The 72089-nt window shown below is 41.5% G+C and overlaps 1 protein-coding gene across 1 annotated transcript; it reads left to right on the top strand.

The window, feature by feature from the left end:
* Positions 1–13788: 13788 nt before the first annotated feature.
* Positions 13789–66158, top strand: LOC118978978 (metabotropic glutamate receptor 1). The gene is made up of 4 exons (XM_037034813.1): positions 13789–13951; positions 24013–24139; positions 32357–33287; positions 65137–66158. The coding sequence occupies exons 1-4, from the start codon at positions 13793–13795 to the stop codon at positions 66089–66091; spliced, it is 2172 nt and encodes a 723-aa protein (XP_036890708.1). The 5' UTR covers positions 13789–13792; the 3' UTR covers positions 66092–66158.
* Positions 66159–72089: the final 5931 nt, after the last annotated feature.

Here is a 72089-nt window from a genome sequence, read left to right as displayed (position 1 = left end):
AATCCTAGAGTCTGCCTGGGATTCTCTTCCAGACTCCCATGTGATCCTCTTGGCATACAAATTTCAGGAAAAGGGCTGAAAGATGTAAAATGCTTTAATGTGTCACAAAGTAGAATCTTTTATGTACAGCATTCTGTTGAATTATAGATACCGTATTGTATTAATCAGAAGTTAGTCATAGAAGTAGATTTACAATGCTAATGCACACGGCTTATTTTATTTTTGTAATAAATAAGACTCTATATTGGTTGCTAGAAGATGCTATGTTAGATGCTAATTAAATAGGTAAGAGATAAATAGCAGCAATTTTTAATTGGTGTGCCACAAGAATTTTTAAAACACCCAACTAGTCATGGGACTGATCTCTTTTATCTTAAATTGTCAAATAAAACCAACAACAGCCAACACAACAATAGCTGTCTGGTGTGAATGAATCAAAATTGTATCTTTTTTTTGATATGCCAGCAAAAAAATTTCTTTTTGATGTGCTGCAGAATTTTAGTAATTAGTTTATATGTGCCACAAGATGAGAAAGTTCCAAAATAGCTGATCGAGTTCTCACAAATTGCTCTCGGATTCCTGCAATTGACTTTACCTATTATTACATCTAAACACCCAGCATGAAACTAGAGATAATAAAAAGAAACAAACCATTGACAAGAACTCAGAATGGACTATAATTGAACTAAACCAGGAAAATCCTTAACATGTAGAAAAGAAAGCGTGTTTCCTATTACGCCTAAGTAAGTAGAAGTGGTGCTATTGGCATAGATATGCCTGCTTAGAGTGTGGAAGGGTCTAAGAGGAAGAGGCTTGGCAAGGATTCTGACCCAGCAAACAGGTTTGAGAGTGGAGTTAGTTCCTGGTGAATATTAACAGCATTCTAACTCCCCACACTAGCCAAAGCAGCCAGCTCTCTGTAACATACTCCATCTCCGTGATTACAGGCCACATGCTCACTGCAGACCTGCAAGGATTAGTTACCCCAGGGGGGGGGGTTTATAACTCCGTGACAGTGTTTCATGCCAGGTCAATAATAAAAGCAAAGGCACACATCAAGCCGCTGTTGTTTTCTCTTTGTGAAGGAACAGAGGGCCCCCCAGTTCAGCTGAGCGTTGCCAGCTGACCCTCAGCTTCAGCCCAACGTATCAGCGATCGTTCTCATTTGTTTTTCACGTGCACCACGATATTTTGAAAGACAATTGCTAAAATGCGATTGTATTTTCAGGGAATTGAAAGCTTACCATAATTATCATCAATTTGTAGGGAACATGCTATGCGTGTGTTTTATAACTGGGGCACTTCTCCCTTAACAATAGGCTGTGATGGTGCATTTAGAAAGAAGGTCTGTGTTGTTCACAAGTGCTAAAACCAGGTGGATTTAGGCAATAGAAATTCAACTAATAAGAGTGACAATAACATGTGTTCAATGAAATGATCATTTTCTCTTCAATCTTACATAAGAGTTAATTTATATTTTTTACTACATACATTTTATTTTTTAATTTAATTTTATTTTTTCATTCTCATTTAGCTCCCTTATACCCTGCCTGCCACAAGCACCACACTGTTGTCCGTGTCCCTGAGTCCTTTTTCCATGTCGCTCGGCCCCCATCCCCTAACCTCCCACCCCAAGAACTTTAGCCCACTTTCTCGTGCTGAATCTGTTTCTATTTTACTTGTTAGTTCAGTTTGTTCATTAGATTCCACATATGAGTGAAATCATATGGTATTTGGTTTTGTCTGACTGGCTTATTTCACTTAGCATAATGTTATCCAGGTCCACCCATACTGTCACAAGGCTAAAATTTTCTTCTTTTTTAGGACAGAAGAGTAGTCCTGTCATGAAAAGGTAGTAGTCCATTGTGTAAATGTCCCATAATTGTTTTATCCACCCATCTATCGATGGACACTTGGGCTGCTTCCATATCTTGGTGATGGTGAATAATGCTGCAGTGAATATAAGGGTGCCTATGCTCTTTTGAGTTAGTGTTTTGGGTTCCTTTGGACATATTTCCAGAAGAGAGATTGCAGGGTCAAAGCCAGATCTATTTTGAATTTTTTGAGGTATCTGCATACTCCTTTCCACCATGGTCGCACCAATCTGCATTCCTACCAACCATGTAAAAGGGTTTCTCTTTCTCTACATCCTCACCAGGACTTGATATTTGTTGACTTATTGACAGCCATTCTGACAGGTGTGAGGTGATATCACTTCATAGTTTTAATTTATATCTCTCTGATGATTAGTGACATTGAGCATCTAATTGCATGTCTATTGGCCATCTGTATGTCCCTCTTGGAGAAGTGTTTATTCAGGTCCTTTGCCCATTTTTTAATTGGATTTTTTTTTTGGTGGTGGGTTTTGTAAGTTTTTAAAAATTGTGGATATTAACTCAATATGAAGTGTATCATTGGCAAATATGTTCTCCTATTCCATGGGTTGTCTTCTTATTTTTTGATGGTTTACTTTGCTATGCATTTTTTTTTTTTTAGTTTGAGGTAATCCCCTTAAATTACATTTTAATAAATAAAAAAAAGTAGTGGAGAGGTCCTATTTTTCTGTGATGTGAGAAGAGAAAACCTTTTAGGAAAAGAAGAGAATACAGATTCAGAGGAAACAAAACACTCACAGAGTCTAGACAAGCACATACAAGCCTTGCCTATTGTGTTTTATTTCTTATCACAAATTTTCCCAGGAAAAGGATAAAATAAAAAGATTGAGCAGCCCAGGCCTTGAAGAAAAATTGAGGGCATTTTTGTTCTTTGAGATCATTATTTAAAAAACGACCCAGTTCAATTTCCTTTAGTTAATTTAACACTTAGTCTTTTAAAGGAGTATGAATTTTGTTTTCTTTCTTTGCTTGATATTTTAACAATATGAAATCATTACAGCCCTTTCTCTTTCGATATGAATCGAGAGTATGTCAAACTATTTATTGAGCGTGTCATGCTCTCAGACAAAAACAGGCAGTGGAGAGCTACGAACGCCAAAAAATCAGCAGAGTATTTTCTCCAGGAGCAGTTATGTTTACCGGTGTTTCCCATGGCACTTCTGTGTTTTAAGGACTGTCCTGTCTATTGCGGAACTGCTCTGGTACTTGGGTAGGGCTGCGGCTTGCATGCACAGTGCTGCTTGGCAGTGGCCTGGTCCTGCTCTGCAGGCTGCCACCTTTGTCCTTGCTAGCTGCGTGACCCGGAATTCATGACCCATAAGATTTCAGTGGGGCAGCCAGTGTACTTCCTTTCCAAATTTGGATCTGACTAAGAGGTAGACCTAGGAGTCAAAAGAGGATAAAGTGCTTTACTAACAATGCGATCGTGTACATAGAAAACAACACAATTTGTATTAAAAGTAGATTAATAAGAAAAATTGGATACAAGTCCAAAATACAAATATCAGTAGTGTTGCTACATACTGGCAACCAATAATTTAGAAGAATTCAGAGACGCTAATTGTAGAAGTACCATAAAAATCAAATACTTAAGATCTGCCCATGGAAACCTTACAAAGTATTGCTGGGATAAGCTAAGGAAGTCCTGAGTAAATGACCACCTCTGTAAATGCTCTGTGGCATGCACAGTCTGGGAAGCAGTCACATGGGTGTGTGAATAGTTGCTGATTTGTACAGTAAAGATTTCTTCACTTTACTACATGTGATTTTAAAAGTTAACCAAAAAAAAAACCAAAAAACCCAAACTGACTTGTGGACATGGATTGCATATGTGGCCACAATGGACTTGTGAACACTTGACCCCAGAACCAGACAGATGAACCTGTGCGGCCAATTGGCACAGCTGGATAACTGTAGCCCACATTTACCAGACGCCAGAAAATGGACCGGAAACTCTGAGGGCTGCCAAGGGTCTGGCTCCAGATGGGAGAGACAGGGCCTGAACTGAGCATGCCCAGTTTCCTTTTCTAAATACGCCAATAAGATGAATCCTCTTCTCCTCTGATTAGGTGAGATAAGAGGCCTAAGGTGTTACTCGGTCAGTAGAAGTCTCTTCACAAAAAAACATTAATTGAAGGAAAAGGAAGGTGTGTCTCCTTAATCCTGACTTAACTTCTCCTTAAGTCAGTTTCCTCTCCTTTGTGTGAGAATGGAACCTATGCTTACACAGCTGTACAAGGATTTAAAGAGATGATATCTGTGAATGGGCTTGTTGAGTACCAATAGATGTTGGATTGGAGAAGCAAAGTTATACAAACTTTAGAGGGGAAAGAGAACTTCAGGAAGATAATCTGACCTATTCGTGCTACTTTTTAAATTAGGAAACTGAGACCCAGGGAGGCACAGACCCTGGCCCAAGTTCCATGGTCCTTTGGAAATGTGTCATTGATATATTATAGCAGAGCTGCCTCTGGGCCCCAGTGGTTCACGTGCCTAGTCCTGAGTCTTTCTTCCCTACAGCTCTGCAGAACAGCCACCCTAAATGTTAGTGGATAGGAATGCTGACCCTTTCCCCAACCACCAAAGATGTCCTGTTTGCACAAGGTACGCAGCCAACTCCTCCCCCATGGAGGCCTTGCCGGCTACTGCTCCCAGGCAGCAATTTACAGCTGTTGTTGTGTGTTCCCAGAAGGAATGAGATTGCTGTTTTAGAATCAAGGTAGCTATTTTCACAACCACTATAGAGCTGTTAGGCAGGTATTCTTTTGAAGGTAAATAAGCACAGGCGACTCCAATTATTTGATTCCATTTAGTGTATCAGAAAAGGTAATGCTTTAATGATACCCTCGTGGTCTATAACAGTTAATGCAGCACAGAAAATGAATCATAAAATCCCCTTTTCCCTAATAACACTGAGATTAGTGTTATGAAAAGGCACTAAACCCAGGGAATTGAAATGTTTTCACCTTCTTACCAAGTGACAGTATTATTAGTTTGGATGTTCTGTTCACTAATCATGAAAATATAGGGTCTTTGGGGAATAGGAAAACCTGTAACATATTCTGTTGGTTTGATGATAGATCCTGGCAACATTACCTGTTGACAGTTGCTCTGACAAAGAGAGTGGTCCTGTGAAGGCCAGATGATCTTCTAACCCACCGTCACTCCTTCCCAAATGTTAGTTTCTACTGAGCGGGGGCAGCACACCCCTCCCCTGCAGACCCGGTGGGCTGGCTGGGGAGGGAAACTCATGGGCCCCTGTCAGACAGACAAACACGCAAGCTCTTTGTGTTTATTTTGGAAATGGTGTGAATTACAAATATGCCCTGAAAACAGGTGCCTGGCCTCCTGGCTGTCTGTATGATATTTATGGACTGGATGGGCTTCTTTGTCATAGCGGGCTGTTGATAAATTAGACACCAGCGCTTCTCGTCAGAGAGACAGCTGTGCACATCTGGCACCGTCCCAGGGACAAATCTCAAACCAGCTTGACAGCCATACTGGCGACAGCAGGATGCCTTGTCCTCTGTCACCAGAAAATCACCACCTCTGTAGGTTTCTATATGTGCACCTGCGTGGCTGCCAAGAGTTACAGAAGCACCAAGGGCCAAGGGGGCATCTGCATGCCGTCACCCGCCCCGCACATGTAAATGGCGAGGTCAACGACTCTGCATATATATATATGCATGTGCATACACTTACGTGTACGCATTTACATTACATAGATGTTATTATACACTGTTTTATATATATAACATAGTTAGACATAAATCTCCCCCATAATAACATCAGCAAATAGATACATTTAGAGGGTGGCATGGCTCAAGAAACATGTCACCTGTGGCTCGTTTGCCTTGCGTACGTCTGTGTTTCCAGACCATAATTATCACTTACTTCACTTTCAAAAGTGACTCAGCTTGGACAATAAGTTATGTAAGCATCCTAAAGAAGGATCAAAAGGAAAACTGACCTCGGAGAAAGCCAAGAACTCTTATAGTCTCAGTGCCGATGCGTAACACATCCACTAGACAACCGTGGCTTAGGAAAGTTGTATTGGGGACAACAACATAATTTTTAAAATATATATAATGATTTAATATCAGTTATCAAAGCAGAAACAAAAACAAGCTCAGTGTCCAGAGGCTTGTCCAAAATAGAGAATTTTCCATTTGGTAAAAAACTCCATGTGTTTATTCTCACATTTTCTTACAGTTTGCTCCTGGATTGACATTAGTAGCAACAGCTTGAAGGGGATGGTATTAATATTGACCAGAACCCTAAGTGGCTGCTGCCTTGAAGGTTATTTTGCCACTCAATTTTTGTATCTATTTTTCCTTTCTTTCTTTAAGTCCTGCTAATTTCTCCAATTCTACCAGCTTTGACATTTAGCTCTAGCACTTGGAGTTTTTAGTCTGTCTTTCAAGGCTTGTTGAATATGTGTCAAACACAGGGCATCAATTTATCTCTTTCATATCCTCGTATGAAAGAGAGGGCAGGTAAAATAACACTGAAAGTCAGGGTTCTGGGTAACAGACGTAAGTTACCGTATTTCAATGACTTCATTCAATTTTTGTGGGAAGAATGTTTGCTTTCTGTTTTACAGAACTTTCTATATTTATTTTTTATGGTTTGATTTAAAAATGTCCTTTCTGCCTCTCTCACTCCTTATTTTGTCTCAGAAAATGTCCTTTTTCTAACTGGAAAAATAATACTTTAGCAAATCACACTTTGAACAATTTCCTATGAAGAAATGGCTGAAGATGGGTTAAAATAGAAATTGTCCCCCCTTTCAACCTGGCCTGGGTGTTTTGGGTATATCACTCTTGGATAGGTTAACATGTATCTTTTTCACTTTTTGAACTATATCTAAATAGATTAGCCTTTAAATAGAATTCTTTAGAAATGTCGTATTTCATTTCAAGCTCAACAACAAAGTAAAAACTCTTTACCATTTCTTTCAAACACTCCAAGCTCTCTAACTCCCTTTATACTTTATCCTCCTCTCCAGTCCAGGAACTATAGTGTCCCGTGACCTATTGAGCCCGGAACAGAAAGGCCAGCTGGCCAGGGTGCCAGGAGCCTCACGGTGTTCTCAACCCCACATGCAGGTGAACTCGCTGTCTTCCCCAACATTGAGTGCTTGGACCACACATCACGTAGCTCCCTCCTCACTCTCAACCAAGTAGGGCAGGGAAAGCCTTCTGCAGAGAGAAGCAAATGTCTGGAACGAAGTACAAAATCTCTGAGTTACGCCGGTGGTGTGTTCCATCCAACTCTATTTTGTTTTCCAAACCTGTTACTCTTATTTCAGCAAACTCAGACTGGTCCCGAGTTTCGTATCCATATGTTCAGTGTTGTGGTTGAGACTTCTGCTGCGAAGCTCGTATACGGGGTCCAGCAGAAGTGACGCCTGCTTGAGTGTGCTTGGGAGGGTAATGATTAGTGGAAGAGTTTATAGTTTTAATTTGAGTGTTTCCCCTAGAATGTCATATGGCATGCTCGAGTGGGATACTGTTATGTTACAGAATGACATGCTCATGATTTTGTAACACAAAAGGGGCGTTATTTGTGCTGGACCCCGTACAATGCGATACTGGGCTTGTGAAACTGTGTGGCCATTTCACAAGAACCTTTGATTACCTGTGACGTAGGCAGAAATGGTTGCATTGTTTTTCCGATTCTCCGGTAAAAGCTGAACGCGAATACATGTAGTGTGGTTCTTCCATAAAGAAACATTTTACCTGAGATTCTAACAATTAGTAAATCTAATTCTATTATTTTTGTACTGCCAGTCACATATGAAAAGAACTTCATTCTACCTGGCTCTTCTTCTTACTCTGGGTATTGTGTCCCTGAATCTCGCCCAAACAAAATATCAAGGTTTAAGGAATGCACTACTTGATTTACTGTGGATTGCAGATTTTTATGGTGGATATCAAAAACGTTTTCCAGTACTGGAATATAGGGGGAATTTTAATATAAGTCTCTGTGAGCCGAGTGGTAATAAGAGTTATTCCCATTGCCCCGTAAGGATGTCCTTGCAATATTTGAAAAGTAAAGTGTTGGGGTTTTTTTTTTATTTTTTTACCTCTATGAAATCTGTTTTATGTGTTATAAAGCTGTTATTGAATTTAGAAAATAAAACTGGATGAACTATTTGCAGGCAGTATACACTAGAGCTAGTCACAAGGCTTGAGGAGGTGGGCTTGGCTTTCCTACCTTGCAAAGCTTTTGGGTATTACACACACAGGCCTGGACTCCATCACTGCAACCTGGGCAGCGGTCTGTTTTTATGTTACAGGCAATGAAAGCTTAGAAGAAAACTATGTCCAGGACAGTAAGATGGGCTTTGTCATCAATGCCATCTATGCCATGGCCCACGGGCTGCAGAACATGCACCACGCACTCTGCCCCGGCCACGTGGGCCTCTGCGATGCCATGAAGCCCATCGACGGCAGCAAGCTCCTGGACTTCCTCGTCAAGTCCACGTTCGTCGGTGTGTCTGGAGAGGAGGTGTGGTTTGACGAGAAAGGGGACGCTCCCGGAAGGTAAAGCCCTTTCCCAAAATGGATCCGAATAGCCTGTGAGCCTCCCTGAGCCTGATGGATGGCGATTCTGTCTCCCTTTGGTTCCTTGGTGTCTGGGTGTCATGAGCATGGATACAGCTAGAAAGCTGAACAGACAGGGCTAATGGTGGCTGGAAATTTATTCTAAAACATGGCAAAGCTTACTGCAAACATGCACAGTCCTGCATCCTGCCAGTACTACACCTCTACCCAGCTCTCACTCCATCCCTTTCCAGAGACCACCTGGGACCACCCTGCCGGCCCAGAAAACTCAAGGGGCTACACCTAACCAGCGGAGCCCTCCCTGGCCCTGCCAGGGTCAGGCCAGAGTTGCTTTCTGATTGATTGCTGCAAGGCCATACTGGCTGTAAAATATTTTGATATCACCCCTGCTTACAGAGTCTAATGTATGAAGAGAAGAAAGTCATACGCNAAGCCGTTATTGAATTTAGAAAATAAAACTGGATGAACTATTTGCAGGCAGTATACACTAGAGCTAGTCATAAGGCTTGAGGAGGTGGGCTTGGCTTTCCTACCTTGCAAAGCTTTTGGGTATTACACACACAGGCCTGGACTCCATCACTGCAACCTGGGCAGCGGTCTGTTTTTATGTTACAGGCAATGAAAGCTTAGAAGAAAACTATGTCCAGGACAGTAAGATGGGCTTTGTCATCAATGCCATCTATGCCATGGCCCACGGGCTGCAGAACATGCACCACGCACTCTGCCCCGGCCACGTGGGCCTCTGCGATGCCATGAAGCCCATCGACGGCAGCAAGCTCCTGGACTTCCTCGTCAAGTCCACGTTCGTCGGTGTGTCTGGAGAGGAGGTGTGGTTTGACGAGAAAGGGGACGCTCCCGGAAGGTAAAGCCCTTTCCCAAAATGGATCCGAATAGCCTGTGAGCCTCCCTGAGCCTGATGGATGGCGATTCTGTCTCCCTTTGGTTCCTTGGTGTCTGGGTGTCATGAGCATGGATACAGCTAGAAAGCTGAACAGACAGGGCTAATGGTGGCTGGAACTTTATTCTAAAACATGGCAAAGCTTACTGCAAACATGCACAGTCCCGCATCCTGCCAGTACTACACCTCTACCCAGCTCTCACTCCATCCCTTTCCAGAGACCACCTGGGACCACCCTGCCGGCCCAGAAAACTCAAGGGGCTACACCTAACCAGCGGAGCCCTCCCTGGCCCTGCCAGGGTCAGGCCAGAGTTGCTTTCTGATTGATTGCTGCAAGGCCATACTGGCTGTAAAATATTTTGATATCACCCCTGCTTACAGAGTCTAATGTATGAAGAGAATAAAGTCATACGCAGGTATCCTGTATTCTCAGGCTACCTTGTATTCTGCCTGAAACAAGAAAGGAGAGAATCTCCTTTCTGGTGTTGAGTTGCTATGGCTTCCAAAGAATTAATCAAGAAGCAGAGGAGCCCTGGCTGGTGTGGCTCAGTGGATTGAACACAGGCCTGTGAACCAAAGGGTCGCTGGTTTAATTCCAGTCAGGGTACATGCCTGGATTATGGGCCGGGTCCCCATTTGAGGGCACACAAGAGGCAACCACACATTGATGTTTCTCTCCCTCTCTTTCTCCTTCCATTCTTCTCTCTCTAAAAATAGATAAATAAAATTTCAAGAAAAAAGAACCAGAGGAACATTGAATCTATTTAATATATATGTATTTTCCTAAGTCATTTTATGTTCAGTCTGTTCTGCAACACTTGCTTTTGTAACACCAGTTAGCTCGTGTTGCATTGGGACGTGGAGAATGATGTCAGTACGAAGAATAGTTATACTTGTTGATATGAATTTTCTGAGACCAGGCATAATCAGAAGAGTTAAATAGGGATTCAAACTTGCAACAGGAAGGAAAAAACTCTCAGCGTGGCTGCTGCACAGTGTGCCCACAAGCTTGTCTTTTGCTCATAAGCAGTGTCTTTCAGTGCGTGATTTTGCAGAAGGAGAGATTTTAGGAAAGCATATGCCGCGTTGGAATGGAACATCAAGGCATCTAATCCTCACAGCTATAAGCAGAGCGTTTCTGTTTTTTACAGTGGATAACACTCAGTGTCAGAGAAACCAAGAAACTTCCCTAAAATCACTCCAAGAGTAGCTGATGGAGGCAGTGCTGCCTGAACTGAGACTTTTAGTCTTTTCGCCACATCACTCTGCCTTTTAGCTCATCCTAAAATTAGGCGAGGCTGCTGGCAGAGCTCTTAATGTCATTTCAAAGGAACTGTAAGAGATTATTTGGGAGACACACTGGAAGAGACCCTAAATAATTCTCTACATATCTCTTCTTTTCATGTAAACTTTAAGTTCTGCATTTAGAGAGTGACTTGTGGGGCCCAAGCGGAACCTCCCTGTTCAAATCCAACAGCTCTACGAAGATAAATTTTATAAACAATTCTCAGGAATTAAACGATGCATTTATTAGATTCCTTCCAAGCTTCCATTAGGTGGGAGCAGGTTTAGGGGAAAATGTGACTAGATGGATGGAGTGACTGAGGGTCTGGGCCTGTGGAAAGCCGGCAAGTGGCGAGCACCTTAGAGGAAGTGACAGAAGGAAGCGGTGGGTCTGAGAATCAGACCGCGACTGCCCCCTTTAAACCCATAGTTGTCATGCCAGGTTCCCCTGGGAACCAAGCTCTGTAAAAGTTTGGATTTGGAGTGGAAACCTCCCTTCGCGATTCTATACGATAACATACACAATGTGCCCAGCATGGGGCCAGATGCATTTTAGATCCTCAATAGGTAAGTTATCCAAAATATAGGCACACAATTTCGGCTTGTTTCTTCTCCATCTTTAATTACATATTTAAATCAAGAGCCTTCCCTGGGTCTCTTCTCCAGGATCATTTCCTCGTGTTTGAAATCGATCACCTTCATCTGTGATTAGTTTCTGTTTCAACCACCTCCCTCTGCTTCCGTCTCCTGTCATAATACCATCCAAGCTTTTCGGTTCCTCTTGTCATTATTTTAGTTACTCATCATGTAGCATAAACTGGGTGATTGAGAGGGTGCCGTAAAGATGTAATTTACAGCATGAGGACACTCTGAGTCAATGTCAACACGCTGAGGAGGGACTCGGGCCAGCAGAGAAGAGCTGGGTCCCGTGCCCGTTGCTCACACAATGAAGGGGACGGCCCCTCTGTAGTAAGTCAGCACTTTTCCCTTGGTGATTTTCAGTATTTTCTTCCTATGGCTTTTGGGACTTTTTCAAAATGTGCTTTCATGCCTAAATATTCTGAGTTTTTAGTTTCTACATGCTAATGAAGTATGAACTGGTTTTTCCCTTATGAAGAGCAAATGAGGAAGTTGAAATAAAAGTCTCAGAACACTCATTTATAGGAAAAAGGTGCTCTAAAGCTAGCATCACATTCAAACCTTCATTGAGAGCACATAAAGAGATTTAATGATGTAATAATGAGCAAACCATAAAAATGAAAGGGAATGAAGAAGGAAAGTATTCACGGTGAACATTCACAGCAGGTGCTATACCCAAGAGTTCAGAATGGAAAACCACTGGAGGTGTCGATTAGTATCATCAGTCAGTAGAAGGAGCGTGAACCATCCGCCCACAGTTAACAGCCATGTGGGTATCACTTAGGCAGCCACTCTGAAGAACATCCTGGTCTGTCTTAGCCACCAGGAGAATAAGAACCCGCTGGTAGCCAAAAGTCAGAACAGGCAAGAGATGTAACTCTAGGTAAGTTTTGTTCCCCTGGAAAAGCAGAGAAAAGACATCCTTTATTCTCGCAGAGTCTCCCCTTTCCATTTAGGTGGCTGCTATTTATGGAAGTTGCTGAAATCCAGATGTGGAGAAAGCACTAGCTACCTGTGGGTGACAAAATACATTTGCACATTAAGAGCAGGAACTAGGCCAGATACAGCCAAAGGTTTCAGACACCAACTAAGGTTGACTGGTAGGAGCTTCCTGGAGTGTTGGGCTGAGGATGAGTCTGAGTCTGAATCAGGTTTAGAAAGAATTCCAGGATGAATGAAGTAGGGGAATTGGGGGGAGGAGCAAGAAAGCTAAAGAAGAGAAATATGTGTTGATTAACTGCCATCTATTTCTTTGGGTCAAGGGCAAAGAGCCAGAGACAATGCAGCTGATATCCTAGTGCAGGAGGGTGAAAACCTTGCAGAGGCATCACAGAAAACAGTCCCACTTTGCAGGGTCCAGAGAGAGCCAGGCCTTCGTGTCCGGGAAACTGCCACATGAGTTATAATTTACTTGGAGTACATAGCAACATGCAGAGAAGATTGAAGGGTGCCAGAAATTTTTCGATGACTGAGAGATAAATGGCCGTGACAATTCAAAGATGCTCTCCAGTTTTCTTATGATCATGGAAATAACTAGAGTCTTTTAAGGCATTCATAGAAATACACATGTGAATGATATGTTGATACTGCTTTCCAAATATGCCTTTGCCCCAGTCGTGGAATGGTTTTTACATACCTTATGTTCATAAATCCCCACAAGAAGCCCATGATCCTTAAGGAGTTTAGTGGCATTCCTCAGTAGTTTAACCTACTGTTAAAAAGGTAGAAAAGAGGTTCCGCCTTACACATCTCAGTGACAAGTCCTGCCTTGTTTTCATTGCACTGGGAAATGCTCCTCACTGCCCACAGTGGAGAATGATGAGGTCTGGTCCCCAGAACACACTCTGGCTGCAGCCAAGATTTCTATGTGTAGATTTGTCTGGGCATAGCATTGCAGCAATTGAAATTACTGAAATGTTTGCCCTAACCAGGGAAGAGACAAGTTTAAATGTCAACATGTTAAATCCCCAATACCCTTGTTGATTAAAGATGCGTTTCTCAGATTTCTTGCTCTGATGGCATTTAAAATAGGCTCCACACTTGAGAAAATTCGCCTCTATCAATCCAGTGTAATAAAATGGCAACTGAATGTAAATTAAAACATTGGAATAAAAGAAATCAAGTTAAGAAATTCATATTCTCAAGACTTGTTACTTGTTCAAACAAAAACTTAGTGAACAATACTTTGGAGGAGATGATGAGCTCAGCACACATAGATACATGGAATTAGGTTTTGGAGAATAAGCCTAGAGAAAGTGTAAGACTACTATATTCTTTAGCAAATATGGATAATACACAGAATCTAAGATTGGAATACACATTTGGGAAAATTAGAGGAAACATTACAAATAAACTAAGATGTCGATAGTAGTTGGTAGTAGGACGTGGGGTGGTTCTAGCTTTTATCTTCCTTCCCTCCATTCTGTATTTGCCAGATTGCTTGGTCATCTGCATTATGTCCATATTCTCCATGACACACATGCTGTTTTCTTTGCAGGTATGATATCATGAATCTTCAGTACACTGACGCTAATCGCTATGACTATGTACACGTGGGCACCTGGCACGAAGGGGTGTTGAACATTGACGACTACAAAATCCAGATGAACAAGAGCGGGATGGTGCGGTCTGTGTGCAGTGAGCCCTGCCTGAAGGGCCAGATTAAGGTGAGCCGGCCACAGATGTGTTCTTGGGTGGTGCTCATGAGGAAGGTTTCTACCAGGACATGAAGAAACACAGACATTTTTCTTAAACAAGGTTGTCCAGAAAGAATAGACCAGGCTTACTCTTATTATGCTTGTGGTTCGCTAAAATAAAGTAAAATAAAATAAAGAAGATTAGCACATGGAATAGAGAAACAATTTGAATACTTAGAATAATATTTAATTAAATCACTATGATGAGGCAGGATTTTAAATACAATATAGAAAGCAAGGGGATGAATAATCTGATTTAAAAATTGAAACAGAAGTAAACCTGGAAACCCAAACCAGTGGTACTGGTTAGCCATAGTTCTAGTTGTTGTTCAAGAAACAATGCTAAATAAGCATTTAACTAAAACAAAAGAAGTTGAAATGAGGGAACACAGAAGCACAGCTTATCATTTCTCCACCGGGTGCTTTGATTTTTCCTGAAACTGGCATTTGCTAGTCAAGAGAGATTCCTCACTTTCTGATTATTCTCAAGTGGTTTGTGTTTGTTTTTTTTTTACAGCTTGGGACAAATGAGTAACCATAATATTACTGTATACATAAAACTGGGGTAAATAAACATCAGATAGCGAGCATTTAGCTGGACGTGCTAGAAAGACTTCTCGGTGAAGAAGACACAGAAGCAGCCCTCTGTAAACCCCGCCACTTGAACCGGACTGGATCATGCACTAGGAAATGGAGGGGAGGGGACCGATGGTGGCAAGAGTGTAGATTAAATGGCCTAACGGGTCTTTCCATCTCTAATTTTCTGTGATTCATCTCTGGGAGCAGACAAGGCTGTCACATAAATGTCTCACCCAGCAGAGCTGGATCTGGAGTAGATGCTGTGGGTGGCTCTGGCTCTGTCACCGTGCGGCCATGGCCACAATGCTGTGCTATCTGGGGAATTGTGGGACTACCTACGCAGGGGTGAAGGGCACTCAGGTGTCTTAGCGCAAAAATCTGATCATGTGCAGAAGTGTCCATACGGAGCCTGGAAAAGCTTTATCACTCCTGGTCACAGAAGGTGGACGACGTGCCACCTGCAACATCTTACAGCAGCTGAGGAAGGCTGCGCCAATGGACTCAGCCTCTCAGGGATACCAGCCACTTCGAGATGAAGCGAACTGCTGAGACACTCTAAGTAGCTTGCGCCTTCTCTGCAGAAATGATGTTAAAAATATTTAATAATTGTCATGACAACTCACCAACCAGAATCAGCTCCATTCTAGTGCTGTGACAGGGTGCTGGCGGCCACCTGCCATGTTTACAGTTAATCCTTAAATTGTTAGATTTTGGAGAGATTTAGGCAAGGGGCCCTAAAAAGCTCACACAGTGTGGGGTATTCAGGAGGCTTAAAGATACCATTAGTTTCCCCTCGGAGCCCAAGTATTTCCGTCTTGTGAGCACAGCTCCAGCCAAACCACCGCATGAGCGGGATGTCAGCACCGCTTTTCCCCAGCGCATCTTTGATTGTCCTGATGAAATTCGTTCGCACAAGACTGTCCTGTGGTATGTAGGAACGTATCCTCTGAAATCCCAGGCCCCACATCTCACTGACTGCTGCCATGAGATACTGGAGAACTGGATTCTGCGTTCATCATCTTTTCTGGATGGTGGAGAAAACAGGACATCGGAGCCCTAAAGTCAAATGATGGAGACAGTACAGAAGCCCTGAGTTCGTGGACTTCTGTGGCCCAAACGATGTCACATGTTCGACTCAGGCCCCCCTTCCAGTGTGGGTGGTAGCATAGAGTCTGTCTTGCAGACAACTGCTGTGAAACAGTTTATGGAACTACAAAGTTGGCTCTTGCAGAGTATAGGGGGTGGGGGACCCTGGCGAGAGAAAACAAATTGTCCTAAAGGTTCACAGCGCTCCAGCTCCCTCTCACGATGCCCTCCTGTTCCACTGGTTGCCGGCATGCCATGAATGCAGCTCCTACCTGGTGTGTGTTCCGAGGGGAGGCCTTCCCCACGCAGGTTCGGAGGAGAGGCTAGCTGCATACATCTGCGCCTAGACACTGAAGTATTTCTGGCATCACGTTTGCATTACGCCCATGCAGTGTTATTCAGGGAGATTCCACAAATCATTGCTCAGCTGTTACAGAGCATTCTCTATAAATGCAAATGTTCTGGGGGGCAATTTTAGAAATACTGTGTACCCTGCAGGTGGAAAGGAACCCCTGGAGCGGAGGTGAATCTCATTTTCTGAATAATGGCACTTACACGCTTTCTTATACCACCAATTAGCCACCTACTAGGCCCCAAATGCACACAGTCAGGGTCTCTTGGTAACCACTGCAAAGATGGGGGACAGGCAACTTATAAGGTGATTGAAAGACTTGGACTTGTATTAACTGGGAAACACAGCCTTTAGGAAAGGAGTATTTGTTTTAAATAACAAATGCCATTGAAAGTGCTGAAATGACCATTTGACTTCTTTTATGATAGCCCATAGAACTTTCTTAAGTTAATTGTCCTTGGTTCACTTAATCCACTGAGCCACACCAGCCAGGACTGGTAATTCTCTTTGAAGCAGTTAAAATTCCAGTTTAGTTGTGTTATTTTTAGAAATATAAATAAAATATCATATAGAAGCTGAGGCTGGCTTTAGCTATACCACAAACACAGGCAAATAAAATTAAATTTTGCATTGTCTCATGTTATATTAAATTATATTTGGGTTCAGTTAAAAAAAAATAGAGCCCATTCCAGGTGGTTTGAGAGAGGGAATTTAATGTAAGAAGGAATTATTAAAGTAGGAGGGGACTCAGAGGCAACTCAGAGATGAGTAGCAAGAATGACTCCTACCCCCAGGCCAGAAGGACTTGGAGAAACCTTAGCTGCCACCCGTGATACCCTGTAAACTAGGGCAGTAGAGGCTACCTGGGCCACTGCTTTCCCCTTCTCTCCACTGTCCCATCGGGTCCTTGTATTTTGCTAACCTTATCCAGAAGACGGGTGGCCAGAGAGCCTGGTCAATGTCATTCACAGGTACTTAGCTCAGGTTCCCTTGAACACTTGAAACCAAGCAAAGCTTAAGGGCTAACAGACTATTGGGAGGGAGAACCCCCAAGAAGCAGCTGTGAGAGGAAAAGTGAAGTGAGACAGGAAGGATGGGAAAATAGCACAACCAATAACAATGTGGTGCATTACTGAGTGAGATGCTATTGGTCTGAGCATCACTAGTCTGTCAGTCCCACAGATATCTCTGGGAAGGCTACTTGGACTACCTATTGAAGTGAAAAGGACAGAAGCATGCGTGCACTCATGCCATTTTCTGTTTCCTGGAGCCAGAGTTTGCTCACTGGAAGTAGCATCACCTGACCCCATAAGCAGCTTCTGAGGAAGCCAGAGTCCATGTTCTGTTACACGGAAGCAGTAAGGGGAGAGAAAGCCTCTGTGGGTCCCATGTAGTCTGGTCCGGACTCCTGCCCTGGTAATGCAATGTGGGTGGGTAGTTCTAGAATCCAGTGCCTATTTCATGGGCGAGGCAGCTGGAGAGAGCAGAAGATGGGGCAACAGTGAGGGAGGCTGACGTGGGTCCACAGAAGTGTCCGGAACTCTCCAAGAGTCCATGGCAGTGAGCCTAAGAGACAGAGCAGGTGAAGAGAATTTGAAGCAGCGGGTAAAATGCAGTGGATCTGTAAGGGAGCAGCAAGTGTCAGCACGCGTGTCGTTCTCCCGCACCAAGCCTGCTGCCGTTTCCATGGTGTGCAGGAGGGGTGGGAAGGCAAAGGAGGGGATGGCGAAGAGGGAACGGAGGCCGTGAAGATCAGGGACCACACTTCTCAAGGGTATTCTTGTGCAGATACATTTTACAGATATCACCATTCCGATTAGCCCTTGAATAAACCTTTTAAAGTAGGTTCTATTGCCCCCAGTCTATAGGTGAGGAGTCAGAGGCCCAGAGGGTTGAGTCACTTGCTCCAAGCTTTTTCAGTAGGAAGTGCCAGCGCTGGGCTCAGAGCCCACCCAAAGCTCTGATCATCCCACAGCCACGCGTTGTTCCACTCTCTTTTGTGATAGGAACTGACATGTTTCCTACACATGCATATTTTAATCGCAAAGCCTTATGTTTTCAATAATTCACAATACAATTACAAGCAGAAATCCCCATTTCAAATGCCGTGGAAACAGAGTCTAGAACTGAGGAAGCAATATGTGTAAAGGGAGTGTTTGGTGGAGACGGGGTGACAAGCTGAGAAATCGAGGAGGAAGACCCTGCAGGTTGCCTCCCCCGTGTCCTGTTCTTGTGTTCCCCGTCTCTCCTCTTCTATACGTTTTCCCCTAAGTTTGTCTGTGGATTCTTCACTTCAAGTTAATGGTTTGGGGGCTGAGAATTTGGGCATGGAAAGTGGACAAAATCACTACTTTCTACTCTTCTCAACTGACCAGTCTCACAGAACTCTGGAGACTTCTGGTAAACATGGAATACGTCGTAAACTGGTTCCTCGTTGAAGATGGTATATCACATAGTAAAATAAACCTTATACATGTGGGAGACTTACACATATCTTACAAACTACAAACTTCAGATTTGGGTTAACTATTTTTTCCCTGAATCATTTAAAAGATGAAGTACAAATATCACGAAGCTTCATACCTTCACATCTCAACCTCTATTTTTTAAGACTAAGGACAATTGTCACATAGCTATCAGACCAGCTAAGGAAGTTAGCAGTAATATAACTCTCACTGTCCCAAACATCTTCACTTTCTCTCTTGTGAATCAGAGCAAACTGCTAATTTAAATCATTCGTGGTTAATGTAACCATTTTGGCAACCAGTGAAACAATGATAAGATTCCTCCATTACACCATGTTTCCTAAACTCTGCAGCAGAAGGGTAGGTTCTCAGTATAAAGTGTCCACAGGAAAGTGAAAAAAAATAAAAATAAATCCTTATTTGAGAAGTCTATACTTGTATAATGATGACGTGAGCTGCCGCAGCTACTAAAAACATACTGGCTGAAATTCTGGAAAAAGTAGAAGACTAAACACTGTTTCTTGTGTTTTGCTGTGTGTGTGTAAACCATAGTTTTTCTGGATGAGGAGGGAACTTTGCAAGCACCGGTCATAACGAGAAGTTCTACGGAATTAGCATTTATTTCTCCATGACCACTCAGTAATGCCTGCATTTTCACTTCTCATGCTTTGGCCTCTTGGTTACTGAACTTTTTGGATCACCATGGCCTCCTACCCGACTTGTCCCCAATCACATGAGAGCGGACAGGAGTGCAGCAGGGCTGCTGTGTGTTGGGGGTGGCAGTCACAGAGGCAGAGCCCATTTACTTTTCTGAGTAAACATTTTGAGGTATAACATTCGGACAGGAAAGTAGAGGAGGAAGGCAAGGGTGTGGTTATACAAGGTGCTCTTACTGCCCGGTCTTTGCTCCAGTTGTTGCTGCTGCCTAGGGCACTCTCCCACTAGATGCATTCAGGGCGTACTCTCTCTCCCTCTCTCAAGCCGTCATTCAGAAGGTGGTGTCTTAGTGGGACCTTATCTGTCTACCATATGCAAAATTGCAATTCCCCTATTCCAGGTGCCTCCCTATCGGGACTAGGACCAAGGTGGGGCAAGTGAGGTACCTGTGGTACAGACTTTAAGGAGGCACTCACTTTGAAGGTCCTGCAAGTGCAAGGTTGGTACTTGCTCAACCTGAAACATGCATGCCTCTTTAAATGTGGTCCCTAGCTGCTGTACTTACCTCACCCGGGTCCCTGTCCTCAACCTTGTTTCTTTTTATTGCTGCACTTTTCTCAAAGGCTTTCTCTAGAATGATAGCTTCTTAAGGATGGGGATATTATTAATTTTGTTCATTGATTACTTCTAGTCTTCACATAGTTCCTAGTACACTGGAGACACTCTCACACACAGTGCAAATGAATGAATGAATGATTAAATCAATGGTTAAAGGTGTGTTTTCTCATTAAGCATTTCATTCCTCCTTTTAGGAGTGCACTTAGCCCCGTATGTTAGATTTTGAGCTTTTTAACCTCAGTGACCAGGTCTTTTCGTTTCTTTGTCCCCATGTACGGCACCCCATTTGGCACTCTGGCCACTGAGCAGAGGTTAGTTAAGTAAGTACACAGGGTCCAGCACAAATAATGTCCCTTTTTATTACAAAATCTTTTATTACAAAATCATAAGTATGTGATTCTGGAACACAACAATATCACACTCAAGCACACCATATGACGTTTCAGGTGAAACGTTCAAATTAAAACTATAAATTGTTACACCCATATCATTACCCTACCAACCACACTCAAGCAGGCCTTACTTCTGCCGGACCCTGTATGTCTGCTGGTTCTCAGCGTAACATATCAACACCCTGACGGCCATTACTACACTAGGAAGAGCCTCACTCTTGGAAATAACTGGAGGTAATGGGACTGAGATTTGCACAAGGCACTAATCCCCTCTGAAGCTGTTTTCTGGCTGAAGAATGGACACAACTGACTTCATCCCACTGGGGGAAACTCTGTGTCATTCTGTACAGAGTACAGAACACACACAGCCAGTTCAGATATGTCTACTCTTGTGATCATTTGGCTTACACCATTATTATTTTTTCCTATAATAAATTACAATGCAGGATTTTCCTAAATTGATATTTTTATTTAGTTCTTACAAGGCTCTCTTCAGTTTCCTCTTATTTTTTATTCTCTTTGAATTCTTTATTTCCACTTCTTCTCTTTACATCTTATTCTATATCATTTCCCTCTTGTCTTTTGTATAACTTACTGAATAATAAATATGTGCCCAGAACCATGCCAGCACTGTGAATGCAAAGGAAACTTAAACATGGCCCCTTTTTCTGAGAAACTCGTAGTGAAGGTGGAGAAAAACATGCCAGCAATTAGAGTTGATTGTTTTCCGAGTTCTCACACAGGGGGCTGTGGGGGTGGGGGAGGGCAGGGCGGCCTCTTCCCAGAGCTGATTCTCCTGCAGCCCTAATTAGAGGAAACCCGGTTTCTCTAGCCTGTACAGTCTCTCAGGTATTTCCATTTGAAGAAATTTTTTTCTGTTTCCTTTGATGTATAGCTACCTTCCCTTCATTACATTCTCTTGATGCTGTTTCTTTTCCTGCTTTTTTCTAAATAAAACCTTAATTTTAAAAAATCCATTATAAATCACCCCGGAAACTTAGTCATAAAGTGAACACTTGATTTCCCACAGCATAAATACTTCAAGGCCACTGCGGGCATGCATAACTGAACCGTGACCTTGTGTGGAGCCCAGGGCTCCTGGGCTCGCTAACGATGAGGATACATCCACGTACACCGGGTGTGAAAAGAATCAACAGATCCCATGCCCTAGTGAGCCTTGGTCCTTGAAAGGCAGTTTCTGTGAAATATCAAAACTTTTATCATGATTCGGAGCTTCACGTTCAGTGTTTTCCTGTGGGAGAAAAATGAAAAAATACTTTATTCAGTTACTTATGTATACTACAAAAATGTGTGTATGACTGATATAAAAGTATAAAAGTAATAAAAAATATTCACAATTTGGAGGGATTAAAACACAAATTAGAGTTAAGACAGAATTATGACGTGTCCAGGTAAAGAGCAATGACCATGGAGCTGGACTCCGAGAGCCCACATGGAGCGAGGGACGGTCCCAGCCTTCACAAGCCAGAGAGGAGACACCTTGTTGAGTGCCCAAGAAATTAGGTAGACACCCCAGAAGGGCTGCACCTTAGTAATGAGACTACACCATTTATAATAGACTATTATAGACTCTCCCCAAAAGGTTGAAAACAAGACTCAAACTGAGCTGCAAGTAACTTAGCTGCCCACCAGAACAAAAGGCAATACTTCTTCAAGAAAAATACTCCAGCATTCTGTACCTTGTGTATACCTCGGTCATGATCTGGTCAAAAAAAGTTTAGACATATGACAAAGTGAGAAAAAGTGACGCATTACCAAAATAAAAATGAAACAATAGAAATAGTCCCAGAAATTACATTGAGGATAGAATTAACAAAGATATTAAAATACCTACTTTAAGTGCATACTAAAGGATTTAAAATAAGCGTGAATATCATGAGAAGGCAAATAGAAATATAAAAAACAAGAAATGGAACTTATACAATGAAAACTAAAATTTATAGGAAATAATATTTCAATGAATGGTATTAACGGATATTAGACATCATTGAAGTAAAAATCAGTAAATTTAAAAACATAGCAATAGAAAATAGGCAAAATGAGGCACAGAGGGAAAACAAAGTTAAAGAAATGAACAGACTCCCAACGAATTGCAGAATACAGTTGAGGGTGTGTTGTAAGTATAATCAGAGACCCAAAAGGACAAGGGACAGGCCAGAAAATTGTTTTTAGAGAAATAATAACTTGAAAAATATTCAGATATAATGAAAATGTAAACCCAAATCTGTGAAGCTCAACAAAGGCCAAAGAATTTGAACACCAAGAAGATATTAAGTTGCTGAAAACCAGTAATAAAAAGAAAATCTTAATATAAGCCACAGTAAAGCATTCTGTTGGGTACAGAAAACCAGAGTCAGAATTATGGCAGACGGCTCAGAAACCACATACGAGGGAGGAATGACGTTTCTAAAGTGTTGAAAAAAACCAGCATCTCTCAACCTAGACCTATTTCCAAGGACAATGGAATGGCATATAAAAGGGAAAAATGATCAACTTCAACACTCCTACCAAGTGAATTTTTTTTTCAAAAATTAAGCCAAAATAAAGACTTTTCAAATAAATATAGGGCTAAAGCAGTCATAATTCTCACATCAGCACTACAATAAATGTCAAAGAGTGTTCCTCAAGATGAAGAAAATAATATCAGCATGTAAAATTTCGGTAAATATAAAAAATAATTTCTTATTTCAAAAATGTGTTTCAAAGATGATTGCTTAAAGCAAAGATAATTCTCATAAGGGGGTATCAAACATGTGTAAGTAAAAGGTACTAAAACAATACCCAAGAGCAGGGGAAAATGGAAAAGTATTGTGGTCAGAATCTTACAATGGACATGAAGTTGTGTAACACACTTCCATTAACATGAAGTAATGATGCACATTTTCAAATCGACAGCAACCACACAAGCAACACAGAGGTTTAGTAAGTGTATCAACTTTAGGGATAAAGTGGAATGCTAAAAAACTCTCAGTCCCAAAGAAGGCAGGATACAAAGAAGAGGAAACAAAGGGAAGACGAGACGGACAGAAGAAAGAGATGACTGATTCATCTCCAACCAGACCGATGATTGGAATAAATGTAAATGTGTTGAACCCATGACAGAGAGGCAGAAATTGTCAGACTGAAGTCGAAAGCAAGATCTAATTATGTGCTGTTTACAAGAAACTCTTTAAATGCAGTGTGTTTTGAGGTTTATTTGTGTATTCTGTAAGTGAAAAAGTGCTTACCAAACAATTTGAAAATGGGAGAAAGTTTAAACTGCTCAGATAATAAGCAATTCTTTGGGAATTTGGGACTAGTAATTTTTCTTCCAAGAATTTATGTAATCTTTGTAATTCACTAGAGCAAGTAACAAGGCCAGTAACAGGGCTGTACTTTCTTAGCCATCATTCTGTTTTTATGCCTATAAATTTGTTCATACTTTCATAATATAACAAAAAAATCTATAAGTTCTCAGTTTTTATGGATTAATAAGATTTTATTACATAGAAACTTTTGTGTATAAACACTACTTATTCTTTCAGAGAAGAAAACTGTACTTTTATTGTGCTTTCTGAGATTAGTACATAATAATATAAATAAGGATAAAATTCAACTGTTTCATTTTTTAACTGTGTAAGAGATAATGTAGCCAATTCTTTTTATGACATAAATTATTATTGAAAAACCTCCAAATCCAGCATGAAATGAATCAAAACTCACATCTGAACTCCAAGGTAATTAGGTATACTTCAATCCACATACTTAATGGTTTTCATCAAATAGAATTTTTGGAACAGTTACCCTCTCGTGACAGTCCTCATCGGCCAGAGAAGCCTTCTGGAGAAACCGTCTTCAGGAGTATGCCTCTCTCTGTTGCAGGTCATCCGGAAAGGAGAAGTCAGCTGCTGCTGGATTTGCACAGCCTGTAAAGAGAATGAATACGTGCAGGATGAGTTCACCTGCAAGGCCTGTGACTTGGGCTGGTGGCCCAACGCAGAGCTCACAGGTAGGAAACCTTGCCTCTCTGACCCTTGGCCTTTCTGTTGTGCCCAGTGTTCACAGTGCGAGCAGTCAGCTCATGTCCTTTTTGACGTTCATTTGCAGCGTGCACTCTCTGACGCTCCTGTCAACGAGCACGCAAAAACCTCTTACAAATGTCCCGTGATCTACACTGAAAGGAAAGTTTATTTAAATCTAAATGAAAATGTATTGAAAGGGTATTCTGGTGGGGGAGGAGGTTAGGGGGTGGAGGGATTGGGCAAACAGGAAAAAGGACTCATGGACATGGATGGACAGCAGTGTGGGGAGTGCTAGGGGGAGGGGGATATACGGTAATGGAAAAAATAGAATAAAGAGTCCATTTAAAAACAAAACAAAACAAAAAAGGGTATTATGGCACACCAGTAGTTTTGTTTCTGTTTTAACATTTTATTTGAAGCTATTTCTAATCACTTGAATTCATATTTGCACATATAAAGATGGTTCACTAGTAAAATCAATGGGACTCCCAGGGATGGATTATGCCAGCTTGCTTGTCTCCCGAGAGCAGTGCTCAGATATGTGTTTCGTTTTCGACAGCCCCTGGTTTACAGTGGGAGACACATGTCGCAAATACTTTGCCCAGATTTTAAGAGTAATAGGGCCATGGAAAGTTTGTCCTCTTAGTACTCTGACCCCTCATTTGAGAAAAAGGAAACTGAGGCCCAGGAAGGTGTGTCTGTGTGCCCCAGTCATGCAAATAGAAGCAGAGCCCAGTTCACGGACTGCTGACCCTGTGCCTTCCTGGCTACTAATGAAAATCATCAGAGAGGGTAACATTCCTGATTATTGTTCACTTTTTTCCTTGTTTCCAAACAAAAATATAAAACTAAGAAACTATGTAGTCTATTTAAAGCACATCAAAAATGGCTGGGTTAATTAATAGAACTAGATCATATAATTTAAATGATACTAAGTGAGAGTGTTTCATTAAATGTTAATCCTGTTAGAAGCAAATAAATGAAAATGATTACCAGAATTTTTTTAGAAATCACCTGGTACAAAGGCCTTTTTATTTTTCTTAAAAGATTTTATTTATTTATTTTAATTTTTAGACAGAGGGGAAGCAAGGGAGAAAGAGGGACAGAAACATTAGTGTGTGGTTGCTTCTTAAGTGGCCCCCACTGGGGACCTGGCCCACAACCCAGGCATGATCCCTAACTGGGAATCAAACCAGCGACCCTTTGGTTCACAGCCCATGCTCAATCCACTGGGCCACACCAGCTAGGGCTTACAAAGGCCTTTTTAAAGAAAAGGAAATTTTATTAGGATATTGTTGAAGGTACAAACTGCATCTCACTCATCTTTTTATTCTCCAGCTCAAAACCGGTTTTCAACTTGAATGAGCCTAAAAATTACCCAGGAATTACCCACCTGCAGAGATTCTCAGGCACCTGTTCTGAGAGGGGACACAGCAGAGTCAGGGGCGCTTAGTTCCTGCCCCATCGTTACAGAGACCTTCCTCTCTGGCTCAGAGCCTGGTGCCTTGACCATAATAGCTTCTTAATAAATATTTGTTCTGTTGAGAGACTTAAAAAGAAGAAGGGACTCACCCACGTTTAACTAGGTCAGTGCAGTTGGTTAATAAGGAAGCCACAATGAGAATGCAGAGCTTTTTGTTGCTGGTTCCAAGGCTCTCCCTGTGCCGCCTATCTTGTGGATGTGTGCAATGGACCAGCTTGGAAAAACTTATCCAACCTCTCTCTGGACACAGGCCACCTGCTCCACTCATCCTGTGTGTCTCTTCACCTCTGTGTCCTCCTTCACAGTGTGCGCTTCCTACTGGGACTTTTTGTCTTGAGTAAGCAGGTCTCCTTAGATCACCACTGGGCTTGAGAACTAGGTTTGACTTCATAGTCGGTCGACTCTGCTACCTGAGACCATCGCTGACTAGGAAGAGGCTCAAAGGCAAAACGAGCATCTTCCTCAGGTTGACCTGAGGTGTCAGAGGTCCAGGCTTTGGGCTACAACAGCTTTTTCTCTTGTCTACCTTGTGTGCAGTTTCCCCAATCTTTTCCTATTACTCCATTTTCACATTAATCGGGACTTAACTCATAAGTGAAAAAGAATTCTAATCCTATTTTAAAACATTACAATACAGAATGATCTAGTATGTTATAATAGTGAAACTCAGAGTCCTATTTTTATTCTGTAGAGATCTTCCAATAGGGCTACCTTGTCAGCCCTCTGACAAAAGAGCACCATCGTTGATCAGGGCACTTGGACTTAGCAAACAAAACAACATTCTCCTTGATCATAAACAGATGAATATTAATGCAGTTATCCTTCTAAAGAATGGACTGCACTGTCATCCATCCTATGTGCAGTGGTCACTTTCATATTCAAATGAGCTGAGCCAAGCAGCAGTCCAGACGGTCTTTGTGTGGGGACAGGCAAGTGTCTCATCTGCCCAGGTTACTTTGCAAATCTTGTATGTAGAATCTTTTAGAATACCTCACACATGAGTTTATACTTACTGTTAATTGCCATCTGTTGTCTCCTATCCCTTTGCTCTGATCCGTGATGGAACAGGAGATCTCATTGGTCACTTATTTTGTGCTGTGTCAGGCTCAGAGCGAAGGTGCCGCACACAGTGATGTGGTGTTGGTGGTTGCCATGGGAATGGTAGTTGTTTTAAAAAAACCCTGCGCAGAATACCAAAAATCAGTAGAAACTCAGAGGAATAAATGCATTGCCTTCACCTAGGTATTTTATTTTTGTAGATAGATTTTATTTTTTTAATAAATTTTAGTGAAGATGAGAAATTATTCTTTCTGGGAAATAGTGTTTTTTATTGAAGATGGAGTTTGTAAAAACACGTTTAAAATTATTAGATAGTTACTTCCATATATGCTCCAAAGACTCTAATGTTGTGAATAAAAACATATTTAGAAGGAAGTTTTTATTTTTATTAGCATATGGTTTTGGGCTATGAAGAAAAATTGGTATATTTCCTAGAGGAAGTCATTTCTAAATCTGTTAATAAGTTTCTCATAATTTCTTTTGGGAAAAATGCACATTTGAAGTCAGCATTTAAATGTTATACTTTATTTTTTTATGATGCATAAACAGGGATCTCTTCTGCCGTAACATGTTAACTTGGCAGTAGTTCAGCGATTCATGGGCCGATTATATATAATTCAATGCTACATATTTCTTTTAAAAAGCCAAATAGTGTAAAACAGTTCTGCAGAAAGCCAGACTGCACTAATTTTAATCATCAAAAATGTAAAATACTGAATTATAAAAATGAACTCATTTTAACTATTTTTCTTCATTGCAATAGTTGTTGTGACCTCCTATGCTATCTATTCATTCATTTACTTTTATATTATACACTACCATCTGCTTAATGGCAGGCAATTTCTTTTTTTGAGCAACTGGGGATATACAGGTAAATAAAACAAGGTTTATATCGTGGAGAATGAGCTTCATAAAAAACTAGACACACAAACAGTTAATTATGGTATGTATAAGTCCTACAATAAGAATATGTGAAAAATGTCATGTGAACACAGAATAAAAAGCCATTATTTTCTCCAGGGAAGAGAAAAACCTTTACAGGGGAAGAGACATTTGAGTTGAGCATTGAATAATAAATAGGATTTTACCTTGTAGGTAATTCATGCTAATGTAATAAGATTAAAGAAAGCATTTCAATGAAGTCTTAGGTAATCACAAAGTATTACTGTAAATGTTATTAAGTGCCCAAGATATTTTGAATAGAATAATTATGGCCTTTATTTTTTATTCATATTAAATTCGGCTCTACCTAGTTGCAAAGAAGTCCAATAATAAATTTTAGTTTCTTCCACTGCATTTGGATCTTATGGGTGAGCCAAAATTTGTTTCAAAAATTAGAAATAATCCCTGGTCATCAGGCCAGAAGCATGACCATTTGTCTTAGATTTTGCTCAGTGATTTGTAGTCTGCTCAAAGAAAACTGACTTGTCGGATGGTTCTGGATTCTTGGGGTTAACTCGAACCATGGAAACGGTCAGGCTCTTAAGTTCTCAGGTCTTTACACATAGTATACACTACTCCCATAATGTCCTCTCCATCTGGATGCTGAGGGTCAGGTAGGCTCCTCAGCACTTTTGAAGGTTACCTCCACCTTTTCTAGACCTGGGATTTTCAAATACACCTGGGGGTTGGACAATGCTTCTCTTTAAACCTCAAAACAGGACAACAAAGTACATTCTATTACATATTAAATTACATATATGGACAATGTAGATATTACACCTAACTCCCTAAAGATATCAAAGTCAGTGATTCTCAAATTTAGAATGTCTAAAAAATGGAAAAAAGAAAAGAAGAAGAAGAAGAAGGAGGAAGAAGAGGAGAAAAAGAAGAAGAAATACCTTGAGAAGCTTATTCAAAGTGTTAATGTTCAGTTCTAATCCCTAGAGGATGCTAGTTTGGGTTGTCCTGGTTTGGCACTGAAAAGCCCAGTTTCCACATAAGGAAAATAATTGCAGATCTTCACAGGAGATAAAACAATCAAGGGAATCATAGTTATATTGGTTTGAGGTATTGTTATGATAAACTGCTACTGTTACAAATACTAGAATACTTGTACTCCCTTCTAGCATGTTAAAAATTTTTCACTGTTTGAGTGGTTTTATTAAACCCAGGTATCCGATGTGCCATCAATAGTGAGATTATTGGTAGACATAAAGGCATTTCTATCAAGAAGAATGTGTTGCTTCCCTTAGAAGTTCTGAGGAAGGGCAAGGGGTTCTTGGGTGCCAATGTCTTCCATAAAGTTGAGTCACTGGGCAAATTTTAAGTAGCTGTCCTGTCCTTCTGAGCTTTGGTTAATCTGAAATATTAGTTCTTTAAATGTCATTTCTGTTTACAATTTTATAGTCTTTTGTCTATACACTCCCAAATCATAGAGAATAGAGGTCCTTTTTTATTGTTTTACCTAAAGATTCATAATTACTTTTATACTCTATCAAACTGTCTAGTCACATATAGAATATTTGTGAATCAGTAATTATTTATGTTAATATCACTCTCTGGTTTAATTTCCCTAATTCAGGTTTGAGCCTATTCATAGGAAGAAAAGACACGACCTCTCCATTTCGGTTGTTGAGTCCACCCCAGAATTTTTGGGAGGTTTCCTAAAGTCTATCTTTCACCTTTATTTAGTTTATATTTTTGAATCTTTACTTTAAAAGGCTTCTCCTGGCTGGTGTAGCTCAGTGGATTGAGCACGGGCCTGTGAAGCAAAAGGTTGCCGGTTCGATTCCCAGTCGGGGCACATGCCTGGGTTGTGGGCCAGGTCCTCAGTGGGGGACCCATGAGAGGCAACCACACATTGATATTTCTCTCCCACTCTTCCTCCTTCCTGTCCCCTCTCTCTAAAATAAATAAATAAATAAATAAAATGTTTTTTTAAAAAGGCTTCTGAAATTGCCTTATGTAATTCATTTTCTACTTTTATCTTTAAAATCTTACACTACTGGGTTATTTAAGTCTTCTCTTTTCTAATCTGCTGCTTTAAACATTTCCCTCCACCAGGCTAACGATTAATTGAATTAATTGGTATAAATCTGTAATGTGGGACAATAAGTATCTAATAAAACTTCTGAATTTTGCAGAAAACGTTTTGCTTCTATGTCTGAAGTTTAGGAAAACCATTAATTATAGCTCTTAATTTGGCTCAGGGTCTTAATCCAGCTTTCATAGACCTCAGTTGTGTTCTACAAATTTAAAGTGTGTTATCCTTTTCTAATGAAAACTCTGAAGACAGAATAGTGTATTTAAAAATTCAGGTACAGTTACATAGAAAAAGAGAAATGCAGAGGGTTCCTCTCAGAAGGTTACCGAGGCCTCGATAAAGACTACTCTACAATCTGACTTTTATTTTGCAATCTCAGTATGACAGTTAAAAAGCTGAATATTGACTGTGTAGTATTTTATTTTCTTTTTTAAATAATTTTTTAAATTTAATTCTTGTTCAAGTACAGCTTTCTGTCTTATATTCCCAACCCTGCCTGCCCCCGGCCCCATGCTCCCCACCTCCCTCCTATTTCCACCCCCCACCCTTAGTTATTGTCCATGCGTCCTTTATACTTGCTCATGTGAGTCCATTCCCCTTTCCCCTATGATTCTCTCCCCTCTCCCCTCTGGACCCTGTCAGTCTGTTCCATATTTGAGTGTCATTGGTCATATTTTGCTTGCTTGTTTGAACAGTGAGATCATATGGTGTTTGTCTTTCACCACCTGGCTTATTTCGCTCAGCATAATGCTTTCCAGTTCCATCCATGATGTTGCAAAGGGTAGTAGTTCCTTCTTCCTTTCTGCAGCATAGAATTCCATTGTGTAAACATACCATAGCTTTTTGATCCAGTCATTGACCGATGGGCATCTAGGCTGCTTCCAACTCTTGACTATCAGGAATTGTGCTGTTATGAACATTGGGGTGCATAGATTCTTTTGGATTGGTGTTTCAGGGTTCTTAGGATATACTCCTAATAGTGGAATTGCTGGGTCAAAAGGCACGTTCATTTTTAGTTTTCTGAGAAAATTCCACACTGTTTTCCATAGAGGTTGTACCAGTCTGCAATCCCACCAACAGTGAACTAGGGTCCCCTTTTCCCAACAATCTCTCCAGCAATGATACCTCAGACAAAGGTTTAATCTCCAGAATATACAAAGAACTCACTCGACTCCACTCAAAGAAGATGAGCAACTCAATTAAAAAATGGGCAAAGGACTTGGACAGACATTTCTCCAAGGAGGACATACAGAGGACCCAAAGACACATGAAAAGATGCTCGATATCACTAGCTATCAGAGAGATGCAAATTAAAACCACAATGAGATACCACTTTGCACCAGTCAGAATGGCTGTCATAAACAAAGAAACAAACAATGTAGTATTTTATTTTCTAACTTGTCTACAAATCCTTTTAAATTCTTTAATTTAAAAAAATTTATTATATCAAAAGTCCTCCTTAATGGTTATTGTTATTCTATCTATCTGTCTACTCGCCTTTCTAAAGTTTACCATGGAAATGAGAAGATTTAAAATTAAAACGTGACTTTTTATAGGAAGCAGAAGTTATTACAGGAAGAGATTGAGACATGGATGTAAATAAACCCCTGACAGATAAGAGAGAGGGTGTGAATGGTTGGCATTCATTTGTTAAATGTGATTATCTTCCTGATTGGACAGTCATCAGAAGCAAGTGCTGACACTGATTGGTTGGCATGCAAAAACTTGTTCACTAAGAGGTGCTGTTGTGGATCGAGGGAACAGGTTTAAAGCAGGTTCTGGTGGTTCCTTGTTACTATGCCTCCGGAATAGTGTTTTCTCCTAAATCTAAGGAAATATTTTTATTCTTACAATTTGGAAAGTACCGGCATAGACCAAACACAGAGCTTTGTTAAGGAGTTGTGTCTAGGACCTGAGACATTTTCTCTCAGTGTGTGAAATACAAAAAGATTTTATTCTCTGTCTCAAAGGCAAAGATTAGCCAGGCATTTAGGAACGTAACTCTGCCTCTTTTTTCAAGAGACAGGTGAGGGGAGATGTCATCGTTCCTTGGTATGTCTACCAGAAGCTCATAACTAAGAAGTGCTCAGCGGTCACATACAGATCATGTGTAACTAAAGGGGGGAGACTTAAGATAAATAATATGATATGTAGTAAATAGAAAGAGAATTGAAGTGTATGTCTAAAACACTCTGCTGGCCAAGAAAATGCTTGTCTATGAGCTGGACTTACTTCTAAATGATACTTACATAAAAATAAAAATTTTATTAGTTTATTTCTTACTTAACTTATCTAGTGCATCCTCACTGTTTACCCTTCCCTGGAAACATGGTTGAACTCCCTTCATTTTCTTTCTCTTTCTCTTTCTGAAAGCATGGAACCAAGTATCACCCACAGAGTGTCATCCTTTTAAGGTATTGGAAGAAAAAGATTATTTTTACAGGTTCCAGTATGTCGCATTCGGGCTGTGATACGATTCGGTTTGGAAACATGATTTTCCAGAGAAAACGATGGTGTATTTTTAATTGTGTAAGAGTAAAGCATTTTTAAAAGCATTAAGATAACATAAGCCACAGAAGATGTGGATTCAGCTACGCCTCTGGTAACTCAAGAGCCCTATTACTGTTGATCGGTAGAAATCTTGGATGCATGTTGAAACTCCTTTTCCCCTCACAGGCTGTGAACCCATTCCCGTCCGCTACCTCGAGTGGAGTAATATAGAGTCCATCATAGCCATAGCCTTTTCCTGCTTGGGCATCCTCGTGACCGTGTTTGTCACGCTCATCTTCGTGCTGTACCGGGACACACCCGTGGTCAAGTCTTCTAGCCGAGAGCTCTGCTACATCATCCTCGCCGGCATCTTCTTGGGTTACGTGTGCCCTTTCACTCTCATCGCCAAGCCGACCACCACATCCTGCTACCTCCAGCGTCTCCTGGTGGGCCTGTCCTCTGCCATGTGCTACTCTGCTTTAGTGACCAAAACCAATCGCATCGCGCGCATCCTCGCGGGCAGCAAGAAGAAGATCTGCACCCGGAAGCCCAGGTTCATGAGTGCCTGGGCCCAGGTGATCATTGCCTCCATTCTGATTAGTGTACAGCTAACCCTGGTGGTCACCCTGATCATCATGGAGCCCCCCATGCCCATTCTGTCATACCCGAGTATCAAGGAAGTCTACCTTATCTGCAATACCAGCAACCTGGGTGTGGTGGCCCCTTTGGGCTACAATGGACTCCTCATCATGAGCTGTACCTACTATGCCTTCAAGACCCGCAACGTGCCCGCCAACTTCAATGAGGCCAAATATATCGCCTTCACCATGTATACCACCTGCATCATCTGGCTGGCTTTTGTGCCCATATACTTTGGGAGCAACTACAAGATCATCACCACCTGCTTTGCAGTGAGCCTCAGTGTAACGGTGGCTCTGGGGTGCATGTTCACTCCCAAGATGTACATCATCATCGCCAAGCCCGAGAGGAACGTCCGCAGTGCCTTCACCACCTCCGATGTAGTGCGCATGCACGTCGGCGACGGCAAGCTGCCCTGCGGCTCCAACACCTTCCTCAACATCTTCCGCAGAAAGAAGCCAGGGGCAGGGAGTGCCAAGTGAGTAATCTGACCTGGTGTGTTTGGTTTGTTCTCTCTCTCTCTCTCTCTCTTCTCCTTCCCCCATCTCTCCCTTCCTCTCTCTCTCTTTGACTAAATCACGTCTTCCCTTTCCCCAGTGGTTTTTATATTTTCTTAATATTTTTTCTTTTTCTCTAATTTTACCTTCTGTTGGAGTAGAAATGTCTTCCTGTTTTCATTCCTTTGAGAGAGCCAGGAGCATGAAGCAACAACCAGCCGATCATATCCTTAGTCTGACCTAGAATCTGCAGCCTCTGTTCTGGCAGTGATTTTTTCTCTTCACACGGGCCCTTGCTCTATGGAGCATTAACGCCTCTCTGAGATCTGGGTCAGAGATGCAAACTCTCGTTCTGATTGTTAGTTTAGACCACAGTGAAGATTTGTCATTGCTCTAGAGCCACATCGTTACTAATTTGGGATGAAAGGAAGGAAACTAAGTACTTGGGGAGGTTTTTCAAAATTTGACTTGAAACTGAGCACCAAATATGTCCTGAAATAATTTCCTTTAAGCAACTGTCATATTATGTCCCTCTTACTTATTGAACTTTAATGCAAGTTGTAATAAAGATGTTCTACTTGCTACACATGAATTGAGCAATCTCTACTACAAGGCCATGATCAAAATGGTTTCCTAGACATAAAGTACCAAAAGAAGTAAGAACCAGATAAAGGTGATAAGGCCCAAACTTGAGAATCAGTGTCAACATCAAAGTCCAGATTATTCCATTCTGTTAATTTTTTGACAGATTTGTGTAATAAATGCTTTCCTATCTTCTTTATGACTGTATTGCAAAGAAGCACGTGTTAAATTTTGCGTCACTCATCTTCTTCTGAGACCCATAGAACAAATCTAACATTTACAATTTTGAAAATGACATAGATGTTTGAAGTTCTAAAGGAAATTGAATTGTCCCAAAATAAGTAATTTCCCCATTAACAGTATTAATTATACTTTTTGAAATAACCCTTTAAAATACAGAATTATAGTAGCAATTATTATAACATATACATTGCTTTAAAAGTATTCCACTTGCCTGAACAAATCAGCAAGATAAGGGGGATAGCTGTTATTTTTCTCTCTATTGTAGTTGATGAAACTGAGCCTCTGTGAATTTGTGTGACTCACAAGTATAATTTCACTCAGTTAGTCATTCTTTTTTTTCTGTCTTAGCTGGCATGAAATTTCTCCTCTTAAAATACGTCAAAAAATCTATATGCCTTAGTTTTGTGTCTTTACTTGCCAAACAGCACCAGCCATCTTTAAAGAAATCATATTATTGGTTCAATGATAAGATGAGGGAGTCCATGGAAAGTATATTTTTGAAATCCATAGTTATTTCAAATGAGGAAATTCCTAATTTTTTTTCAGTATTAAGGATGAAGCAATAATTTACACCTACTTCTCACTGTATCAACTTCAAGTTCTTCAGAGGATGCTGATCACCAAAGTTGCTTAGTCTTTTTTCCCCTTGCTATAGCTTTTTATGCTGGCCAGCATCCCCTTAGCGGCCTCCTGCAGGGAATTATCAGCAAGCAGGAGAGTAAAGCCACAGCACCATTAAATGAGGAAAAAACATAGGCTATAACCGCAGAGTCTAGACGTAAACCAGCATAACCGTTTTCATTGAGAGGAAGAGAACAAGAGGAAACAAACTGAAAATAAGGGAGAAAACACCCTTTGAACTGGAATGTGCAGAGGAATTAAGAGACATTCCTTTTCGCATCCCCACGTGGCTTTATGAGTGTTCCGTCCCACTGTCCAGCGTTATCCAGCTCCTTGTTCCTTACTTTCCTGCCTTCAGGATGGTCCTTCCGAAACTTTCATTTGATTTTGGTCAAGGGTCATTCATGAAAGTTGCTCTAACCGCTTTAGTGAAAACAGGGAGCCTATAGGATCAAGGTATCTTGAGCAGGTTCCCAAGCTTATGCACTGTTGGGAGTTCTCCAGTGGTTCTGGGTGCAGACAGTACGCGGACCGGCCCAAGGGAAGAGAGTGCACAGGGCCTGCCTCTGAGAGACGACGAAGCTCGCTGGGTGCTGCATGAACAAGGCTTAGCACCTCTGTCGCACCCACGCACCGCTGTACATGCTGATCCCTTTCTCACCCCTGCAGATCCTTTCTTTATAAGCTGACAATATCCCCTTCCTTATTATAAATTTAGGAATTAGTTTTATTTGGGATCCTGCTATCAAGAGAAAAATCAGCTGGGTCTAAATTGGATTGGTTCTCTAGGGAATGCTGGTTTCACCAGTAAGTTGCATGCTTATTGGCTATAATTGATCAAGCACTATGAGATTATTACAGTAAGAAAAATACTTCTAATTAATAATAATTATAACATTCAGCTTTCTACGTAGAATCTGTAGCTTCTCCACGGTATATGACACAGCTAAGCTCCTCCACACAGAGTATTTGAGGCTAAACTTCTATGAAAAACAACATTCATTTATTCATTTTTCTCATTCTACTGTTGCTTCTCTTATAACTCTCTCTGAGACTGTAATTTTCTAATATAATAATAATCTCAGTGCCCATGTTTTCACTTTTTCATTGCTGTTATGTTTTCCTTGTTTGTCACTAAAGTTATAAAAACTACAAACAACCTAATATTTTCTACAGCAACAAAAAATCCAGCAGACTTGCCAACAGAAGCAAGGGGCTGAAAAACTCTAGAGAACAAACACATCACCGAATCAGTTTATTGTCGTTCTGGACGTGCAGTTTCTACGCTTGTGGTGCACTGAGGGTGTTCAGCCATCTGCAGACAGAACCATAAACACAGAACAGATGCTGTGATGAAGAGCTTCCAACTCTCTATCTGTTTGAATATCATTCTGAGGAGTCACAAGTCCGACTGTGTTCTCTTAACAGGCTGTTTCTGGGATACAGGCTGTTTCTGGGTGGGTGACATTGTGGGTCTGTTTTTGCAAAGTTTACCTCAATTTTTTAAATTTCATTCACAGACAAATATCTTACTCAGCCAAAGGTTTGGGCAGTTGTTTAACATATTCCAAAATGCCAAGTCAGAAGAGTTTAATCAATAAATTGGTTGTTTGGGTTACTCAAGTTACTTAGTTAGAAGTCCTATTAAACATAATCCTACCCTGGAATACCAACTGAGTAATATATTTGCCTCAAAAATTTCTAATTTCTTTAGCTATTAGTTTAATATATTGGAGTGGAAAAACACTTAGGCTTAACCTAATATAAAGATATTGGTAAAATTTTCTTTGTTGGCAATAAAAGAAAGATAGAAATCCATAGATATTCATAATTAAGTAAATCATTCAGATCCAACTTATCACACCTTTTTAAAGCCAAAATGAATAAACATTATGCAACTGAAAAATTAAAATATTATGTAAATCACATGTATCCTTTAAAAAGTGTCTCAATGACTAAATGTCGAACTAACCTTTCTAGTTATTTTCTAGATAAATAATCTCAGTGAGTGTCAAACAATTTCTCATTCTATGGCATGTGGAGCTAAAATGTGACAATACACTCCTACAACTTTTTCAATAATGGCACTATGTAAAACTAAAACAACTGCAATCACAAAAAGGCATTAGATTGATGCAAGCAAATAATCTTAAAACATAAGTTTCCAAGTAAATAGAATGTTATGTGTCCCTGAGATTGCTTGTTGAGGATGCGAATATATATTTACACTGAGAACAAGGAGTAAATGAAATACTACATAGGATGATGATGGGATGAGGAAATTTTGCTCTTGTTCTCCTAGAAACATTTTTTGTCCACACGTAGAGGTAAATAAGCCTATGGCCCTAGTGATTATGCCTTCAGTAAACATTTTAATTTGTCTTTCAATTTGTCTTTCTTCCTTTGATTATGACAGGGAATATGGTAGTGAGCCAACAGGCATTGCAGTCAAATAGAGATAACAGGCTCTCTCTCACAGAAAGTCTTGCTCACTATTCTAGCTTGTAATTGAAAAACATCTGTCACTTTGAAGTTTTTTTTAATAATACCACAAATAGCTTTAAACATTATTGCAATCCTTAACTTGCTTTTATAGTAAATATCAGATTTTATCAAAAGAAAGTATTGTCATAGAATTTAACTATTTTGTAGTAACATTTATGGAGGACCTCCTCTTCATTCATTCATTTATTCAATCAGTCATTGTTTCAATCATTGTAAGCTTATAAAAACACTTAGGTATTTGAGTGGTACTAAATAATATTCAAGATTAAAAAAAGATACAAGAGGCAGGGACTGACTGCACCAATCTTTCAATTTTACTAGTAAGGGGGACTTTCAAAACCATGACAGAGTATATTGGATTAGGTGCCATAATAGAGGACCGATAGAACATTTTGAGGGTTCAGGGAAGAAAGAGATTAAGTTCAGCAGATGAAGCAGTATCTGTGGAAAGATGGGAAAATATTTTTTTTAAAGATTTTATTTATTTATCTTTAGAGGGGAAGGGAAGGAGAGAAGGAGAGAAACATCAGTGTATGGTTGCCTCTCGTGAGTCCCCTGCTGGGAACTGGCCTGCAACCCAGGCATGTGCCCTGACTGGGAATCGAACAGCGATCGTGTGGTTTGCAGGCCCGCGCACAATCCACTGAGCTACACCAGCCGCGGTGAAAATGTTTCTTAATAAAAGTGAATTTGACCTAAATGATGTTTTTCAACAGGAGATACTATGCTATGGTGAGACCATTTCACATATGGAAAACATGTCAGTGAAAATTCAGTGCCCTTCCAGGCCACAGCACAGACTCTGGTATGAGTTAAGGACATGAAGTGGTGTAGAGGTGGGCAAATTTGTGAGTGCAGAAAGAGAACAGATTACAGATAATGATCAATGTTCTAAGATGAACCTTAGGTATTTTTTAATATAAACCACAGGATGCAGTAAAGATATCTGTGGAGTTTGATGACCAGGTATAAGCTTATTGGGAAGAGGTCGACTGCACAAAGACTAGTTCGCAGAGTGCTACAATAATACAAACAACAGCTTAAAAATAAAAGTAAAACGAAAGCCAAAGCCAAACCATCCTTATGAAAGTTTGCATGGGCCTAATTTGTTAGAACTGAAATATTGGTTTGTGGAGAGAAAGGAACAAATAAAAATGAAATATAACTCTCAAATTTCAAAAAATGAAACAAATTTCAAAAAATGAAATTTGAGCCTGGGGGGGCTGGAAAACAATACAGCTACTACAAAACCAGATCAGGACCATAGGAGTAAGACTGAGGAGATGTTGGTGAGTTAGGTTACAGACGTATCCATTGAAAATGCTATGAAAGCTTCCAAATAGAGACATGTTTAAGTTCTTTAGAAATTTAAGTTAGGTGCTCAAGAGAAAAGTCTGAGCCAGAGCTCTAGACTTGAAAGCTCAATTATCAGACTATTTAAAGACTCCAAAATAGTCATTATGACATAAGGAAGAAACTAGGAGGAAGGACATTAGGAAACACACTTAAGAGATTAGGAAAATCAGAAAACCACATAAAAAAAGAGAGGGCTCAAGCAGAATGAGGAAAAGAGCAAGATTACAGTATTGTGGAAAACAAAGAGGAAACTGTGCCTTAGGCAGCTTGGGTTGCCATAGTAAATCCCACAGACTGGGTGGCCTGAACAACAAACACTTCCTTTTTTACTTTTCTGGAGGCTGGAAGTCACACAAGGGAGCCAGCATGGTTGATTTCTGGTCAGGCCTCTCCCCTTGGGTTGCAGACAGCCACCATCTAGTTGTGAGCTCACATAATCTCTTGTCTGCGTAGGCATGGGGGAAGGGGGAGAGGGAGTGAGAGCTGCCCAACATCTCTTCCTGGAAGAGTGCCAGTCCCATAGGAGGCCCTCACTCCTGTGATCTCATCTAACCCTAATTATCTCCCAAAGGTTTACCTCTTAATGCCATTACGTTGGGGCTAGGACTTCACCTGTGAATTTGGGGGTGGGGTGGGCACAACCATTCAGTCCATAATGAAAGGTAAAACTTGGGATCCCAGAGATACCCAAGGAGGGAGACACTATGGTTATTTTGAATAGTTTTAAGGGTATGATGTGGGAACAATTTCTATTGCAGTAAGTTCGGGAGTTTGCTTTAAAGGAATTAAGAAGTTTAGATAGTATTTAAGAAGGCCAAAGAAGAGAGAGGAGTGATATAATAGAGGAGAAATTTAAGCTTGTTTGTAATATTTGAGTAAGGTGCCAACAGAGAAAAAAATAGAAAATATAAGAGAGATCATGTGTTTATGCTGGGCAGCCTGGCCCATTAATAGAGAGTTCCTGTGTTAACATAAAACTGCATTACACTTTCATGCAAAGAGTTTTGAAAACCGAGGTCACACGTCACCATTGTTATCAGCTCATAATATCCATGCTGTGTAGGATGGAGGAGCTGTGTATCAGCTGAAAGTGGAGGCAAGTGTTACTCAGTATGAGATGCGGGTGAGGAAGGACACCCTGTTGGACACGGCTTGGCAACCTGTCCGGGCTTGGCCACAGTTAAAGAAAGATGAGGTCATTTGCATTCCATCTGTTATCCTTACTGTTTAGTGTAAAGTGTTACCTACTCAGAAGGGAAGCAGGCCATGGAAACCTGTTTCTAAAGCTAATTTGATAGTAGAAACGTTGAAAGCTTACACAATGAGGAAAGTAAGAAGAGAGTGCCTGTAATTTGAAAGTTTCAGATCATGAGAACAGAGCCCATAGGCTCCTTAATTAGAATCTTTTGGCTGCAGGTTATAGAGGCTTATTAAACTAGCCTAAACAAAAGGGGGTGGAGTATTTAATAGGAAGAATATCAGGAACAATTTTAGGGATCTCATGGTATCAAGGTTTGGAATGTTTCTGGGCCCCGTCGGGGACCGGATTTCAAAGAATAGTTCCAGGCCTCTATGTTATCTTCTATTTCTCTGTGTGACTCCTCACTTTCTCCCCATAGGTCTGCTGTGTTCATTGTGTGGGCCCTCGCTGTGAGTCCAAGGGCGCCCACCCATCCCAATTATTCTGAGTTTACATGTTATTAAAGGTCTAGCTACCCAAAGAGATTGCTTCAAGTCCTCTGCTCAGGAGGTTCTTCATGACACAGAGAGGAACTGATTGGTTCAGCTGAATTCAGGGGTTGATCTCGGGTCTAGTTTGTAATGGACGAGGGTGGAGTCACTGAGTATAAAACTGTCTGCCAGAAACTCATCACTCCATTCCCCATGGGTAGGATCAGGAAGGCAGTTTGCAGAGAAGAAGGTATGATTTCACATAGGCAGAAACCCCAAATGGGTCTACACCAAGGTAGTCCCATCCTCACCCAACCCCCATCTTTTCTTCCTTGTCATCTAAACAAGTCACTTCTAAATACCAGCATTTTATATTTAGAAACGTTGACCAAAAATCAACTACAAAACCTATCTACAGGTGATTAGCCAAGCAGCCAAATAATTAATCACCTATCTATGCAGGAGAGGCGTGCCTCTTCCAGATTCCAGCAGATAAGCTGATCGAGGGAAAACACCACAGAGCTGACACACCATTCATTATGAAAATATAGAGCATAGAAGCAAACAAATTTAATGACTAGACCTTGTTTTTGCTACTTTTCCAGAGATTCCTAGCTATAAAATACTTCTCAGGTGCCTCAAAATGAAAAAAAAAATGAATAAAGAAGAGGGAAAAAAGGTGTATAATTATGTTTTTAAAGAAAACAAGCCATTATGACAATGACTTTTGAACAAATTAAATTATATCACAAATTACAGGCTAACAATAAAATATTACTTATTAATGTTCATCAATAGAGTAGAAAAATAAAATCATCCAATATTTAATCAAGTTAACTAAAAATGTGTCTGTAATTTGATTTTATTTCAAAGGGGTGTGTGCCTATAATCAAAGGCAACTTAACAATTCTCTCTATGCAGATTACCTTTAAGGTAAATGGGGAGTCAACCGCTAACAAAATTAGGCCAAGTCCCTGGCAATACTGCTAAACATATTGGAAAACAACTGCTTAAAAGAAACAGTAACAGTAAAAAACAGTTTTCTTTCTCTGATTTTCCAGTTATGAAAATATATGCTGTTATCTTGCTCCTAGTAAATATTGTCAAACACTGTGAGAATTAGTGTCATTTTCTGCTTGATCAGACTTTGCACTGTTTATGTTATTTGGCTTCGGTGGATATGGGATGGGGAGTAGAAAAAGTATTAATTAAAAAATGAAGACCTACATGAGCAAGTAGAATAAAAGAAAGATGACAAGGGGGCAAGGGAGCAGAAGGCATGGCTGTGACTCTGTCACAGCCAACTCTATGACCTAGACCATAGATTCTATATCTTCTTGCAAGCAATAATACTTCAGGTGATTTTAGGAAGATTTGCATAATTCAGTCCTTTGTTTAAAAATATATGGAGGGGCTGCTTTTCTACAAATTGTGAGCAATTTTTGTGGAAGATGTATTGCATAGTTCAGGACCTCACAGAACTTCAGGTGGAGTTGAAGACACTAGTAAGAAACTTGACAATGACAGTGAGGCAGGGTGAAGTCTTAAGACAGAGGAAGGCATACAATACAGAGGCTTCTAGCATTGACCTTCTAATCAGAGAGGGTCTCAAAGGTCAATACTAAGTCAAAGAAGAGCTATGACCATGGTTCCATTAGCTGAAAGTTACTCCAAGCAGTGGGTTAATGTGGAAGAAGACACAGAGAATGTTCTAGGCTAAGAGACCATTGTGTGAGGGGATATGGAGGCCAGAGAGGCCACAGCATGTTAGGAAAGTGGAAAAAAAAGTTTTCAGTGGGGCCTACAGTAATTTCTTATTTAAAAGCATTTGTTTAGCTGCGAATATTTTAAGTCAAAAGTTATCCTCGGGCTGATCCTAGTATGAAATCGGTTTTGGCTGATGGTTGGGAGGGCTCCGAGGTCTGACACCACCTTTTAAGTCTGGGAAGAGAGGCACTGATGGCACATTTGCTCAGCAAATGACTTTCAAACAGCCACACATTGAAGCAAGTGCAGGAGAAACAGTGGTGAACAAATTAGACCGGGTCCCTAATTTGTAGAAGTTGAAATATAGCCAAGAGACTAGACAATGAATGAGTAACCACAAGCGTAGCGAGTCCTTTTAAGGATGAGGAGAATCTGACCAGTCTTAGTGTAGGGAGGCTAGAAACATTCCCAAGAATGTTTTAAACTTCCCAAGTCTTATTTCAGCAAAAACGTGTGAAGGAGGAAAGAAGTTAGCTAAGGAAGGGGGCCATACGATAGATAAGTCAAGGAATCAAAGTGTAGAGGTTCTGAGCAGGAAAAAAAACACTGATGGCTGAAGGAAATGAAGCAATTCCAGGATCCCTGGAGGTGAGAAGAAAGGCATGTTTGATGAGACTGAAGGGTCAGGTAAGACCAGATTGCCCTGGGGCTTGTCACAGCGCTTAGGAGCTTGGATGCTGTCTTCTGGACAATGGAAAGCTGGGGTTCACTGTGTTTGTGAAAAGTGTATGTGGGAACCAGCAGCCATCCTCAGTGTGGAAGATGCATGTGAGAGCTCTGGGGCTCCGGAGGGAGGCTGTTGCAGGGTCCAGGTGGGAGATGATAGCGGCCTGGCCTGAGGCTTTGACAGCTGGAATGAAGGGAGTCAGCAGAGAGCAACTCTTAAAAGGCAATAATAAAAGTAAAAGTAAGTTTGCTTTGCAAAGTTCTATTTTAAGGTCTACATAGAGCAAGCAGAGATATTCATTCCCTTCAGGGTTGCTTGGCTCCAACGCTTATAATATTTGAATCATGACCAGATTGAATGTGTTAACGCATGTAAATCACAACTGATCTAAAAGAGGCTGAGTCTGGTCAGACACAAAAAGGGAAGAGCAGTTGCTGAAATAAACAGTGGAAACGATCATAGACCCCTCCGACATGAAGTGGGGTGAAGGGGCTTGTGCCCCTGGGGCTTTTTGAAAATTTAAGTCCAAATGACCAGATGATCCTCAAGACTAAAAGGATGAAGCAAACTACCTTCACTTCATGTCATCAAATGTTTACATATTGAAACTTGCAGTCCTCCACCCTTTCTTCTGATTCCCTGAAAACAGGCAACCAGTACATGCTGTCTTCCCCTACCTATAGGTCTACTTACGTGCAGTTTAGTATCCTGATTTCTGTACATTACTTCCCATTGCAAGTGAGAACTGGAATTCGGGTATAGAACACTCCTATTACGTGAATGTGTTTAATATAAGTCTTACGCTGAATGATGTATCATTTTTACCAGGCAGACAAAATAAGTTCTGTGGCTGAACTTACCTGGGGGGTGAGTGTAGGCAGCCATGATTGCCAGGCTGAGAATGAGATCCTGGTTAGACCCCCCAAAGACCCTTCCTTAGTGACATGTGCTCCTGTGATCTCACATATATGTTTCTACCAGTTTCAGTTTCCGTGTCTCTAACAGTGGAGACGACAATACTTGCATTGTACTTACCACATCTTATCTGGGAATATGCCTTATTCATACAAGCTGATACTCTTCTAAGGCTGTGAATTATACAGTTGGTAGGTTTTAAAAGGGAGTGTCCATGGACTGTGTATTATATCTTTTTTCAGTCTTTCTGATGCAGAAATCCATAGAAACCTCATGTATTATCATGTATTACATACTATTATTTCTTTTATTCTATAATGAGAATCCTAGTTCCCAAGGAAACAAGAGATGGTACATATATATACATGTATATATATACATATATGTATGTGTGTATACATGTATGCATATAGTGTATATATGCACATATATATTGTTCAATGTAGCCATGCAAATGTCTTAGAATAATTACGAATATTACTGTTACCAACTGATTACTGAGAAGAGTTAAAACAAATTGTTTGCCTGAGATTGTCTCATCTCCCCCGTTAAATAGTTTTATTGTATCTACATTATCTGAATATTGTTTTCAATGTGTAGTTATAAATCGTTTTAAATTTCAGGAACATATTTTCTTGAAATGTAGTCTTCAGTATTTATTTCTTCTTTTTTTCTTCAAGGATTCCTAACTTCTGTATATTGTGTCTTTTTTGGCTAGCTTCCATATTTATACTGTCTCTCTAATCCCTTTTGTTCTTTCATTTCTTATACTTTTTTATTGAAACATAATTGCAATAATATGTATAGATGTTAAAGGCAATTTGATCCAATCTATACAATTCTGCAATGCATCTGTGCAACCAACACATGACCAAGCCAGGGGGCATTGTTATCACCCTAAAAAGTTTACCAAAGACCTTTCTCATCTGTTCTTCTCTGCACCTAGAGACAGCCCCAAGTCTGATTCTGTAAGTGTAAAGGATGGCTGGTTATTTTTTCCTAGAAGTCCAGTTTTCCCAGCTCAATTTTAACAGGACTTTCTCTCCCCCATTGAATGACCCAGGTGCTCTGTCGACTCACCACACATGTGTCGCGACAGCTACAGACCCTCTACTCTGTTCTCCTGATACATTTGTCTGTCCTTCTGCCAACACCATAGTGTCTAGATTGCTGAATCTGTATGTTAAGTCTTAAAATCAAGCAGTTTAAGTTTTCTGACCTTGTTTTTTTCCCACTATTGTTTTGGCCATTCTAGGTCTGGAACATTGTTGTCATGATTCAAACCTTCATTGTTACACGTGATATTACCTCTAGGCTTTTAATAGATGCCCTTTATCAGGTTGAGGATTTTCCCTTATGTTCCCAGTTTGTTGCAAAATTTATCATGAACTGGCATTGAATTTTGTCAAAGTCCTTTTCTACATGTTTTTCTACTTTACTCTGCTAACATGGAAAAATGTGTTAAATTAGTATCAAACACTAATCTGACATTGAATTTCCTATATAAATTCTGCTTTGTCCTTCTCTGTATAATCCACATGAGTAGAGTCTACTCTGTTAGTAGTGTAGCTAACAGATTTAATTCCGAGTTAGTGTCTGTATGTTATACCTTTTCCCGTTCTTTGATTTTCAGCTTTTTATTGTGTGTGTCCTTTTGTTTAAGGGGTATCTCTCATAAGTTGCACAAAGTTAGATTTAAATTTAGGTTTTTTTATGTTTAGAGCTTTATTGGCAATGTATTTTTTCTTTTTTTATTGTATCTTCTTTTTTAAGTATATTTTATTGATTATGCTATTACACTTGTCCCATTTCCCCCCTTAATTCCCCTCCACCCTGCACAGCCTCTCCCACCCACATCCCCCCCTTTAGTTTATGTCCATGTGTCACAAGTTCTTTAGCTTCTACATTGCCCATACTATTCTTGCCTTCCCCCTATTTTCACCTACCATCTATGCTACTTATTCTCTGTACCTTTTCTCCCTCTCTCCACCTCCCACTCCCCTGTTGCTATCCCTTGATGTGATCTCTATTTCTGTGGTTCTGTTCCTGTTCTAGTTGTTTCCTTAGTTTGTTTTTGGTTTTAGTGTTGTTGTTAATAATTGTGAGTTTGCTGTCATTTTACCATACATGTTTTTTATTTTCTTTTTCTTACATATAGTCCTTTTAACATTTCATATAATAAGGGCTTGGTAATGATGAAGTCCTTTAACTTGACTTTATCTGAGAAGCACTTTATCTGCCCTTCCATTCTAAATAACTAGAACACAATCTAAAAACTAGATTTAGTTTTTTTTAGTACGTCTGATACTGTTGCCTTTTAATTGGGATGCTGAGTTCATTTACATTTGAGAAAATGCTGACAATCATATTTATACCTATGTCATTCACTATTTTCTACTTGTTTCTGAAGTGATTATTTTCATATGTCCCATTTCTCTTTTCTCTTGCCTTCTTTGGATTAGTCTAGTATTTTAATATTTAATTTTCCTATCCATTATTTTGTTAGTTTGATATTCTTTGATTATTCATTTTATGGTTACCCTAGAGACTATGATAAGCACCCCCTAGCTTTTTATTATCTGAAATAAGTTACTGTAGTAGTGTTATCACTTTCAAACAAGGCAAGTATCATGAAACACTTTAACTGCATTTAATGTCAACTTTTGTGCTTTAATGTAGCGAATTTTAATTTTGCATATATTTTACATTACTATCATTGTTTTGCACAATCAATACTTATTTTATATATTTCCATATGTTTTTCCTTCTGTTGCATTCCAGTTAAGGACTGCAGAGATTTGAATGTGTGTCATAGTTTTACAAAGCTCACTGTGCTGCACCCGGTGCATCCTGTCCCAGGGCACAGCGATCCAGAGGTCCTGAGTGGGAACTTGGGTCTCAACTCTAACTGTAGTCTCTCATTCTTCAAAATGTTATGAACTCCTATTCTGATTCTTCAATGCTATGAGACTTCTAAAACCTTCTCTCAGTTTCTAGCAGCTTTCTGCTTAGCTTTTTATTCTTCCCTTTGCACGGCATAAAGTTTGCAAAATTTTCTAGAGGAAACACATGAAGTGTTGGTCTCACTTTTCTTGGGCTTCTTTTTCTCCAGGATCTTGGATCCTCAATTTCTGGCCCCCTAGGAAGACTTGAACTCAAGTTTCTGTGTCTATAGTCCTGTGAATTGATCGCGATTGTCTTGCTTCTTTACCCTTTACCTAAGACCCTCTGTCTGAATTCTCTGTATGGTCTCTTGTACCCAAATCATCAGCTATCCCAAGGGAAAGCATAGCTTGGAGATTATCTCCTTCTCCAAAGTCCTCTCATTTCTGATTTATTGATCCCTTGGATTCTGGTGTCCATGACAGGTTCCCAATATCTTTAAGGAATTTAAAAAAATATGTTCTTTCTTTTTTCTAGTTGTTCTCAGAGGGAGAGTTTGGTTTACCCCAAAGCATCATATCTTAGCTGGAACAGAAGTGCTCTTACACCAGTTGTATTTATACCAATTTTAATATCTCCCATGCCTCTGTCTCCATAGGCTGTGATATGACTAAGATTTCCTCTGAGGGTATGATGACTATTCTGCTACTGTGAGATAAATTGTATGATAATTGCCTATTCAGTTCTGTATCAAGTTTGATGGGTAGCGATGTGATTATAAACTAAACTTTAGTAGAAACATATATCTAGTATTGATGTTAGTGTTTTATTCAACGATATCAGAAGTCTCACAACATTTTATTGTATTTTTTCCATTAGCATTTAGTCCCCTTATACAGCACCCTGTCTGCAATCACCACACCATTGTCCATGTCCAGTCCTTTTTCTTTTTTGCTCAATTCCTCCACTCCCAACACCCCGTAAGCTATCATCTTGCTGTCTATGCGTATGTCTTGATTTTCCTTGTTAATTCAATTTATTCATTAGATTCTAAGGATGGGACATTCACACAATGGAATATCACTCAGGTGTAAAAAAAAAACAAAAGAAAATTTTACCCTTTGTGACAGTATGGATGGACCTGGAGAACAGCGTGCGAGGTGAAATAAGCCTGTCAGAGAAAGGCAAATATCACAACATTCTAGAATTAAGTGATCTAACTTATTTTTTTAAGATTTTATTTATTTATCTTTAGAGAAGGGGAAGGAGAGAGGAAAGAAGTATCAATGTACGGTTGCCTCTTGTGTGTACCCTACTGGGGAACTGGCCTGCAACCCAGGCATGTGCCCTGACTGGGAATTAAACCATGAGCCTCTGGTTCGCAGGCCTGTGCTCAATCCACTGAGCTACACCAGCCAGGGCTGATCTAACTTATTTTTGTTATCATTACAACTTCAACTTTAAACTTCTTTCCCCAAGTAATCATTTCTCTTTTTAAAACATTCAGAGGTGAAGATTTTAGCTTTGGACAGGTATTTTCATCATTTTTTCTGTCTATGGTAAATCAGAGTAAAATAATAAAAACGCTTGCATCAGTAGTATGGTATTTAAAGTCTATCTGGAAACATAGCAGGGTAGTTTTTCTTGAATGAAATTTGTCTTCTTTCTAATTTTGAGGTTCTACTTTCTCACTAGTAAAGATGTCTGTATGTGAGCACAAACATTTTTAAATACATGTACAATAAAATAATTTGTTAATAGCATAAAGGCTAAATTTTCTCTACTACAGAATTCTGAAATAACAAAGACTGCAGTAGCGGATTAGATAAAACATATTATTGTGAATTTCCCGATTCTGTGATTTCTACTTGATTTTTTAGTAGCTCCCCACATTTTAATATACATTTTTAGAATTTTTACTTAAATCTCCTTTTTAAGCAGGAGAAAATATAGCACAGCTGCCATATCATATCTTAGTTCGCGGGGTGAAACTAAAAGAAAAGGGAATTTCACTCCTGAATTATGTCTTATAATAAATTTCTTTTTGTAATAACAGTCACTGTTTAGTTTTCATATAAAAACATGACAAATATTTACTGTGCACAGTTTTTAAAATATAGGAAAGCACAAAACAGCTAATAAAAATTACGTGCAATTCTACCAATACACAGAGAAGAACACCATTGACATTGTTATGTATATCCTAGCTTTTACACACACAAACTCACACACGCATATTACTTTTACTAATTATTTAAGTTTAAGTTTTGATGACGTTTTTATGACATTCTGCATTGAATATTAGAATTAACTTTTAAGAATTAATAACAAAAATAATAAGGGCTTTTGATGTCCTTGTAGTTACCAAGGTGATAAAGAAACTGGGAGTACTTCAGGCTTATTTTCATATTAACTATGCTTCTCCAATCTGTTTTGATTTATTCAACCATTCATTCAATATTTACTATTAATAAGTGGCCATATATCTCTGTAAGTCCAGGGAAGTCTCAGTTTATGCCTTTTGTCATGACAGAATTTTTAAGAGCACTTCCTTTACTTATAAGGTAATCAGTGCCCATGAGAACTATGTAGTTTCCTTTTATTTCCCAAACTTGAGACAGGTAGAGGGGGACAAGGTGGCAGACACAGTAGTGGAACTAGCATGGATCCTGCCCTCTGGAACCTATAGACTACTTACGGTAGGAGACAGGAATTAACGTCAATATAACCAGAATTGAGAAGAATCACAGGAGAGATGCAAAGATGTAATATAACATTGAAATGTGAGAACTTAATAAACATCCTTGAATTCTGAAGGAAATAGGTACAAAACTGTGAAAAGTAAGAATTCTTTGGGTTCAGGAAACATCATGCACCAAGAAGAGAGGTAGGGGAAAATACTGTTATCATTTTACAACCACCAGTGTGGCGAAAATTAAGAAATCTGGCGAGACTCTTGGTTCTCGGTAGAATAAAATGCAGATTCGTGGAACAGCTCCTAAGAAGAATGCGTGGAAAAGCAGCATGACAGACAAAAGCAGTCTTTTTGTAGTATCAGGAAGCTCCTGGAGCAGGGAAGATTAGGGAGACGCACACTTCAGACACGGAGGCAGAAGACCTGCAGAAGACCCTGGGGCACCTGCCAGTTCCCCGCCTGGGCTAGACACTCAGTGTCCATGCAGGCTCGGCCCAAGCAGAGCATCGATGGAAGGACTAGAGAAGGCAGAGAGATGCTGCGTCCATGTGAAGCTGGAGTGATAAAACAAAAAGCATGACAGGTTTTAACACATGCACAGCTTTTCTCTGAAAATATTTGCCCATGTCTGCACTTGGGTGAGTCACAAAGGTTAAAGGATAAGCCAAGCAGCTCTGGCGTACAGAGTCAATTTGCATAGCGTTTCAATGCTGGGGAGACAGACCTGCTGGTGGACAGAATTGTAACACACGTTCGGCAACCACACCAGGCTGCACTGGCAAGCTGGCTAGTCCACGGCACTCTAACAAGTGGTCAAGGTCCCTGAGCAAGACATCTGTCTCATTCTAAAGTCGTGTGTGGCAGGAAGCTAAGAATCTAAACGGGAAATCCTTAGAAAGTAGGATGACAGGTCCCCCAGTCTCTTAACGCCGAGGAGATAAGGCCCCACCTGATACTGTGACAGAGCAGCCAGGCGCTCTGTTACAAGTCCCAACAGACAGGTGTGCTAAGGAAAATAAGTCAGACAGGAAAAGGTAAGACCCATATGACTCATATGCGGGATATAAAACTGAAAGCAACAAAGATAAACAAACAAAACCTCATAGACAACAGTATGGTGGTTAGCAGAGGGAAGGGGGTTGTAGGGTATAAAAGGTAAAGGGGATCAAGTATGTGGTGATGGAAGATGGTTGGACCTTGTGTGATGAGCACACAATGCAATATACAGATCAATTATCATAGACATGTACACTTGAAACTGACATAATCTTATTGACCACTGTCACATCAAAAATTTTAATAGAAAGAAAGAAAGTGTCCTGTCAAAATTGGACTCATTCCTATCCGAGTTGCAAAATAACTGACTTGACTGAGTTGCTGATTGGGTTAAGTAGATCTGTCTCCCTCTACTTAGCAGATAAAGCAGTGAAGCAACGCTCATTGTGATAACACCATTCGGAGCCCCTGCACAATCATAGTTTAAATGCACATATATACAATGTATCATCTGATATAAAGTATCAGTTTAGGCATGCAAGAGTTAGGACCATGTAACCAAAACTCCAGTGGAAACAACTAGATCTCAGACAATAGAGCAGACCCACAGGTGGTATGCTGATCACTATCAGAGAACACTCAAAAACCAAATCCTTATTCTGGGCGTTGATAAATACAGGAGGGAAGGCTTCCATTTGGCTTTCATCTTCTGTTTGAATCTTATCTCAATTCAAATAGCTGATGAGGGAAGGTTTTTTACTAAAGAAATCTAGTTAGTGAATACAGAAGGGGTAATATAATTGTTATATCCCCATTTTGTACTTTTGTAATAAAATAATTGATCCACGTAATGATTGTCAATGACTGTTATCATCAGCTGAGAGGCTGATGGGGAGTTTTACAATGCATGCATCAGGCTGGCCACACCTGAGCCCCACTGATCTGTTTTAGTGCGATTAATAGACAATCCGATTTAAGTGCTTCCCAGTCTTGTATCGTGGGAAATTAATACCTCTTTGTGTAAACCTTTCTCCCCATGCAATCGATCTGGAATCTGACCAAGCCTGCCGGTCTGATTTTCAATTTATAGAAAATATAGGTGACAGAAACACACACCATAGGCACTTAGTCAGTAAAATCTATAAATTGAGAAATGATGATCCTTCAACAAATAAATAGCAAGCAAACATGAAGGAGGAAATACCTATAGACTTAAAAAGATTCTAGAGACTCAACAAAAACAATATGCAGATCTTATGTGGATGCTGATTTAAAAATCAAAACTAAAATAAAAATACAGGAGTCAATCAGGGAAATTTAAATACTGACTGGATATTTGATTGTATTAAGAAATTACTATGAGTGTAATTATTAGTAATGATAAGTAATAATGCCATTATTTTTCCTTTTATTATAAAAAATGTGTATCATGAACATATACACTGAACTGTTTATGGACAAAATGACATATGTTTTAATTTATTCTAAAATAAATAATTGGAGCATATAAGTGAAATGAGATGCATATATACATTGGTTAATATTGAAGCTAGATAAGACAGACATGGAATTTTAGTTTAACACTTTTCCTTTGTTTATATATTTAAAAAATTTTTTAAAATAAAAGGTCAATTTTAAAGATGTCCAAAAAACAGAACTGGAAAGAATAATATGAATTCTACCATATGAGTATAAGCTGTGAAAGCACTTTGCAAAGCCATTTGGCAATATTTAAGAAAAATAAACGTACATGCACAACAATTTACCAATTCTAAATGTAGGTCCATACCACAGCAACTCTCCCATATGCGTGCAAGGAGACTTGACCAAGAATGGTTATTGCTTAAAATAGAAAAATGTAAGAGATAACCTAAATGACTATCAGTATCAGAATTATTTTTTGTAGTGTGATAATTACTTAATTTAGTTTAAGTGAATAAACTAAGGCTATATCTATGAATTTCTACTGTGCAAAAATAGCAAATCACTGGATAGAAATACAGTGTGATGCTATGTATACAAAGTCTAATAATATCTGAACACTACCATATATTACTTATTAACACACATGAAAATGTATGTGGTAAAAGTATTAAATATGCCAAGACATAATACATACTCAAGTATCAATTGAAAAGGAGAAAGTAAGTATTAAGAATAATATACAGAGCCCTGGCTGGGGTAGCTCAGTGGCTTGAGCATGAGCTGTGAATCAAAGGGTCACTGGTTCAATTCCCAGTCCGGGCACATGCCTAGGTTGCAAGCCAGGTCCCCAATGGGGGTCATGTGAGAGGCAACCACACATTGATGTTTCTCTCTCTCTCTTTGTTCTTCCCTTCCCTGCTCTCTAAAAATAAATAAATAAAAAATATTTTTTAAAGAATAATATACAGAGAACTTCAAATATATTTTCAATGTTTTCAAAAGAAAAGTGACTTTAATAAGGCAAAATGTTAATATTGACAATCTGTGATGTTAATTAATTTTATTTTACTAAATCATAATCAGTAGTCTCTTATTGGCTTGGAAATCTTTATAATTAAGAATTTTACAAATGGAGCGATCTTTTACACCTCTATGGAGAAACCACACTGTGTGGTGTGTCAACAAAGAGCATGAATGGAGTGTGTAAGATGTGTGTGCGTGTGAGTGGGAAGAACAGAAGGCATTACCAGTCTGAGAGAACCTGTACACACGGTCAGAACTCTGTTCTCCTCTCTGACGAATGAATGCTGAGAAACATTTAAATTCTGATAACAGAGAAAATACACTTGGCTTCTGAAAGCAATCAGAATTACAAATTATTCCATTTATCTGTAAAAACTATAAAACCGTAGTCTGCTAAAATGGTTTTGAGTGGTTGCTGTCATTCTTTATGATGGCTTTGGACAGCTGCCACGTTATTCCATGGGGAGCTGACCATCTGGAGCTGTGTAGACCGTTCTGTCTGTGCTAAAAGTTAGCCTCACCTCCACACCCATCACAGACACGCAACTTCAGACACAGACAGCTACCCTAACTGTGTACCTGGCCTGTACATGCTCCTGACACATCCATTCAGCATCACCAATGATGCCCGCAAAAAAAAAAAGTCCATAGAGCAAACAGAATTCAGTTTGTTTTCTACTAGATGTTAAATAAGGAAAGTAGCTAATGGCCATGAGTAAAGTTTGAGATGTTATGAATGAGCCTCATCTAAATACACTCTGAGATTTAATACCTCAGGGCCTTTTGTCTCTGCTTTTGCCTCCATTCTTCAGAGGAAAGGCATCAATAGTGATGGCTTAGGCTGGGATAGAATTTTACTATTTGGAAGTTTTACATGTCCTAGTTCAACGATCCTTCTTCATGGAGGATAAAACTGTGTCTGGAAGGGGAAATGCACAGCTGGGGAGTGCCTGGTCTCCTGAGTCCCGTCCAGAGATCTTGCTGTCCTGCTATGATGGGTAGAACTTGTTTGTCATACATCAATTCACGTAAAGAATAATTCCTAGCATAGATGCTGATGTAAAGGTAACCTGCGGAAAAGAAAAAAATGCATTAAAACAGAGTACACCCAAAGTGTGTGCCTAAAAAAAAGATTATTTAGACAGTGGGATTAGAGGGGAAAGGTATGCACAGTCCATGAGTTTATAACCAGCTGTGACTATTAAATAAAGAGCAAGCAAGCAAGAAAGAACAAACTTTGTGCTTTCAGGAGAAATTGAAAAGAAATCTTTCTGACTAAACTTCTGAGGTTTCTTTAAATCTACATTTTCTGCCAAAAGATTCAAGCACAAATTTGGGACTTATATTTGATGAGTCCCCATATGTTCCGTTTTCCCTCCAAGCTTTTACTCTGGCTTATGGAATCTGTGGTTGGTTAAATATGTGGTTTTACAGATGCTAAAAATACCCTGAAGCCAAACTCTCCCGGTTTTTATGCAGTTGGCCACTCCGCCATCGGATCTTGCGAAGCCTGACCTGCAACCTTTAACCAACCACCTCTTTTATAAAAGCACCGTCTGCAAGCACAGTCCATTTACATTTCACTTCCACACAAAGTGAGAAGTCAGAGACCAGAGAAATGGCATGGTGAAGAAAATGCTGTAGTTTTCCAACCATTTCAATCCTGAGTTAAGGTGGCTTTGGCGTTAGAGTTACTCCAAATTGCTTCGAGTTTACTCTGTGAAGTCCTGAGGCCAATAGGCCTGAAACTCCCTAGGGAACCACAGAACTCTTAACTCACTGCGGGGGCCATTCCAGGTCAGCAGCAGAGGCCACAGGGCTCCCTGCAGCACTCCCCCTGCCCAAACCGTTCCTGCATGGTTTGTGCTACCCTCCATCCCAGCACTCAGGACCAGCTACATCATTTGCACAGACCAGTGCAAAATGAAAACATGGGGCCCCCATTCGAACTGCAGAGGGAAAGGCATTAAAAGTACTAAAATATGAAGCCTTTCCCTTTCTTCTGTGGTCTCCCTCTCGACCTACCAGGGTGTTTTCTACTTGTCATGTAAAAGTCCTGCTCCCTTGTGGGGGCCACTGACGGGATAAGTGCAGACCCTGCTGGGAGCCACACCCTCCACGATGCAACCTGTACACCCACAGTTCTCCCACTGCCAGGATCCCCTCCAACCAATCACTGAGCAGGTGCCCCTGGAGAAATTGGACCAGGGACCTCCCCTTCCCTTCCTGTGAGCCTCTTGCTTTAGCCTGCAGTACTCCCAAGGGAACTCCTGCAGTACTCAGAGGCAACTCTTAAGGGAATTCCAACAACAGCTCAAGGACCTGCAAGATACTAGCAGTATCTGGCCTTGAGGACAGGAAAGAGGGTTGCCTTGTGGTATGGTCAGCCAAAGGTACCATGGCCTGCCAGTCAAGGAGGGAGAGGGCCTTGGCCATTCGCTGACTCCAGATTCTACGTGCACCTGACCCCAATCTTCCCCTGCTGGTGCTCAGGGACCCTGCCAGCAGGGAAGGGGGCAATAATCCCAGGGCAGGAATGGGTAGTGGGAGACCAGTCTGTTCAAGTCCCAGGGGCAAGAGAGCAAGAAACAAAATCTGTTTGGGGAACTCAGGGGTGCAGGACTGTGCCTGAGCTGAGATGCCAAGTCCCAAGTGCGTGCTCCATTTTCCCTTCCAACATCACTAACAAAACCCAGACTGGAGATACACTTATTCGGAATTTCAAAGGGGTCACTATGGAGCACTAAACCTCAAGACCAGGGCTCCTCCGATGAGGGACCAGGTGTCTTCATTAGTCATAGGGCCATGAAGCCAGCCTTGCCAGGACCCCGGTTCCACAAGCCATTAGACCAGGCCACATGCACACATCATCTACAGGTAAAATCCGAGGGCCCAAGGGGACACAGGCAGTGTAGCCAGGCAAAGCCAGATGCCTCGGGTGTACTTTCTGCCTCTTTCATGAAAAATGAAGTTGTTTTCCTATTATATTATGGGTTAAATGCTTTTTCTCGCTGATAATTTTCTTTATATATTCAAACATCACAGTTGTATTACTGGTCCTCCACTTGTTATTGTTTTCATTGTTTTTATGAGATTTCTTTGTAAATTCACAAGGGCATATTAAAGGTCAGAAGAATACTATTTTCACAAGTTCAATGGCAAACAATACCTCTGTCTAATAAATGGATAAATTTATTAAATGAATAAATTTAAGGATTTATTTAAAATCCTTAAATAAATGGATTACCGCACAGGTAAAGAAGTTACAGCAAGGTATCTCACGTTCTGTTCTCCAGATGGGGATTTCAAATTGTTCTGGGTGATCACACACTTGCAAATGGTTTATTGAATGGCCTGAACTGGAAATACACGTATTGATCCATTTATTGTTTTCTCTCTTAACTTCAGCTGTACTGTGGAAAATAGTTTCCCCACCTTCTACATTCAGATTAGTTTCCCTCTTTTAAGGTATTAACAAGCTATTCCAGTGTATTCTTGTGTTAGATTTCAAACTGACATCTCTCCTTGCCAGCATGTTCGGCCATAGTCTGAACACCTTGGAACGGGACGGGGCAGGTTCCCACCATATCTCTGCCCCCACCCTTCTGCGCATTCCCTCTTCCTTCTTCCCTCCTCTCTCTCTTTGAGGAGAAAAAGAGGTTGGAGAGAGAGCAAAGGTCTTTGACTTGCCCAGAGCCGTTGTGGCCCTCTTCTGATTCGCACTGGACCATTATCACCAAGAACGTGGGGTAGGTGGTCCAGTGCTGGTTCACAGAGAACATCTGTGGGTTTACGGGGAGCCCTAGAGGGCATTTTGTCATTGCAGAGTTCCCTGATATGGGGGGGGTTCTCCCCAATTCAGCCAACCTCATCCGTATCACCACAGTGCCTGCTGGTGGTTTGTTTACCTGGAGCATGGTGTTTCCCAAATCCTTTTCTGTGACTGGCAGCCCTCATCTATGGAGTGATGAGAAGATTGCTTTACCCCACCACTTTCTGAAGTTCTTCCTAACTCATGGGAAACCCTCTTCTTTTCACGCCTACAAATGATGGGAAGGGGGACTGTCTGGGACTGCCCTGCATCCCTGTCCTGTGCAATCGGTGCTCCTCTCACCTGCCAGGTCACCCTCCATGCTCTGTAGGAGACGTCCAACCAAGGAAGGAGATGATGACCTCCCCTTTTGACAGGTGGTGCCCCAGCCTCTTGTCACTCTCCTCCTCTCCACCATTAGGCACCTTGTGAAGGCCGGGAGTCAAATGGGACTTTATATACAGTGACAGAAATGCTTTTATGATACCATAATCTGAAGGCAAATTAGCAGTTGCAATGTAGGATATAAATCGATGAGCCACCACTGGGAAGAAAGGGAGGTGTCAGGAGGCGGGGAAAGAGCTCCTCCTGCAGGGCAGACACAAACACAACAGAATAGCCTCTGCCGCTTGGGAAGACCTATCCCCACAAGGGGAAGAAGGGAATGCACTCCACTGATGGGGCTTTCAGAAATGGGCCTGGCCATAGGGCAAAGTCGTGTATAAGGAAGCTGCGGACGAGGAGGTAGAGATGACAGATGACGCGGAGGAAGGCTCTCGGGCCGGGCCAGGCCCAGCACCGCCTGAGTGGTGTAATCGCCTTATCTAGACACGTATATAACCCACTCACTCACTGAGTGTCTTTTTCTTTTCCATCTTCAGGAAGAGGCAGCCAGAATTCTCGCCCACCAGCCAGTGTCCGTCGGCACATGTGCAGCTTTGAAAACCCCCACACTGCAGTGAATGTGTAAGAGAAGCTGCATGGAAAAGAGAGTGGTTTGCCCTTGCTTTCTCTCTCCTGGGTTTTTCCACTTTCTAACATGGAAACAGATGTGGTGCATGCCATTCCGAAGGAGGAACCATTTACGTGCCATGGTTTGCACGACTGCCTTAATTTGATTGTCCATCGTTCTTAAAAGGACACTGTCAAGTCGTTAGTCTTCTCGCTTTTTTTATGTTTCCACGCAAGATGCAACACCTTTTCCAATCCTGGAGATTCGCTTTTGTTTGTGACTCCCACTCACAAGCTCGAAAGTGAATGTTCCCCCTTCACAAAGTTGTCAGCTTCTCCTTGGCAAACAGAGCTTTTTTGCTTCATTTTCTTTTTCTGCCTTTTTGCTGTTGCACTAATGTTTGAAATGGCCTTGTCTGCATTGACGTAAAAGCCCTGCTTGAACTAATGGAAGAGGTCCACGATGCCTGTGTCAGGGGCTGGGCACCCACAGGAGCCTCTACCGGGCGTCTGCCACGCCCTGGGGAGCACAAAACAAAACTTTTGTGAGCCCTACAGAAAGTGAGTTTTACAAAAAGCCAAGTAGTTGTTTCCCCAGAATTCTGAGTGTTTTTATCAGATCTTCCCTATCTGATAAAAAGGGTGCATGTCTGGTGCAATTTTTTGACCTTTAGACCTTGACAGTGTCTCTTTAAGTTAACAAAACGTAGACCATATTCAATTCATTGTGCACGGAGTCTGGGGTCATTCTCAGCTGTTCCTTTACAGCCCTTCAAACTCCTGGGAGAGTCAAAGGTACACATTCCTGCAGCACGAGGGAGCCCCTTGATGAGCTGTCTGAGGCTCGAACTGCTCCACAGAGGAGAAAGGCCCAATTTGTTCAAATGGTTGCTACCAGGCCTGGCCTTGGAGGCTGGTGAATGGGGCCCCCTTGTCTCGTCTTTTCTCTCAGTGGAGTGCATTGGGAAGTCTGTATTCTGCTAGTCCCTTCATAAGCCCAAATAGAAAGAGTGTGGTCTCGACCAAATTATACTGACTGTTAGAAGGGAAAATATGGTAGCCATGTCAGTACGTTTCAAGTGATGGTTTGGAGGCTCCTGCATTTGTAGTTCAAAGCCACTCAAGTCTGCTTGGATGCATTCTCTGAAATTCTCCCAAGTCAAAAGCATTGAGTGTTTCCTGTATCAGGGGTTGAGTCTGGCCAAGGACACAGCAAGGAGGTTCTGATTATGACAACTGCTGGCTGCCTGTCAAAAGGGATTGATGGGAAGAGTAGATGTGCTTGTCCTGTCATGACAGCAGGGCCAGAGAGAGGACAGTCCCCTAACATTTCATGACATAAAGGTGAGTGCCTCAAAGCAAAGGCTGAAAGTGAGTACACCCTTGGTAGGTGACGAATGAGAATGCAGCAGTCGGCAAAGCTAACAGATTGGTTGCTAAGAACTTTCAAATCAGGATCTATTCAAGCCTTCTTTCTGGAGACTTATATGGCGTAAGGAAGATACTGATGGCTTTGAAGCTGTGAGCCACAGACTAAGGCTGGCTATTTTTAGCCTCAGTTTTTCCTGCAAAGAAAATTTTTCTGAAAAAGAAAAATAAGCTCTCTCTGTGACCTTTAGTTCCTGCAGCTTTTGTAAACAAGGGAGGCAAAGGGACTAGGGATGGAAATAAAGCTGCCTACCAGACCATTACGGTCTGCCCAGAGCCGCCCCGCCTCTAAGGAATAACCTCGGCAGAGCAGTGAAACTGCCCTGTACTCCCAGGGCACCCTGTGCTGCTCCAGGTAGAGCTGAGGAGCATCAGAGGGCTTGCTATTTCAATGACAGGTTTGGTAGCGTGGACCACAGACGCAAGCGTCATGCTCGACCTGACCTGCCTTCATCTAGGCTCGTCCATACTTCCTGGTGCACTAGGAGTCCCCTCGGTGTGCCACCGGCAAAACAGCACTCCTGTGCCCATCTGATGTCTTCCATAAGCTCTGGCCTGAGAGTTTCTGTCATCAGCCAGTGGTCTTGATCATGTTGACCCAGGGGGTGTTTAAAATGAGCTTGGAAATAGTTCAGTAGCCATCAACATTCTGCTCTTGGTTCAAAGTTAATTTGTCAGTTTTCTTAAGATGGTAGGCCCTATGCCCAAAGTTTATGGGGCCCCCCTACTTTGTTGACTTTGATGAGGTAATGTCATTTCTGGTTGTCTTTTTCTTTATTAATTTGTTGAAGACAGTACAGGCTTAATAAAGGCAAACTGTTTTCTTTTGTGTTGTCTTTCATCCTGTATCACAAAGCTTTAGGATATTGAGTGTGATTAATCTAAAAATTCTTAAAGGGGGACTGTACATTTAGACTGTAATATGATAAATTTCAGCAGGCCAAGGAATTCTCTGGCCACGATGAGGTTAGAATCAAAGACGAGAAGGATAAAATTCACAATGCTCTTTAAGGTTTAATATCTGGGGAAACTTCAAGTTCCCACGTAGTCAAAAAACACTTGTCTTCAATAACACTTTCAGAGATTCTCTGCCTTACAACTACTGGAGAGTCAAAAGGTGAGAAATTTTAATTACCTTCTGATGGGCTCCCAGTGAATACACACTGAGTCTGCAGGTTTTTCTGGAAAGCCTTCAACCCGTGAGCTGGAATCCACGGGAACTGTTTGTACTGAAGATGAACTTGAGGTTGCCTGGGAAAACAGTTGTCTGTAGCTGAGATGCTTTAGGCAGCACCGCTCACCCAGCACCTTGGTACCAGCGGGCTGAACGGGTAGAGGTGAGATCAGGGGAGGCAGGGTCTTCGATGAGGCGGTGCCACCCCTTCCTCCGAAGGCCTCCTGTCCCAGCCCCAGCTGCAAGGCCACAGCAGCTGCAGCGCGTGGCTTTGGTTTGTTCCGAACTTGGTGACCCATCCTCTCCACGCTGTGACTCAATAACGTTTTCTATTTCCATTTTCATTTTCAGAGGAAGCAAATGCTACCCTCCTCCGTTAGTGTCTTCCCTCCTTATGGGGCTGCCTTTCCTCGTCTGTGGGCTCTCTGGATGCCATCCTACTGTCTGTCGGAAAGCTATTACGCCTAGTGGCAAAGGCTTGCATCGGACATAAGGGAGACAGGTGTTGTGTGAGCTATCCCCTCAGGCAGCTTGTTCAGGGTGCTTTCCTCCTGATCGCAAACACCCACCCACTGTTATTCCTGGTTTAGACCTTTCTGGCGCTGGGAGCAGCCGTACCCAGCAGATGTAACTAGTACTTACTGAAACAAATGAAACAGTGTCACTCTGAAATGCCAGCGATACACTAGTGTGTTTACACCACCCACTCCCATCTCTTCTCTGCAGCGCTGTAAATATTGTGTTTTCTGTTTGGGGGGGGGGTGGTTGTAATACTTATCTAATGAACGGGAAACCGAAGTAAGGCCCCCAGCCTGTGGTAGCTGAAACTGCACCCCAGGCCTGCTTAGCTCTGCACACACTGGGGAGTAATTCCCCTCCTTCCTCTCAGGCTTAACTGGGGTTTCCTCTACTAACTTGGGTAGCAATAAAAATAGGAAGCCGCCTGAGGCAATTAACGCCAAATGCTGCTGCAGTTAATATTCACATATGAGAGTAGTTTAGGCATGGTATTTGTCCTCTGAAGTTAGAACAAGAAGGATGGGATGCTCTGTGTCAAGTATGTGGTGCTCCCGGGCTAGGGTGCTTTTCCTAAGATCAAGAAACTGAGTAAAGTCAAATAATAGAAGGAAGAAGTTGGTGGCTGGAACACAAAGTATTGAAGTTACCTGGGAATCCAATCAAAGTCTCACTTCATAGTAATATTTTATTTTTATAGTGCATTTATCCCTTACTGCCGCCCCACATTTTATACATTTTCTCCCCTTGATATCACAGCAGTGGCTTTCCAACCTTGTCAAATAAGATAATTGCTTTACACACCAAAATGATTATTAACCCTTCACCCCACCTTTGATATTAATTGTATTTTTAGTTATGGCCCCACTTGAGCACAAAATACAAAAAAAACACCTCTTCAGAATTTAGTTACACTTGTATCTAACAGTACATTTTCTCATAAGAGTGTTCCTATGCATTCAAAAATAACAGTGCCTAATCTACAAAAACAAACTATTGATTCAGGCTAAAAACAATACTTTTTTCTTGATCCACAGATATCTTCTTATAAGGTTTTTATTTATTTATTTTTTGTTGTTAACACTATTACAGATGTCTCCCATTTTCTTCTTCCAGACCCCTTCCATCCCTCCATTAGGCTCTCCCGCACCCTGCCTTCACCCCATTGTGTCCATGGGCTATGCATGTATGTTCTTTGGCCAATCTCTTCCAGTCCCCCTCATCCCCTCTGAGACCTGTTGGTCTGTTCCATGTGTCCCTGTCTCTGGCCCCACAGGTACATTCATGGGTTAGAAATAACCAATCCAAGGGCCAAAGCTTATATTTTGTGCTGCCCTTCTCCAAGATGACACATTTTCTCCATTGTCTTTGGAATTTAAAAGCAATTAATTTTGTCCTTGAAAAGATTTTAATCTAATTTTCTTAATCTGATAAATGCCCTGGGGCATTAGAGCTATTTCCTGATTAAACAGTACTGGACCACAAATAGGGAGCCAAACTCGGAAGGGAAGAAAACTGGGAATTTTGACCGATGGGGGAAAATCCCCCACCAGAATAATAAAAATGGTATCAAGTTAAAGCAGAACTAAATTGTGATTATATCTGTCTACAAGATGGTTGTTGATACCTTTAACACATGGAAGGGCATGATTTTAAAAGAGGTCCACACAGAACTCTTGAGCAACGAGGAAAACAACCTGTGTGAGTGAGTCAAGTCCCAGGCACACAAGGACGCCTTTTGGTTGGTGCCTGTGGCGGTCGGGGTGATGTTTTGTAGGGGCTGGTGAGCCTGCTGGTCGGAGTTGAAGCCTTGTTCTCAAGGGACATGTTTGTATTGGTTTCTTTGTTTGTCTTTAATCTGTTTGTTTTCCTCAAAGCCTTTATATTTTTTTGCAGGTTTTTTATTTCTATCCTCCTGTCTCCCTCCCCTTTGGCAACTATCAGCGTGTTTTATGTTCCTGTGTGTCTGTTTCTATTTTGTTTGTTGGTTTGTTTGTGTGTTTGTTTTAGCTTCCACACTACAAGTGAGATCACATAATATTTATCTTTTTCTGACTTATTTATCTTAGTGAAACCCCTCTAGGTTCATTCATGTTGTCACAAGTGGCAAGATTTCATACCTTTTTTATTGCTGAATAATATTCCACTGTGTCTATCCTGCATCTTCTTTATCTATTCACCTACCGATGGACATCTGAGTTGCTTCCCTATCTTGGCTATTGCTCGCAATGCCACAATAAACGTAGCGGTGTGTGCATCTTTTCAAGTCGATGTTTCTGTCTTCTATAACACACACGCCCACCTGAATGAAGACGCAAGGCTCCTTCTTGGCTTACAGGTTTCCTAAGTGCCCACTGAGAGGCAGTCATTCAGAGAAAGAGAAAAGTGTTTCTGTTGCAGTTGAAAAAGAATGCAACTCATCCAGTTTGGATGAAACATGAAATAAAGCATATTTAAGCAAGACAACAGGCAACTATACAGTTTTATGCTTCCCGGAAGATGCACACTGACTGTACATAGAGAGGAACAGTGGGAGTAGCGTCGGGGGGTGGCGAGGATTGAGAAAGGTGCAGTGGGAGGCGAACTTACCTAGAGGTTCTGAGTCAGAGGACAAACTGGGGATTCCGGCCTTGACTTTGTCTGGCTGGTTGGCCGTCTGTTCTTGGCAAGAGCACCACCATCCGTTCTCCAGTTTGCTCAGCTGGGAAGGCAGGCAGCTGTCCTAACAAGATAGTATGGGGAATGATGAGTCAGTCATTTTGCATTTATGGGCACGTACACATTCTCAGGGAATATATTAAACATATACTTAAGAGAAATATTGACTTTTATATCATAGTTTGGAGATAAAGATTCATTTTCTTAGACGATGGAAATACAGCATAGATAACCGTGGGTATGGAGAAACTACCCTTCCCTTAAAAAATGACATCAAAATTTCAGCTATTATAACTATTCTAGAACCTTTATATCCAGAATTTCTATAGTAGATATCAGAATTTTTATAAGAATGTGTACTTGTGCGGCTCACTTCACTTTTTAAATAATAAAATATAAACTGTAGAAATGCTACCTTCATCATCAATGTGACATTCACATATAATTTTAAAATATTCCTCTATATTCAAAATGATTAAATAAGCCATTATAGTAACTATTGATCATTTCCTACTTTTTTCAAACAAAAGACTATAATATGGAATAATCTATCTTCTACACATCCACCTAAAATATTCATTATACCTATTCCTCTTAACATCTCAGGTGTGTCATTATTGTGCTACTTTCTTGTTCCCATGAATGTAGGAAAAGTACTCCTGAAACAACAGAAGAGAAAATATCTCCCGATTTCAGTGTTAACTCTGTTGGTATTAATAGTATGCTATGGTAAGCTGCCACCATCTGCTAAACAGTTGTGCAGAGAACAAGCTAAGCACCCAACAGTGAACCCAGAGCTATACAACATGTGAACAGAACTCGTAGTGGGCGCACACAGTAAAGCTCACTGGTTCTCCTCTTTCCCTTCAGTTGGCTTTATGAGGGTCCCGAGAAGAGGGGAGTCTATAAGGCTGGGGGCTGCTCTTGCCCCAGGATTTTCCTTCAGCAAGTTTCAGTGAGAAAAAAGCCAGGGAGGGGTCTTTGTCCCAGTAAGTTCTGCTTCATCAGAATCCTAATTCTGTCTCATTTGTATCAAACAATGCCCGGGGACTAAAGCAGGATCCAGGCATCTGTATTTTCCTGGCCATCTCAGTTCTATTGCTTTTCCAACACACCTGCTTAAAAGTCCCCAACATGAAAATCTCACACCAGCCGCTGTGAATCTGGGCCTTATGGGAGTGGTGATCCATGACATGTGTCAGGGGCAATGCTTGGAAATGAAAGGAAAATCAAAAGTTGCGAAACACTTAAATGGAATCTGGGGTTTTCTGTCATCTGCTCTTTTCTCTTCTGTACAGGTGCCGTGTGTGTGAGTGCGCCGCTCTGGTAGCAGGACATGCCTGGATGTCAGCATGGGCAACTGGGAGGATGTATGCTATAGACTACAGGACCACGAGAGTAGCTTTACCTGTGGGTTTTAATTTGTTCCAGGGACTAAGAAGGAAGGGAGGCAAGATCTGTGGTCACTGTGTTCTGTTATTCATGTGTAACTAAGCTTTTATTCATTTGTTTCTTCCATCAGTTTCAGAATCTTTCGAAGTCTTCTATTGAGCCATAATTCTATCATCGCCGTGCAATGCATGTGTGTGTTTGTGTGTGTGAGAGACTGTGTAACAACTGTGTGCAAACTCACACCTAAAAGGAAAAGAAAAGGCTGCTTCTACAACAGGCTGGCATTTCTCCCCGATAATTGTTCTCAGGGTCAAAATTCCCTGCCTTGTCTTGGAGCAGATGGAACCACTAACTGCATTTTCAGAAGCAAACAGTGGCCATTGCGACTTTTAACATTTAATCTGTCATGAAGGGAGTTTGGGAGTGTGGAAGCCAGTGGAGGAGTAAGTCACATTGTGTTGAGCTGAGCTTGCAGAAATGATTGTGTGTTTGTATTCTCTCCCGTGTGCATAATATATCTGCAAATAAATCCATCTCTATTTTATTCATAGTTCTAATGGCAAGTCTGTGTCATGGTCTGAACCAGGTGGAAGACAGGTGCCCAAGGGACAGCACATGTGGCACCGCCTCTCTGTGCACGTGAAGACCAATGAGACGGCCTGCAACCAAACAGCCGTCATCAAGCCCCTCACTAAAAGCCACCAAGGCTCTGGCAAAAGCCTGACCTTTTCAGACACCAGCACCAAGACCCTTTACAACGTGGAGGAGGAGGACACCCGGCCGGGTGGCTTCAGCCCTCCGGGCAGTCCTTCTATGCTGGTGCACCGACACGTGCCAATGGCGAGCACCCCACCTCTGCTGCCCCACCTGACAGCGGAGGACACCCCCCTGTTTCTGGCCGACCCGGCCATCCCCAAGGGCTTGCCCCCTTCCCTCCAGCAGCCCCAGCCTCAGCAGCCGCAGCCGCCGCAGCCGCAGCCGCAGCCGCAGAAATCCTTCATGGACCAGCTCCAGGGAGTGGTCAACAATTTCAGCACCGGGATCCCGGATTTCAACGCTGTGCTCGCCGTCCCCGGGGGCCCGGGGAACGGGGTGCGGTCCCTGTACCCGCCCCCAGCGCCTCCGCAGCACCTGCAAATGCTCCCGCTGCAGCTGAGCGCCTTCGGGGAGGAGCCCGCCTCCCCCGCGGGCGAGGACGAGGACGAGGACGAGGACGACAGCGAGAGGTTTAAGCTCCTGCAGGAGTACTTGTACGAGCGGGAAGGGAACACGGAGGAAGACGAGCTGGAAGAGGAGGAGGAGGAGCCCCGGGCGGCGGCCGCCAGCAAACCCACCCCCGAGGACTCGCCTGCCCTGACGCCCCCCTCGCCTTTCCGCGACTCCGTGGCCTCGGGCAGCTCGGCGCCCAGCTCGCCCGTGTCCGAGTCGGTGCTGTGCACCCCTCCCAACGTGACCTACGCCTCGGTCATTCTGAGGGACTACAAGCAAAGCTCCTCCACCCTGTAGGGGAGGAGGTGTCCACATGGCAAAGCAGAAGTGGGCGAGCACCGGTGCCTCCGGGGAGGTGCGGAAAGCTGGGGGAAGCCTGGGAGTGGGGGGCGCGGTCATAAGGGGAGAGAGAAGGCTGCTGCCGCCGACCCGAGCGTACTGTCCAAAAGTCATCCTGTCGAGGATTCGGATTCTTGAATTATTCAAAGCCTTTTCTGGGAAGAAAGGGAATTCTGACAAAGCACAACCCCATGTAGTATGTACTTTTATCACAAAAGTCAATCAATACAATAAAACGGACAAAACCCATCTCCCTGGTTTGGACAATTGTGCACAGACATGCATGTCCACATACACTTGGCCCGTTTGGAAGAGGGCAGCACTTGAGGACGGCCTGGTGTAATCATGAGTTCACCTCATGGTATTTCTGGTACTCCAGGTGAGCCTGGTGGAAGCCAGGCAGAGCAGGTGGGCGGAGGGGGGGCAGGCAGGGAACCTCCCAGACATGCCGTGATGGGACCACAGACTCCTGGCCTTCTGGAGACTGCGGAACTGGCCCGCAAAGGGGCGTAAGCGTCTCTTGTCACTCACTGCACCTGGCGCCCCACCACCCTAGGGTCGCACTTTGAGAAGGGCGCACGGCTCCCTGCTGCTCCGTGAGTTCCCTCTATTTGGGAAAACAGCAATCTGCGCAACATTATCACCAGAAAGTGCTACCTCCGGAGTGCTAGACAATAAGTACATCAGCATGGGGCTTTGAACAAAATCAACACGATCACCTTCCCATATTTGATACTTGCTTATCGATGATTTGGGGAAAAGGCCAGAACAAGAGACTGTTTTAAAGTGGCTGGAGATCTTCCGTGGATTAACTTGTGTTTGTGCCCAGGGGCTCTCCTTTGCCCTTTAGTCACAGAGAACAAACCATGTGGTGAAAGTGTTACCTTCCATTTACTGTAGCAAATAACACCAGTTGAACTTCTAAGATGCAGTATGTGTATTTGGTGCCAATGGTTCTCCTATGTACTAAAGAAACAAATCCATCTTTGAATTTAATGGTGTACTCATAACAACTAATACTGGCGAATTAAAATGTTTAATGACAAAGAATCCTTCCATATTGTCCCAGAAGTCCCTGTAAGTACAAAGTGAATGTGTTCTTGTGTCCTCGTGCACACGTGATCATAAAATTTGTGCAATGTAATGCCTATCTACCTAGGACTAGAAGAGCGTCTTTCAGATCCAACATAGATATTTTTATGTTCCGATAATGTTTTATATGCCATCGTCGCCAATATCTACAGGAACTCTGATGGTTGGAGAGCTGCAGTCCAATGTTTCCCATATGCTACTCAGACAGTCCTTCCTCTTCTACGAGGAAACTTATTTTTCAGATATTTTATGATGTGGAAATATGTTGTTAATGAAGTGGTTTGAAAATTTGTTCTTATTGAAAGTTTACAAGAACTGTGGGCCACAATAAAAAGGTATGTTTTATAAACTTGCACATGTCATTATTAAAACATATGATTGAGATGACAGTATTTAGATTACTTCAGGATATTTTAGAGTTTTTTAAAAAGATTTTCCACAGCTACTTGAGCTTTATGTGCTTAGAGCATATAATAACTTCAAAGACTGGTCATAATTTTTAAATGATTTATTCATTACTTTTTGCTTTCATTTATTTTTTATTTCAATGTATTCTTATTCTTATGTTCCTATTGCCATAACTTTTCTTTACATTTTTGTTATTTGCTGTGTGTAATATCCATGCATGTACAATCCAATTGTTTCATTTTTGCCTTCCCCCTTTTGCCCCAAATAAAGAACTTTATCTTGCTGTTTGGATTTCTATTATTTGTAGAATGAATCTTTCCCCCTTAAATATCTCTGTTTATGCCTTTTGTGCAGTCATATTTTAATATGCTTTCTTCATGGTGAAGCTGCTGACTCCTCAGCCTAGACTCATGTGAGAATTGTTACATACATGCTGCATCGCTTGTTCAGAGTTTAACATCAACTCCAGTGTTCGAGGTTCACGCTTCCCCTGTCTTCCCCACATTCTACTGCCAAGTTTAGTCAGTTCCACTTCAAGAAGGGACTGCCTTTCTTCTAAGTAATTATTTTATAATACCTTTGGTAGAAAGACTTCACGATTGAAACATGGATTTCAGTTCCAGATTTTCATTAATGAAGCAGAATGAGAGAGATGATGGTTCCTCTACTACCCCCCCCGCCCCCCTCCCGGTGGTCTGCTGACTGGCCCACTGGCAAGGGAAAGCGCACTCTCTAACGTTAGTGAAACGTGGCCTTTTATCTGTAGGCCACCTTAGAAATTGGTCCAAAATTCGTCCTTAGTATCACAGGACTTGTGCATTCAGTTTTTTTAAGTACTGCTTCTACTATTCAAATAATAAATTGTCACTTTGTTCTGAGGTTTGCAAGACATTTGGTGAACACATTCATCCGTGATCAGATTACTGCTCTGAATCGTGATTAAAAGTTTTCCTGAACACAGTAGAATATTAGGTCTTTTATTGTGAATGTTCAAAGTTGGAAATGGACACATGCAGACCCGGTACCACAAGGGCAGAACCTCTTTCCCTTTCTCTTAGTGTGTGTGCTTGGGCAAGTTGTTCAGCTTCTTGTAAACGTGTTTTCGTTTGGCTTGTTACTGCCTTTTATCAAATAATCTTGACAATGCTGTATAATAAATATTTTCTATTTATTGAATGTCTATGTTCCTCCTCTGTGGTCTGTAAAAGTTACAGTAACAGACTCATGTTTCTCATGTGAGAAAGAACCTCAGTGGTTTGATTTTGCTCAGAACCTGTCTTCTAGGCGAAAGCTGGAAAGAATCACACAAAATCTACAGACCGGGTAGGTGACAAAGTACAGTCCAGTTTGATCATGAGTAAGGTGGTAACTCAAATTCTAACAGGTAAAAAGGAAATCCAAAGCCTAAATTTCCAACACCACGGCAGACATTTCTTTGGGCTTTCTGATAGAATGGGTGAGGTATGACAAACTCCTGGATCTTCAGTAGAAACTCTAGACTCAGAAGCTTCTAGAAGCCCCCATCATTGTTTCACCTGTGCCCTGCAAGGCTTTTCTCTCTTTGGCTCACACTCTAGGGGGGCTGGTGTCATGCTCTGTGGTCCTCTTGCTCACCGCAAGTTCTATTCCTCTACATTTTAGTGGAGACTTCTCTGGTCCTCAGAACAAGGAAGTTTCTGCTACATCTTTGGCCATAAAATGCCCGCACAGTAAGACACTTACCAAGTGTCATTCAAAGGGAGCATGTGATACTACATGGGCCGAATTCCTGAGATCATGATGTGTTTGGATGGAGCGAGCTCTGTGCAGAAAGAAGGACCAGGATGAGGGGCCGAGCCAACAGGCATCCTTCAGAGGGGCACCCAGAAAACAGCATCAATGATCACGGAACGGGAACTTGGTGTTTCAGGAGGAGAGGTCATACGAGAGCAAATAAGAAACAAGAAGAAGGAGAAGATGGAGAGGATGAAGGACAAGGGGGGGAAGGAGAAGGAGAAGAAAAACGGAAGTGTTTCAGGTGTGCAGTCCAGAGGTACACAGTATATCGTGCTAGGTCACAAAGGCCTCCCCTCGGAGGGTCCAGGAGTTTCCATTGTAAGGAAGAACTTGGAGAGGCTGGATTAAGGATCCAGATATGACAAATAGTAATTTTTGCAGAGAACACCCTGAGAGGAAACCAAAGAGAGGAGAAATGAGATTGTATTGTCTACTTTGTGTCAGACGTTTTGCTAAGCACTGTGCATTCATTCTCATTTCATCTCCCCGGTACTCCTGCTACGGGCCACTTTAGAGAACTGCTGTGACTTGCCCAGAGTCTTCCGGCCAGTGCGCAGCCCAGCGGGGCTCCTTTCCCAGCCCCAGCCAGTACAGGGCCTGCGAACTGATCTTCCTGTCCAGAGCCCAGGATGGTGAACCGGATTTAGTATCTGTGTGACTGCGCCCCCTCTTCTGTTCCCACAGCATTTATTCTCATCCCTGTCGTCATTACACTTTATGTCTCTTTCTCTCAATAGACTGTAAGCTCCTCATTAGCTTGGCATCCAGTTTTCTTTCTAAGTTCTCTACCTTCAAGACAAAACAGTTACTCAGTAAAGGTTTGCTGCTGGGAAAGGAAATGAGTGTGTAACCCTACCTAGTTGTCTCCAGTCACTTCTCTGAAGATTTATTTCAAGATACTTAGAGGGTCTGGGGCTCTAAATTTCCACTAATCCCAAGTCTGCCAACTGGAAGAACACATTTCCTTCATGAAAAGCAAGCTTTCCTTCTGATGTCAGAGAGAGCCGTCCCACTGGGCAGCAGGTCCTAGTGCCTGCAGAAGAGGACGGCAGTACTCAGCGCCCACTGAGCCCAGCCAGAGGTTTGGGAAGGCAGGAGTGGGTGAAGGAAGCAGTGTCCTCTGCAGGGGAACTCCAGGTGGGCCCAGTGCTGAAGAGAAGCTCTGATTAAGATGAAGACAAGTTGCCCTTGGGGGAAGCATAGGCTGGGGCGTTCCTTCTGTGCAGAAGTACACGCTTTTAGGCAAAATGGAAGGCAAAACCAGTCACCAAGGCTTTGAGAGGACATGGAGCCTTGTTAGGACATTGAAGTAATAACACCATTAAACAAAAAAAGCTTAATTTTCTCAGGGTAGCTTAAGAAGCAATATCTATAAATTACTAAGCAAGAGAAATGAAACAGGAAAGAATAACAGGCTGAAAAGGAAAATAGTCACAGAATCATCGAGTTGGGAGTATATTTAGAAGTCACTTAAAATATGTTCTCACCCTGTTAGAGATTCTATTCCCATTGCTCTTGTTTCTCTTCCTGTGTCAGGCAGGAGTCAGGCGAGAAGCTGTCCCTTAGCGGGTAGGGCAGCGGGCCAGGAGTTATAATGTCCATCAACGGTGGTTCTGCAATGACACAGGGCAGGTTGTCCTGGACACTGGGAGAGCAAGTCCAAAATGGCATCATTAAGAATTCACAAGCCTGGGGAGAGGACAGAACTAATAAGGCAGAAATCCAGGAGAGAGGCATCGAGGGCCCGGACACTGAGGGGCCGGACCGGAGCAGCACACAGCAGGGCGGGAGTCTGATGGAATTCCAGACTCAACGTGTTGGTGACCCAGACCAGCTTTTGGTGACAACCACAGAGGTTTGCATGTGTGACCTGGTTCATGTTCAGGGGTGGGATGGATTGAGGTGGAGTTTTGCCATCTGCTTGAGAATATCCAGAGGCCAGGATTTTGCATTTGAAAAGGACCTCTAATAGTTAGAAAAATCCTTCATTTTCCAGAACTGAAATTTGCCTTTAACTAACTGGTGTCTACAGTTCTGCCCTCTGGAAAAATACCGAGCAAACTGAGTCCACCGTGTGCGTGACTTCCCTTCAGCCACGTGAATGCGGTGATTACGCCGCTCCTGGTTCATCCTCCCCAACAGACAGCTTCACTTTCTTTAATTGTTGCCTTTGTTACTAGGATTCCACACCCCTAATCATACCATGGTCATATTCCAGTTTTTTTTGAATTTCCTATAACAATTTCCTGTTGCATCCAGAACTAGGCATAATGCTGCACAAATACTTTGACCCTCATTACCCATGATTCTAATGTGACTGCCTAAGATTATGTCAATTTTATTAGCAGTCTTGCTAGATTTTGAGCACATACTTAGCTCAGAGTCAGATCCAACCCTTAAGCCATTTTCATATAAACAGCAGGAAATGGATGTGAATGACACTATTTTCTTAAGTCGGGTTTCACCAGAAACAGATCCTGAGAGGAGGGTATTTCCCGATACCCTGAGTGAAACTTGTGTATTGTGAGATGATCACAGAGCACCAACTGGGCAGTGGGGAAAGAGGCAGCAAGTGATACTCAGCCACTTAGCAAGTCTCCCTGGGGGAACTCAGTCCTGCTAGAGTCAGTGGAGAACTTGCCTCACAATGGCCCCCACACCCCAATGGGCAAGGGCATTG

This window comes from Sturnira hondurensis, unplaced genomic scaffold, assembly GCF_014824575.4.
Source record: "Sturnira hondurensis isolate 20B ecotype Veracruz unplaced genomic scaffold, ASM1482457v3 Scaffold0022201, whole genome shotgun sequence".
In the NCBI taxonomy this organism is placed as follows: domain Eukaryota; kingdom Metazoa; phylum Chordata; class Mammalia; order Chiroptera; family Phyllostomidae; genus Sturnira; species Sturnira hondurensis.
The sequence above is the reverse complement of the archived record's forward strand: the minus strand, read 5'-3'. Positions and strand labels throughout refer to the sequence as shown.

What these genes read in the sequence shown, in the direction of transcription:
- LOC118978978 (XM_037034813.1), top strand. Translation starts at nt 13,793, where the DNA reads ATGAATCTTCAGTACACTGACGCTAATCGCTATGACTATGTACACGTG. An exon ending in GCCTGAAGGGCCAGATTAAG is followed by an intron (nt 13,952 to 24,012) that starts GTGAGCCGGCCA and finishes TCTCTGTTGCAG; the next exon opens with GTCATCCGGAAAGGAGAAGT. An exon ending in CCAGGGGCAGGGAGTGCCAA is followed by an intron (nt 33,288 to 65,136) that starts GTGAGTAATCTG and finishes TTTTATTCATAG; the next exon opens with TTCTAATGGCAAGTCTGTGT.